The following is a 72,089-nucleotide window of genomic DNA, read 5'->3' as shown; positions in this document are numbered from 1 at the left end:
AACCCTGGAGAGACTGTTACACTCACCTGTGGCTCCAGTGCCGGGGCTGTCACCATAAGCAACTACACAGACTGGTTCCAACAGAAGCCCAACCAAGTTCCCCGAGGTCTGACTCGTGACAACACCTATAGAAACCCAAATGTCCTTGAGTGGTTCTCTGGCTCCCTGAGTGCAGGCAAGGCTATCTTCACCACCACAGGAGCTCAGCCTGAAGATGAAGCATTTTACTACTGTGCTCTCTGGTCCACTGATCACTGGCACAGTGACAGAGCTCAATAGGGAAGAGTGACACAAAGATCGTAGCTCAGCTTCAGTGCCCTCCCCTGAGCCATTTCTTCTTAGTTTGAAATTTGTTCCTGGCTTGATGTCTCAGGACAGTCAACAGACATGACTCAGAAGAGATGATTCACATTTGTTTTTTTTAATTTCAAGACTATAACTGCTGAATAAGGAGAACTACATCTCATTCTTTCTCTGTGTTGAAAGCACTCTTCACTCTTCCAATATTCTTTCTTTTTTCTTCCTTAGTAAGACAATGTCAGTAATACCTGCTTTAACATGCGGAATTGTGGCTGTGTTCCTCAGTCTCCCTAACTCTTGGTGGGCATGTGACAAAGTTCTAGTAAAGTGTAATCTGCACTCTTGTATGGGATTATTGGAAGTCTTCTTTTAAATGTCATAATAGCTCTACTTTTGGTATATTTTGTACAAGCTCATACTGGACACAACCTTATTCAGATATCAACTATACATTCTGGATAAAATATTGAAAAGCAACCACATCTTGCAGTAAGCCAAGATCGCACCACTGCACTCCAGTCTGGGTGACAGAGCAAAACTCTGTTTCACCAAAAAATAATAATAATAATAATAATAGGCAACCATCTGAACAATCAAGACAGTGAAGAAAAATAGGAAGATCCTGGATAGAAATTGATGTTTTAAAGATGGGTAGGGTGGAACAGAGTTTCCCAATTTTATGGCTTTTAGACTGGAGGCAGCATCAATTGGCATGATTAAAACTCCTAGCGAAGGTTGGGCACGGTGGGTCATGCCAGTAATCCCAGCATTTTAGGTGGCCGAAGTGGGTGGATCACTTGAGGTGAGGAGTTCAAGACCAGCCTGGCCAACACGGTGAAACCCTGTGTCTATTAAAAATATAAAACTTAGCAGGGCATGGTGGCACATGCTTCTAATTCCAGCTACTCTGGAGGCTGAGGCAGGAGAATAACTTGAACCCGGGAGGCGGAGGTTACAGTGAGCCAAGATTGCGCCACTGCACTCCAGCCTGGGTGACAGAGTGAGACTCCATCTCAAATAAACAAACAAACAAACAAAAAGGAAATATCAGCAGAGAAATAGAAACCAAAAAGATTTTCCAAAGCTGAAAAATACCGTATCTGAAAGGAAAACAAAGGGGGTGAACTGCAAAATGGAGATAACAAAGGAAAGAGAGAGTGCATTTAAAGACAGAGAAATATAAATTATTAAACCTGAGTAAAAGGATTGAAGAAAACGGAACAGAGCCTCAGGAGCATAGAAAACTATCAGAAATTCTCACACACAATGATTATGAATCCAAGAAGGAGAGAAGAGATACAATGGATTAGATAGTTTGGAGAGAAAAAGGCCAAAATTTCCCAAACTTAGTAATAAACAAATTTACAAATATAAGAAGCTAGCAAACCACAAGCAGGATAAAACAATAAAAATTACACCTACCTACCATAGTCAATAAGACATATATCATGTTCATAGGTTAAGATATGAATTATTTCCAAATTGGTATATAGATTAAATACAATCCCAATAAAAATATCAGCAAAGTTTTTTTTTTTTTTTTTTTTTTTTTGAGATGGAATCTCATTCTGTTGCCCAGGCTGGAGTGCAGTGGCACGATCTCAGCTCACTGCAACCTCTGCCTCCCCGGTTCACGCCATTCTCCTGCCTCAGCTTCCTGAGTAACTGGGACTATAGGCGCCTGCCATCACGCCCGGCTAATTTTTATGTATTTTTAGTAGAGATGGGGTTTCACTGTGTTAGGCAGAATGGTCTCGATCTCCTGACCTCGTGATCCACCTGCATTGGCCTCCCCAAACTTTTTGTAGAAATGAACAAGGTATTTCTAAAGAATATGTGAAAATGCAGCATATCTGGAATAGTCAAAACTTTTGAAATTTTTGAAAAACCAGAACAAAGCCAGAGAAACACATAACCTGATTTCAAAACATATTATAACATTACAGTAATATGTGTAGAACTGGCATAATGATAGACATATATAGATCAAAATAACATAACAGAGTATGTTTTTTAAAAACCTCACATTTATGATTAGCCAATTGTCAACAGAAGTGTAAAGGTAATGCAATGAGGAAAGGTTATCTTCTCAATAATAATGGAAAAATTGGACATATACATGTAAAAAAATAAAAAGAACATAGACCCTTATCTCATACCATGCACAAAAATGGTGATAGTCCTAAATACAATAATTAAAATGTTTAAACTTCTAGAAGAAAATCTTTGTAGCCTTGCATTAGGCAAAAACTTCATAGATATAACAACAAAAGAATGGATTCATGAATAAAAACTTGATTAACTATATCTTTTCAAAAGCAAAAGCCAGCAAGGTATGGTTGCTCATGCCTATAATCCCAGCACTTTGGGAGACTGAGGTAGAAGGATAGCTTGAGCCTAGGAGTTCAAGATCAGCCTGGTCAACATAGCAAGATCTCATCTCTACCAAAAATAAAAAAATAAAAAATTAACTAGGCATAATGGTGTGCACCTGTAGTCTCAGCTTCGGGAAGCTGAGGTGGGAGGATCACTTAAGCCCAGGAGGCCGATGCTGCAGTGAGATGAGGTGGCACCAGTGCACGCCAGCCTAGGCAGTACAGTGAGATCCCATCTCAAAAGAAAAAAATTAAAAAGCAAAAGCTTTGGGACAAGGAGGATGAGGCTGCAGTGAGCCATGATTGTACCACTGCATTCCAGCCTGGGTGACAGAACAGACGTTTTCTGTAAAAACAAAACAAAACAAAAAAAATGCTGTTTGTCAAAATATTCAAAAGACACAATTAAGGAAATGGAAAAATAAACCAGAAACCAAAACAAGAGATTTGAATTGGAAAGCCATTTATCTGATAAAAGATTTGTAAAAAGAATATATTTGTAAAAATGTTATGACTCAAAATAAAATCAAGTTTATAATGTACAAAATATTCAAAATATACCTCACCAAAGAAGCTATCTGCATGACTAATAAACACAATGAAAAATACGCATCATCAGTGTTTAGCAAATGCCCAGCTACATATAGCACAAGGCTGACACAATTGCCGCTACTGACATAAAAGAATAAAAGTACTTCTAATTTTTCTCCAACATCTCTAATCCCAGCAAGGCTTTTTTATGGACCCGGTTGGATCGTGGCCTTTTTCAATCTACAGATTCAAAACATTTTCAATTCAGCTAAATTTGTTGTTTCTTATTTAACATTCCCCAAAACACGTTACTTTTCTTCTGAAATTCTCATTATCCCTATATTAGGATACCAGGATATAGTTGGCAAACCTTTTTTCATGTTTCTCAAAACTCTGTCTCTACATTTTCTTTTATGTTTTGAAACATTTCTTTGACTTGATTATTCAAGTTTCAACAAATACATGTTCCTTGTATGTTTCTAAACATAACATTTCTTAGCTGTAAGAGGACTTTGGCTGGGCGCAATGGCTCAACGCCTGTAATCCCAGCACTTTGTGAGTGGATTACCTGAGGTCAGGAGTTCAAGACCAGCCTGGCCAACATGGTGAAACCTGATCTCTACTAAAATACAAAAATTAGCCAGGTGTGGCAGCGTGCACCTGTAATCCCAGCTACTCAGGAGGCTGAGGCAGGAGAATTGCTTGAACCTGGGAGGCGGAGGTTGCAGTGAACTGAGATCACACCACTGCACTGTAGCCTGGGCAACAGAGCAAGACTCAGTCTCCAAAAAAAAGAGGACTTTTTGTGCCATACTAAAATTTTCCTATATTCTGTTGTTTTTTTATCTAGTTACAGTCTGTTACCACCAGCAATTCTGACAGTCTGCCCCACTTCTTCCAGATACTGTATTGTTCCTTTTACCACTGGCCTCAGGGTCCCCTGAGATGTGGTGCTGTTTTGTCTGTCTACTCAGGATTCACTTTATAGACTTGGAGCTCCTTGAGCACTGGTCATTCTGAGCATGGTGGAAGGTGCAGGAGCAAATGACCTACTAGCAGGCTTTCAGTGCCCTATGAGCCCAGCCAGAAACGTTTGGACTCTTCTGCTGTAAATACAGGAGCTCACAAAGCTTCAAGGATATGGAGGCCCAAGCCCTGCTTCTTGTGGTTCCTCCCATTCCATGGGGACAAGACGACATACCAGTCTAGCATGAACTCATGAAGAAGAGAGAGGTCCATAGATCTACACACAAAATATTGTCAGGAGCCTCCAATTTGTAATATCATTCTTTTATGTATCTAACCTGTCCCAAGCTCTCCTCCTATTCAAAAAGAAAAGAGCCCTGCCTATCCTTTTCCTCCAAGAACCAAGTGTATTGACATATTAATATGACATCTTGTTCTCTTCTTCAAGGCCAAGACTTTCCTTCCTCCAGCTACCAGGAATGTTGACTGTTCATGGCTCTCTCAGACTTCTCCTAGGATTAAATGAACTGACCTGCCCAAAATTACACATTTTCAGCCACATGAAAAGACTGCTTATTTCAAGAGTACAACAGATCCCCCTGCCATAACTTGTAATACATTTGAAGGACCCTCCCAGCTCCATAAATTCACATAGAGCCAGCTGATATCTCTATTGCAACTCCATTGAAGAACAACTTCTTCCTCTTTGCTATCCTCTTCCCTCCCTCCTTATAGGTCATTCCCAATAAAACCCCTGCAGGAAAATAACTCAGAGACTATTTCCTGAGGAACTCAAAGTAGGAGAGCTATATTACATACATGTAGCCATTGATCTGGTGAAGGCACACTTTCCCATTCCTATCAAGAAAGAATATCAAAAGTAAACCATACACATGGAACGAACAAAAGTATATTTTCAAAGTTTTGTCCCAGGGACATGCTAACTCTTCCACTCTGTCTACATACCTGAACCATCTGGGCATTCCATAGAACATCACACCAATCCACTCCTGGAGAAATCATATGTGGCTCCGGTGTTGCCCACTGGGTCCAACAGAAGCGCAGTTAGGCACCCTGAGGTCTAACAGATGGGCAAGAGGTGGCAAGAGTGCAGTAAAGACCTTGTGCTCCAGATGGGAGACAAACACCGTGAAGTTTCAGGGGCCCATGACATTAGTGAGGTTTCCAGGGGACCATAAGTCTGTGGTATGACACGGTATTCCTTCCAGAGTAAGACAGATTCTTGCATCTCACAATTCCCACCCTTAAGAGAGAAGCACACACTCAGTAGGCCTCTTCAGTTTCTGGAAGCCTGTATTCCACTGACGGGAATACTGCTCCACCAAATTACCAGGTGACACAGAGGCTACTAGGTTTAGGGAGGCCCAGAGAAGACAAGTGCTCTGCAGCTGATACATGCAGCCCTGACATTTGAACCATACAACCCAAGAGACACACAAACACACACACACACAGACACACACAAAGTATTCGGCAAGCCCTGTGAGAAAAACCACAATATAGTCCTCTAGTTTTCTGGAGCATCAGCGAACTAAACATCATTCATAGATATAAACTGTAAAATGCTCCTGGGCCCTGGTAGAAACCGAGCATCTGACCATGGGACAGTCAACTGCCTCTGTGTCTAGATATGCACATTGCGGTGGGTTCCTGGAAAACCTACCTAAGCTAAGACACAGGAAAACCTAAGATCTAAACTCCTTTACTCACCTGAGATGTTGATGTATATAAACTGGAGTAATGAAGAGAGGCAGAGATTCATTCAAGCCTTTCCTTCCTAAAATTCCTCCATCCAGTTTCTTGCCTGGCCAATCACAGGCACTGAATCTGACCTACCAAGAAAACTAAAAACTCCAGACCTAAGGGAAGAGGGGGTGTGAATATGGAAAGACCTGCAGGAGGGCATCCTTCCATCAGCAGTATTTCCACCATGCACACTAGACGGGGCCGTGGGCTGGGCACTAGGAAGATAAGTCAGCTGTGAAATCATTCTCTAGGCTCTGGGGTCCATTAACACATGGTCACCGATGCATAGTAGTTCAGTAGCTGTGACCCGGCCATGCTGCTGAGTCCTCCTGAAAGATCACTTGCATAAAAGCCCTAAAGCGTGCTAGGAGTTATAATGAGAGCTGTGGGGCTGACCCTGTGGGTGCCCTCCTGAAGAGCACAGCACTGGGCTGTCTACACCATGGCCTGTGCTCCTTTCTTGCTCATACTTCTGGCTCCCTACACCAGTCAGGGAGACTTTCTGGGCTGAGGGTGGAGAAGGCAACACTGAACCTTCATGCCCCTGCCTCCTCCCCTGACCTTTTGGTCACTCATCTGTTTTTAGGAACCTGTTCGCAAGCTGGGATGACTCATGAACCTTCACTGTCCAAAACTCCTGGAGGGACAGTCACACTCACCTGTGGCTCCGGTGTTGCCCACTGGGTCCAACAGAAGCGCAGTTAGGCACCCTGAGGTCTAACAGTTCACCAACAGGGTCTCTGCCGAATGCTCAGGCTCCTTGCTTGAAGAAAAGGCTGCCCTCGCCATCATGGAGACCCAACCTGAGGATGAGGCTGAGTATTACTGTGCTCTATGGTATGGTAACCATTTCCATAGGGACAGATGCAAGTGAGGACACGAGACTCTCACACCCTGGCTCAGCCTCACCCTTTGCTCCTCAGCTCCTCTCTGCTCTTACGTACAAAAATGAACGTAAGTCTATATGTCTTCCATCTGAGAAGGATATGAATCTTGGGGCCAGTGTGAAGACTTTGGTAGGCAACCACTAAGACAGCTTCCAAACCAACTCTACCTCTACCTCCACACCCTTCTGTAATCCTCTCCCTCTAGTGTACACTGCACTGAGCAACCATAGTTAGTTCAAGGATTAAGGGCTGATTAAGGGAAAGGCATGACAAGCAGCTTTATTTGGGCTGCAACTGGTGAGAAGGGAAGTTCCTCCTAACAGGAGACTTTCTAGAGACAGCAGCACATGCCACAACCCAGAAAGAAGAAAAAGGCACTCCCTGAGAAGAAGGGCTTACATGTCCAGGAGATGTCACTCAGGAGCATAGCCAGGAATCTCTGGGTTGGAGAGCTAGGAAAGGCAGCAGCAGGTTGGCATCTTTTATAGCTCCAGGGTTTTTCTTATCTGTGGCTAACAGAATTGAGTGCAGTTTCATGGAGTACACAAAGCAGGCCAGCTTTAAAGGCTTAAAATATGCTCAGTTGGTCTATTTAAGGCATTTGGATGTGTAATAATTCGATTTCAATACTGGTGGGCTCAAGTTAATGGCCCCAGCCTTCTGTGAAGAAGTAAAGAACATAGGGGCTATCTTTAACCCATCTATATTACAGCTGGATTCTGATGAGTAGAACACAGAAGTGACCGGATATTACTCCTGAGATTTGGTATCTTTCTCTTGGATTATTTGCCCTGGGGCTGGGGGAGGGGGTATAAATACTGTGTCCTGGGGCAACCCAGTGGAGAAGCACAAATGGTGAAGAACCAAAACCTGCCAATAGCCATGTGAGTGGGCTCAGAAGTGGATCTCCCCATCCCAGCCAAGTCTTCAGATACATGCAGCCCCTGCTGATAGCTTGCCTGCAACTAAATGATGTATCTTGAGCCAGAATCACCCAGGCAGGCAACCCCTTTATTCCTGCTTCACAGAAACTGTGGGGTAATAAATGTTTTAAGTCACTACATTTTGGGATGATTTGTTACACAACATAGATAATACAGAGATTGACTAAGATATACAAGGTTACTTTAATCATGCAGAAGGAGACTGAGGCCCTGCTGCTGCATATGGACCACCTCCACCTCTACCTCCACTTCCACCTCCACAGGGACATGCTGGGGCCTCTGCTAGGGTGTGTTGAAGGAATGACTTGTGACAACAAGGACTTCCCTGCCAGTCTCAGACATCTCCTTCAGCGTGGCAGTGACATGGGGAATACGCCTTCAATGAGGCATGGACAGAAGATGAAGTTTTCCTGGCTCTTTCAGCTCAAAAGAAAGAAAGGTATTTACATTTTTTATACAGGACAATGGCTTTGAGGAACAATTCAGTCTGTTGTTTTTTATGTTAGAGTAAAATGGAAAATTATCTACATATTCACCATTAAGGGAATATTTAAATACGTTGGGGTATATCCATTTGATATAGTTTTGAAAACTGTATGTTCAAAGAATATTTAGCGAAAATGTAAAACAGTCTCTGTGTACTAATAAACAAATAAGGCAGGATACCAACAGGTATTTCTATTATGAGCACAAGTCCACATCAAGACATACGTACATAATCGGACCCACCCCCACAACACACACAGGCTTTCAATTGTTGTGTGGCTTTCAGTTGTTGCAAAGGTATTAAAATGCAGAGACCAGCTCCTCAGGCCCAAATCTAAAAAAGGGAGAACCCTAAACCCTTGATGGGAATGTAGAATAGTCAGTGAAAACAGATATATAGTCTGCACTTTGAATTCTTACAGTCACCAGCGCCCTAACCCACAGGTACATGCACCTAATTTCCTGTTCTAGGTTCCAAGATTGGGCTGAGAACTTCCTTTTTCCCATAGTGTTGTCTTTCTTTTTGCTTTGGTGATTGGTACAGGTTCTAGTATTTGAGCCATGCTGACTTCAAACAATTAATTGAGAAACTTTCCATCTTTTTCTTTCCACTAGCCATTCTTACTTTGAGTGATTTCTTCTACTTATTTGTATAAGCACCTGTGTGTGTAGGGGGTGGGTCCGATTATGTATGTACGTCTTGATGTGGACTTGGGCTCAAAATAGAAATACATCTTGGTATCCTGCCTTATTTGTTTATTAGTACACAGAGACTGTTTTACATTTTCACTAAATATTCTTTGAACATACAGTTTTCAAAACTGTATCAAATGGATACACCCCAATGTATTTAAATATTCCCTTAATGGTGAATATGTAGATAATTTTCCATTTTACTCTAACATAAAAAATAAAAGCCTCTAAAAGCCTCTGATAACTAAAGATGTTTATCATCCTCATCAAGTTATTCACTTGAAAAATATTTATCGAGGACATAACTAATAATTATGTCAGGAAAATCACACTAAACAAGATGTCCTGGCTAAGTGGGAAATACTGAATGTGTGTGTGTTTTTTAATTAATTTGATTTTAAATTTTAGACAGGCTTATTGAAATGCATTTTGCATACAATAAAATATATATTTTTATGTGATCAGATCAGCGAATTTTAACAAATGTACTTAATTATATAGATACCACCACAATCAAGATATACAACATTCTCTCACTCCAAGATATACCCTCATGCCTCTTTGCAGCAAAATACCTTTACTAAGCCTTAGCAACCATTGATCAGTTTTCTGTTGCTATAGTTTTGCCTTTTCTAGAATGTCACGTAAATAGACTCGAGTATTCAGTGTGTTATCTCTGTCTTCTTAACATAATGCATTTGATATTCATCCATCTTGTCATGCGTGTATCAATATGTTTTTTCCTGAACATAATTACATTCTATAAATGTACTACCATATGTTTATTCATTCACAATGCTAACCATGTGGGTTGTTTCCTATTTGGGGCCAGTATGTATAAAACTGCTAGGAAAAACACTGTATGTCTTTTTTTAAACATATGTTTTTATTACTCTAAGGTAAAAAACCTCAGAGTGGGATCATTGGGCCACTTTTGCATTTCTACCAACAATGTGATGAGAGGTCTAGTTGCCCCTAGGCTTTGATATGGTAAATATTTCACATTTTAGCCCTTCTTGTGGTGTTTACTGGCATCTCATTCCGGTTTTACTTTGCAACTTATATTTATCAACATCTTCATCTTCCCTCAAGTAAAGCAAGCACTTTAAGCAAGCTCTTAATTGTTTTTTATTCCATTCCCAACCCCAAAGCATCCTCACTCCACAGGTATCTTTTGTTATTTTAGGTCTGGATTGATATAAACGTATTTTCCATTTCCTTCTTTCTTTCTTTCCTTCCTCTCTCTCCCCCTTTCTACTTTTCTTCCCTTTTTACTTTTTGCTCTTACTTCTTTATGTAATACATTTGGAAGTGAATTTGTTATCCTTAATTCCCGTATTTCTTGTACCATCTTCATTTATTGATTCCATTCAAGCATTTTTTCAATACCCACAATAAGCTGGCAACATTCTAGGTGCTGAGAATACAGTCAAATACAGACAAATGCCCTAAGGAGAATAGAGTCTTTTTTTTTTTTTAGACGGAGTCTCGCTCTGTCGCCCAGGTTGGAGTGCAGTGGCGCGATCTTGGCTCACTGCAAGCTCCGCCTCCCGGGTTCACGCCATTCTCCTGCCTCAGCCTCCTGAGTAGCTACAGGCGCCCGCCACCACACGCGGCTAATCTTTTGTATTTTAGGTAGAGATGGGGTTTCACCGTGTTAGCCAGGATGGTCTTGATCTCCTGACCTTGTGATCCGCCCGCCTCGGCCTCCCAAAGTGCTGGGATTACAGGCGTGAGCCAACGCACTGGGCAAGAATATAGTCTTAGTAGGAAGAAAAAGATAAGAATGTGATATGTAAGAAGTTGGTAAGTGCTAGGGATAAAAATAAAGCAGAATGTGGGAATAAGCAATAGCATGAGTATACGATTCTATTTTATTTTATTTTATTTTATTTTATTATTTTTTGAGACGGAGTCTCGCTCTTGTTGCCCAGGCTGGAGTGCAATGGCACAATCTCAGCTCACTGCAACCTCCGCCTCCCGGGTTCAAGCGATTCTCCTTCCTCAGTCTCTTAAGTAGCTGGGATTACAGGTGCCTGCCACCACGCCTACCTAATTTTTTGTATCTTTAGTAGAGACAGGGTTTCAACATGTTGGTCAGGCTGGTCTCTAACTCCTGACCTCGTGATCCGCCGGCCTCGGCCTCCCAAAGTGCTGTGATTACAGGTGTGAGCCACCATGCAATTTTAATACTCTGGTCAGTATTAGGCCACATGAAGACGATATTTCAGCAAAGATTTTAAGAGGCAGGGGAGAAAGCTATGCAGGGCACTGAGGATCACTGTAAGTCTTTTGGTTCAACAAATTCTTAATAGTTTACTACCATTATTCCTCCTTATATATTTGAGAATTATATATTTGAGAATTTTGTACTTCAGCCTGGGTGACAGAGCCAGATACTGTCTCAAAATATATCACCCAGGTTGGAGTGCAGTGGCGTGATCTAGGCATACTGCAAACCCCCTCCTGGGTTCAAGCCATCTTCCCACCTCTGCCACCCAGTAGTTGGGACTACAGGCGAGTGCCACCACACCCAGCTAAGCTTTGTATTTTTTGTAGAGATGAAGTTTTGCCGTGTTGCCCAGGCTGGTCTCGAACTCCTGGGTTCAAAACGATCTGCCCGCCTAGACCTCTCAAAGTGCTGGGATTACAGGTGTAAGCCACCTCACCTGGCCTATTTTCACATATTTTCAAATGTTGATATTCTACTTCATTAATTCTGATTCATGGTAAAAAATGTTCCGCTGATGCCACTCTTTGTGTAGTCTGTGGATTTCTATAGGTGCCTGTTTACTTTTGTGGGCAGTCCATAGGATGTCAGTTTATTCCAATTAGAAAGGTTTAAGCCTAAGGAGGCACTAAAGCCCGAGCCTTAGTCTGTGTTACTCCTGGTGAATTCAAGGAGGGGGAGGTGATCTGCCCAGGAAGAGAGGTTTTATGGTGCAGTGAAGTAAGTCCACGCTCTTCTGTTCCTTTGCAGTATCTGGATGACTATAGGCCCTCACCCATCTTCCTTTATATCCTCCTGAGATTGATTTCTACAGCTTTTTTTTTTCCTGTAAACTTAGGACCTAGAGAGATACGAGGAGAGAATGAAATGCTGAAGCACTGCCTGCTAGGCCATTGATCCTGGGAGAGAGAAAAGAGCCAAACTCAAAGCTCTTTTGCTAGCTATTGTCCTCAGAAGGAAGCCTAGTCTTCCAGTCCTGTGCCCCATGATATGGCTTTCCACATGTAAACAAAGTCTCTAACACTCTGACTCCCACCATGTCCCCTCCTCTATTTTTGTACTTTCTTTTCACATTATTGCCACAAACCGATACCATGCTAGTTTGCTGTTCTACCCAGGGCTCTCCCTTTCACTCTTTCGACCTCTGCCAAAGGACTTCCCCTTTCATTAGCTCCCGAAACGTTCTGGTTAGTTTCAGGAAGGATACTCTAATTGACGACTTCACAGGTGCATTGTATTTTTCATCTTACTTGCCCCCTCACCAGCAGTTGAAAGTACTGCAATCTTTCTTGTGGAAAGTGTCTTCTCCATGAGAAGACTCTCACCTTTCTCTCTGGCCTAGCACCTTTACTCTCCTTTCTCTTTCCTATCCAGGCCCCTACAAACCATATTTCATACCATATTGAGAATGTTTTCCTAAACTACAAATATGCGCCTGACTGTTTTCCCTTGGAAAGTCACATACATCAAGAATCTAAAACATCAAGTCCAAACTCCTAAATTGAAGCATTCTCTTCTCAGTACTACTCCATGATTTAGCCAAGTTACTTTTAGTTATTCAGATAACGTTTGTTTTCTCTAATCCTTTATGTAGGATGACCTCTCATCGAGAATGCACCATCCAAGTGACCAAAGTCCCCAGCACTCCCGCTACATCTACCTACATGCTAGTCTTTCTCAAATACCAGATTTCATTCAGATTTCACCTCCTCTAGAAAGCTTTCTTGACCTCATGGATCACCTGAGGTTAGGAAATCTGGTCAACATGGCAAAACCCAGTCTCTACTAAAAATACAGAAATTAGCCAAGTGTGGTGGCACATGCCTGTAATCCCAGCTACTTGGCAGGCTGAGGCAGGAGAATCACTTGAACCCAGGAGACTGAGGTTACAGTTAGCCTAGATCATGCCATTGCACTCCAGCCTGGGTAACAACAATGAAACTCCGTATCAAAAAAAAAAAAAAAAAAAAAAAAAAAAAGAAAGAAAGAAAGAAAGAGAGAGAGAGAAAGAAAGAAAGAGAAGAGAAAGGAAAGAAAGACTTTCCTTGACCTCTCCAGGCAGATTTACTCCCACTTACTCACATGTCACAATAACATATTTTCTGACCTATATTTTTATACTCTCTATCTAACTCTAAATTTTTTCCAGTCTCTTTTCTCAAACAGACTCTAAATTCTAAGGGTAGATTTGTTTCCAGTTCATCTTGTATTTAACAAGTAGTAATAACTGTATAAAGTTTAGTGAGTGAGTGAATGAATGAATGGATAGATCCTTTAGGTTCCTAAGGTTCTATTGTTGTATCATCTCCATGACTGGTATTCTACACCCCAGGAAAATCCAAACAATCATAACCTCTCATTTCAGAGATGGTCTAATGGCAGTTGTGCTTCTAGACTGTGTTTCTAAACCCCTTCGTGAGAGGAACTGCTACCATTCTGCTCTCTGATATATTCTTTTTTTATTTTTTTGAGACAGAGTCACTCTCTCTTGCCCAGGTTGGAGTGCAGTGGCACGATCTCAGCTCACTGCAACCTCCACCTCCCGGGTTCAAGCGATTCTCCTGCCTCAGCCTCTCGAGTAGCTAGGATTACAGATGCCCATGCCTGGCTATTTTTTGTATTTTTAGTAGAGACGGGGTTTCACCACGTTGGCCAGGCTGGTTTCAAACTCCTGACCTCAGGTGATTCACTCGCCTCAGCCTCCCAAAGGGCTGGGATTAGAGGCGGTGAGCCACCCTGCCTGGCCCTTCGTCTCTGATATATTCTTCTGGTCCCTCAAAGAACACCTCCAATATAGAAGCCAATGAGTTTTAATTGAATGAGTGAACTCACGCATTAATGTTTGCTTGAATGGCAGATTCTGCTCTCAGAGTGCACCCATGGATTGCTCCGTTTTAATGGACGACTCTCCCCACAAGGGTGAATAAAGAGTCCAGAACTAGGTATGTGAATCCTGAGCCTCTAAAAGAATATTTATTTCTTTTGTGTCATCCTCAAAATATGATGATTAAGTCTTTTTTGTTTGTTTGCTTTGTTTTGTTTTGTTTTGAGACAGAGTCTCACTGGGTCACCCAAGTTGCAGTGTAGTAGCATGATCTTGGCAATAAGCCTGTGTTTAATTCATGATAAATCTATCCTCTCGCATAAAGTGTCAGCTTAGGCTGTCATGGTTTAATGACTTACTGTTACATAAAAAGTAATATATACATTATTGAAAACTTCCTTCATAAAAAGCCATTAAAATGTACCAAGAAGATCTGCAAAACATTTTTATGCAAGAGGACAAATTTCATCTAATATTCCTCATCAAGGTGAATCCTGAACTAAATCAGATATTTAATTTTGGTTCAAGTAAAGGACATAAAAATTGGAAAGGAAAAAGTAAAACTCTCTCAATATTTGAAGTATATTAAATATTTTCAAGTTGATATATAGATACAAACCAGTCCTGATCAAAATTCCAATAGGTTGGCAGAAATTAAGTGATTTTAAAGTTTTACGGAAATGCAAAGAACCTAGTAACATGGGAGCTTTCAATAAGGCAACACTAATTAGGACCACATGGGATTGGTAAAAGGACATAAATTGATCAGGGGAATATAATAAACAACTCAGACATAAGCCAACACATATACAGTCACCTGATTTTCAACAAAGGTGCCAATAAAATTTAGTGGGGAAAAAGTATTTTCAGTAAATGGTACTAGAGCCACTGGATATCTGTATGGAGTCGAGGTCAGGGGGTGGGAAGGAGCCTTGACACCCTACCTCATATCATACATAAAATTCAAGATGGATTATAGACCAAAATGTGAAAGCCAAAACAACAAATCTACTAGAAAAAAAAAAAAAAACTGAAGAGAATTATCTTCATGGCCTTGGCCTAGATAGGGGCAAAGATACTAAGGGTACAGGAAAAATTCGTTAAATTTGAACTTCATAAAAAGTAAAAGCTTCTGTTCATCAGTCGATACCAGTAAGAAAGTAAAATGGAAAGCACAAGTTGCTGTCAAAAAATCAAAGGCATTAAAACAATATTTATTTTATTAGTTGAATAAAAGAATTGGCAACCACTCACCCTCCCTACCCCCATCACTATTCACATTCTCTTGAGGAAGCCACCAGCGGGTACTGTGCATCCCCTCAGAGGTGAGCATAGTCTGTAACTAAGGGCTTCAAAATTTCAGGCACTCTGAACTCACTGACCAGCGTAAAAGGTTTCTTCATCAGGTAAACTCAAAGGTCACAACCTACCAACTTGTCTCCCAGCAATGGATCTGTTTTCTGAGCTGAGGACACAGTTGCAAGGAGTGGTAAAGGTAACAGATTTATACCACACACATACCCCTTATCCAGGGCATTCAGGAGAGAATGCAAGAACCAGCAGAGAGCTCGGCATCAACTCTGGGGCCACTGGGCCCTTGGTACTTTGTACCATGGCCTGGACTCCTTTCCTCCTCCTCCTGCTTCTTACTCACTGCCCAGGTTCATGGGGATTTCACAGACTGGGCTTTGGAGTGATTCCTCTGCCCTGGTTTCTCATTCCTAAAATAGCTGTTTTCTTTTCTTTCTTTCTTTTTTTTTTTTTTTTTTGAGACAGGGTTTTGCTCTTGTTGCCCAGGCTGGGGTGCAACGGCGCAATCTTGGCTCACTGCAACCTCTGCCTCCCAGGTTCAAGTGATTCCCCTGCCTCAGCCTCCCGAGTTGGAATTACAGGGGCCTGCCACCGCGCCCAGCTAATTTTTGAATTTTTAGTAGAGACGGGGTTTCACCATGTTGTCTAGGCTCGTCTTGAACCCCTGACCTCAGGTGATCCACCCACCTCGGCCTTCCAAAGTGCTGGGATTACAGGCGTGACCACCGTGCCCGGCTGTTTTCATTTCAGAGTACAATTCACAGGCTATGATGACATAGGAAGCCTAACTGACCATGTCATTAGGAAGGACCTTTACTCTCACCTGTGGCTTCACACTGGCGGAGTCAACAGTAGTAACTACCCATACTGGTTCCAGCAGAAGCCTGAACAAGTCCCAGTACACTGACTTATGAGACATACAGGAAATACTTATAGACCCCCTCCTGGTTCTGAAGCTCCCTCCATGGGGACAAAGCTGTCCTCACCCTCTTGGGAAATCAGTCTGAGGTTGCTGAATATTATTGCTGGCTGTACAAGTTACTGGTAGTAGTAGTTAGTAGGTTTGTTATACAAGTAGTATGTGTTAGCAATTATGAATCTATGTAATGTGCTCTCTAGAACTGAGCAAATAAGAAAATATAGTGTGGTTAATGGGAGCTAGTTTTCTCATTTTCTCACTAAAAGACAATATATAATATGAAAAAGCAGAAGGCCAGAATGAATCCAGGAGTGTTAGGATTATATAGGGGATATCAGTATAACCTCTTTCAATAGATACTTATAGAAATACTATACACACATACACACAGTATACATGAGAACCCAATGACAGGGTTCTTTTACAAGGCCAAGTACAGAATATAAAAATTTGCATATAAAGGTTATGTTATTACCACCAGGAAGTGAATGTAGACACTAGAACCTAGAAGGGAAGTTTCCTGGCTTCTCTTGAGCATTTTGGTTCTTCCAAACCAAAGAAGTTCTAGGTATAGTTATATCCTGAGACCAGAACACCAAGTCCTGACTCAGGCTTCTAAGGAGCATATTATGCACATTTCATGCTGTACTTACCCTATTGTAGCAGCTATCACGGTTCATTTAAATTGCCAATTTACCAATGTAGACATGGCTATATGCCCCAAGAATGGCATACTGACTGGTTTAGTAGATTGAATTATTAGCTCCAAACATTACTCCTACCTGTGTCTGTGTATGTTTGTCATGTGACTTATCCCCCTTGACTTTGTGCTTGGCCCTGTACTCACTTTGGGTAATGGAACATTTGTGGACCTTATACAAGCTTAAGCTTAAACGTTCTGGCACCATTTGGTTTGCCCTCTTTTGCTACTCTCATTACTAGGATCTTTTCCTGGATAGCTTTTGGCGCTTCAGGCTGGGTTTCCAAATAAACACCTGTGAGTAAAAATGCTGGTGTTTGTGATTGTTACACGGCAATATATGAATGATACATCTATCATAAAGCAGACACTCGATGTTGGTGTGGTGAGTGAACACACACAGGCACAATTGTATGTATGTAGATCCCTCTCCTGCAGAGGGCAGTCATCAATATCACCAACTTAACTAAGAGGGGAAGAGTCTTATTTGGTGCAGTTTCTCTAATTCCAAGAGCAGTGGAGAAGTCTAACACCAGGGCAGTGAGCATGAGCATCTGAACAATCCTTCCTTTTATGCTGGCCCTGACGCATCCTAACAGGCAAAGAAACCTGGAAGTGCCTCCCTGGAGGCAGCTGGGAGAGTGATGAGAGATTGGGCTACGTGGGTGATTTATTTATATCCTTCTATTGCTAAGATGGATATGTTTATTTAAAATTGGAAACGACTGCTGTAATTAAAGCATTGAATAAAACTAAAATTTTTAATTAAGAATTTAAAATGTATATATTCTCCAACATCCTATCTGTCAAAGAAAATTACAGGTGGGTATTAAATTGTCAGATAAAAGAAAAACTTTCAGAGCAAAGGAAAGAAATGAATATTTCTAATCTCCAAGCATTGCATGTATATTTTCTCTAATTCTACCATTTGGCTACATTTTTAAGGTGCCCTAAAATTTGATTTTTTTTTTAAATTTTCTTTTGCTTTCCAATTCTCATTATTGCCCATGAAGTCCCATCTTTAATTTTTTTAACAACAAAATATTAGGAGAAAATTAATCATCATTTAATCTATTTATTTTTATTTATTTAATTTTGAGATGGGGTCTTGCTCTGTCATCCAGGGTGGAGTGCAGTGGCACAATCATGGCTCATTGCAGCCTCTACCTCTGGAGCTCAAGTGATCCTCCCACCTCAGCCTGCCAGGTAGCTGGGACTACAGGTGTGCACCACCACACCTGGTTCAGTTTTTAAAATTTGTGTAGAGATGGGGTCTCACCGTGTTGCTGAGGCTGGTCTCAAACTGCTAGGCCCAAGCAATCCTCCCACCTCAGCCTCCCAACATGCTGGGATTATAGGTGTGAGCAATAATCATTTAATCTAAAATTCTCTCAGATGAGTAGGTATGGGAACATTTTTAAAAAATAATATTAAAATAATAATATAATCTAAAACCCTCATTTCACAAATATATCTCAGGCCCAAATTTTCATCCATCCATCCGTACATTCATCAATTCATTCACTCAACCATCAAACATTTATATTTTTGTTTTTTTTGGACACAGAGTCTTGCTCTGTCACCCAGGGTGGAGTGCATTGGCGCGACCTCTGCTCACTGCAGCCTCTGTCTCCCAGGTTCAAGCGATTCTCCTGCCTCAATCTCCCATGTAACTGGGACTACAGGTGCATGCCACCACGCCTGGCAACTTTGTTTTTAATTTTTAGTAGAGAGGGGGTTTCGCCATGTTAGACAAGATGGCCTCAATCTCCTGACCTCCTGATCTGCCCACCTCTGTCTCTCAAAGGGCTGGGATTACAGGTGTGAGCCACCACAGCTGGCCCATCAAGCATTTATTAAGGGCCCATTCTGGGTGACCTATTATGTGAGGTTGAACTGTGACGGTATAAATACAGGACAAATGAGAAGAGTTCCTTCTGTCAAGGATAGCACACTCGAAGATACTAGGAATAAAATAGAAACTTCTATGCTAATTACTATTATAGAGAATTACCAGATTTTTGAAAGCTCAACTAATAAAGCAACCACCCTTTTCTGGATATATCAAGAAAGTGTCTGCCTTGGATGTGGGGTCTTAGAAAAAGAGTAAGTATGGAGGGAATGAGGTCATCTCCAACAGAGGAACTGTGTGATGGTATGGACTACATATTTCTGTCACCCTCAAAATTCTTAGATTGAAACCCTAACCCCCCAATGTGATAGTATTTGGAGGTAGAGCCTTTGTGAAATAATTAGGTTTAGAAGAGGACATGAGACTGGAGCCCTCATGATAGGATTAGTGTCCTTATAAGAAGAAAAGGAGACTAGAGATTTCTGCCATGTGAGGCTACAGAGAAAGGTGCCATCTACAAGCCAGAAAGTGGACCCTCACCAAGAACCAAATCTGCAGGCACCTTAATCTTAGACTTCCCAGCCTCCAGAGCTATGAGAAATAAAAGTTTGTTGTTTAAGCCACCAAGTCTTTGCTATTTTTCTTATAGCGGCCTGAACTAAGACAGCCTGGCAAACACAGGAAAGGAAGTTATAAAAGGGCACCCATGGGCTGGGCGCAGTGGCTCATGCCTATAATCTCAGCACTTTAGGAGGCTGAGGCAAGCAGATCACTTGAGGCCAAGGAGTTCGAAACCAGCCTGGCCAACATGGTGAAACTCCGTCTCTACGAAAAATACAAAAATTAGCCGGGGATGGTGGTGGGAGCCTTAATCCCAGCTACTCAGGAGGCTGAGGCAGGAGAATAGCTTTAGCCCAGGAGGTGGAGGTTGCAGTGAGCCGAGATTGCTCCACTGCACGCCAGCCTAGGTGATCGATTGAGACTCTGTCTCCTAAAAAAAAAAAAAAAAAAAAAGGCACCAATGCCTGTGTGTTGAGTGACCAATTGTGTTGAGCCATAGAGGAAAGATGTAGGCACCAGTGACTTGTCCATTATCAGGGATGACACACTTCTTTTTCTTGATAGCTATTCTGTCCTCTCTCAGACATTTTTCTTTTTTTTTTTTTAACACTGCTGTCACCCAGGCAGGAGTGCAGTAGTGCAAACATGCTCATTGCAGCCTAAACCTCCTGGGCTCAAATCTCCCACCTAAGCTCCCAAGTAGCTGGGACCAAAGGCATGTGCCACTATGCTTGGCTATGTTTTTTTTTTTTTTTAATGTTTTGTATAGATGGGGTCTGCCTATGTTACCCAGGCTGGTCCTGAACTCCTGGCCTCAAATGATCCTCCTGCCTTGGCCTCCCAAAGTGCTGGGATTACAGGCGTGAGCGGCCTCACCTGGCCCCTCTCCCAAACTTTCTTCTGAGGTTAAATAATGTAAAAAGGAAGAGTGTGTAGAACAAAAGTCATAGCCAATGTAAAAAAAAAAAAAGTTTAAAACAAAAATTATCCATATCTCACTACTTAAAGATAACCATTACATATATTTTGACAACATATACCCTTCCAGATTTCTGCATTTGCTATGTGAGATGTTAGTTGAGGTGGGACAGGGGAAGGGGTTAAGGGAGGAGGCAAGGAAAGAGGGGTCAGACTGCAACTTATCTTATGATCTGTTTTCCCATTTAGTAATACACAATCAACATCTCTGCATGTTTTCAAGTATATAAAGCTACTTAGATCATTACTTATTCACAGTATTACAGGGGATTCTGTATTTTCTCCATTATAAACTACATGTTGTGGAACTTCTTTCAAACTACATCTATTCATACAGCAAGTCATTTACTTTGTAAAAATTCCTAAACTTAAATATCTGGTTCAAAACAAGTACGCAAAATTTTATACAGATTTTATTTACCATAGAACTATGGCTACAAATTAAATGAAAATAATAGTAATAAATTATAATAATACAGGAGTCACTTCACAGATGTTTCCAGTCACAAAGCAAGGCTTTTCCTGCTTTGTACTGAAGTTGAAATCCCCCCAAAGTGCATAAAGGCTGATACTTCCTTTCTAGGGTACCCTTTTCACCCTGTAGATGAACCCTGATGTGGCCAACTGACCTGCCGACAGTAGTACAGTCTAGATGTCTTTTATTAAAATAATAGATAATAGAGTAATCCATAAACTAGCACCTTACACACAAACACACAGAGCAAAAGCTCCTGAGGTGCAGAGCCTACAGGAAACCTTATCAAAAGCTCTGATGGCTCCTGTCGATGACCACCTTTAGGAGGGGCTGCTATTGTCTTAAGTCAGAACAGAGATAGTTTGTCCTCTCCGTTTCAAATGCTCCAGATTTCCCTTCCCTGTCTTGGTCTCCCAGAGCCTAATGTCTGTGCTGGACTAGCACAGTTAGTCTTTGGCTATGTGTCTGTATTTTCTATTTAAAGTACTCTAGGGTGGGCGCAGTGGCTCACACCTGTAATTCCAGCACTTTAGGAGGCCGGAGTGGGCGGACCACGAGGTCAGGAGTTAGAGACCAGCCTGATCAATATGGTGAAACCCCGTCTCTACTAAAGATCAAAAAATTAGCTGGGCGTGGTGGCACACGCCTGTAATCGCAGCTACTCAGGAGGCTGAGGCAGGAGAATTGCTTGAACCTGGGAAGTAGAGGTTACAGTAAGCTGAGATCACACCACTGCACTCTAGCCTGGGCAACAGGGCGAGACTCCATCTCAAAAAACAAACAAACACAAAAAAACATTAACCAGGGGTGACGGTGAGGCCTGTAATCCCAGCTACTCAGGAGGCTGAGGCAGGAGAATCACATGAACCCAGGAGGCAGAGGTTGCAGTGAGCTGAGATTGCACCACTGCACTCCCGCCTGGGTGACAGAGGGAGACTCCATCTAATAAAATAAAATAAAATAAAATACTCTAAAGTAAATTATTTAAATAATTCTCATCTTAAGCAAGCAGTTTATTCAGCATGAGGTTCCAAGTAAATAACTTCAAATCAGATGGTCATGAATATAACTTCTTTAGTCATTCAAAACACTCAGATAAACAAGATGGGCAGGCTGGGCGCGGTGGCTCAAGCCTGTAATCCCAGCACTTTGGGAGGCCGAGACGGGCGGATCACGAGGTCAGGAGATCGAGACCATCCTGGCTAACACGGTGAAACCCCGTCTCTACTAAAAAAACAAATACAAAAAACTAGCCAGGCGTGGTGGCGGGCGCCTGTAGTCCCAGCTACTAGGGAGGCTGAGGCAGGAGAATGGCGTAAACCTGGGAGGCGGAGCTTGCAGTGAGCTGAGATCCGGCCACTGCACTCCAGCCTGGGCGACAGAGCGAGACTCCGTCTCAAAAAAAAACAAAAACAAAAAAAAAAAACAAGACGGGTAACACTGAAAGGACATACAGACAATGCAGTGGATTTTCGACAGTAACTACAAAAAGGACTGAATAAAAAGACAAATAACGAATGTGGGCTTGCCTAGGAAATACAGTAGGAATGTCAAAAAAGTTAAATGAATGAGAGGGGTACTACAATCCTCCACCCCAGGAAACCACAGCAAGGTGCTGTGGATCCTCTCTGAAGCCTGAAGTTCAGGTGGTCCGTATTTTAGGTACCCTGGACACTTGCTCATAGGTCCTGCAAGAGGTTACAGCAGCTGTTCCATCCCACAGGGCAAAGTCAGAGCTCACAGCCACCTAGGCCTCCCCATGACAACGGAGTTGCTCCCTGGGACAAAGACCAGAATAGGAGGAGGGAGAGATAAAAGGCTCAGATTTGCATAATGTGTCCCACAAATACCTAACCTTGTTGCAAAGAGGTGAGGAGGGCATAAAAGAACCATTAGAGAGTCCAACACTAGCTGTGAGGCCAATAGGCCCTTGGAACTTCAGCACCATGGTCTAGATTCTTCTCCTCCTCCTCACTCTGTCACTGCCCAGGTTAATGGAGATTTCAGATCAGCCTTTAGAATGATTCTTCTCCCTTCTTTTGGGAGAAAGTGGGTCTAGGAAAAATAGAATGCAAATATTTTTCCAATCCATAGGGAACAACAGGAGGTATACTAGGTGAGGAGTTTATGGTCGAATATTTTTTGCAAAAAAAAACCTCTCTATGATGTAATTTTGACTGATAATAGCAAAGAAAACAAGCTCCTTATTTTATATAAAAATTTTTTCAAAACAATGCAAGTTTACTACATAAAATCTGGATTTCTTTACTATTATTATTATTATTTTAACATATGGTCTTGCTTTGTCATTCAGGCTGGAGTGCAGTGGCTCAATCACTGCTCACTGCAGCCTTGACCTCGCAGGTTCAAGCTATCCTCCCACCTCAGTCTCCAAAGTGACTGGGAACATAGGTGTGTGCCACCACACTTGGCTAATTTTTTTATTATTATTTTCTGTACAGCCTGGATCTCCCTGTGTTGCTCAGGCTGGTCTTGAATTTCTGGGCTCAAGCGATCCTTCCTCCTCAGCCTCCCAAAATGCCGGAATTACAGGCACGAGCCACCATGCCTGACCTAGTATTTTTTTCAAGGAGCATATTTAACTGCCCTGTAAAGACCCAATAGTTCAGAAGTTAGATGTTAACAATTTTAGTCTCTTTTCCTTCTTTTATTTATTTATTTATTTATTTATTTATTTATTTATTTATTTTTATTTATTTATTTTGAGACAGAGTCTCACTCTGTTACCCAGGCTAGAGTGCAGCCGCACAATCTTGGCTCACTGCAAACTCTGCCTTCTAGGGGGTCAAGCAATTCTGCCTCAGCCTCCTGAGCAGCTGGGAGTACAGGCATCTGCCACCACACCTACTAAATTTTGTATTTTTAGTAGAGACAGGGTTTCGCCATGTTGGCCAGGCTGGTCTTGAACTCTTGAGCTCAAGTGATTTGCCCCTCCTCGGCCTTCCAAAGTGCTGGGATTACAGGCGTGAGCCCCCACGCCTGGCTGTTCTTTCACCATAGTTCAGATCACAATGTATGCAAATTTTTTTCCTGCTAGTTCTCTATCACATTACTGCAATCTATTTCTTTAAAGATATTGTGCAGCTATTTCAGCAGGCACAGTGGCTCATGCCTGGAATCCCAGCACTTTGGAAGGCAGAGGCAGACTGACCACTTGAGGCCAACAAGTTTGAGACCAGCCTGGGCAATGTGGTGAAACCCCATCTCTACTAAAACTATAAAAAAAAAATTAGCTGGGTGTGGGGACCTGCGGCTATAATCCCAGCTCCTCAGGAGGCTGAGGCAGGAGAATCACTTGACTGCGGGAAGCAGAGGTTGCCGTGAGCCGAGACAGTGCCACCGCACTCCAGCCTGGGTGACAGAGTGAGTGAGGCTCTGTCTCAAAAAAAAAAAACTAAATCAAAACAACAACAACGAAAAACAACAAAAAAAGTATATTGTGCAGCTATTAAATGAAAAGTACAAAATTCTTCAGTTTCTAGGCATTTAAAATTATTTCTGGTCGGGCCCGGTGGCTCATGCCTGTAATCCCAGCACTTTGGGAGGCCGAGGCAGGCAGATCACCTGTGGTTAGGAGTTTGAGACCAGCCTGACCAACATGGAGATACTTTACATTTACGTTAGTACAACCAAAGTATTGATGAATTATCTTACATACTCTTTTTTGGATATATACATAAACATTAATTCTGTAAATTTGTATTGGATATGTTAAAAGCATCCTATGAGGCCAGCAGTGGCTCACGCCTGTAATCCCTGCACTTTGGGAGGCCGAGGCAGGTGGACACCTGAAGTCAGGAGTTTGAGACCAGCCTGGCCAACATGGTGAAACCCTGTCTCTACTAAAAATACAAAAAATTAGCCGGGCATGGTGGCAGGTGCCTGTAATCCCAGCTACTTGGGAGGCTGAGGCAGAGGAACTGCTTTAACCCAGGAGGCGGAGGTTGCAGTGAGCCGAGATTGTGCCACTGAATGCCAGCCTGGGTGACAGAGTGAGACTCTGTCTCAAAAAACAAAAAAGGGTCCTATGAAAAAATATGAAATTATTACCTTTTTACTCATATATTGAAATAACTTCCAAAAAGGCTTATGCCAATTGAAACTCCTTTTAATACATCCTCACTGACAGTAAACATTACAATTTATATAATATTCATCAATACGCTACCACTGCTTTAATTTCCATTTTTGTTTTTGCTATGGAGACAGAATATTTTGCATTTATTTACTAATCAGCTATATTTATTCTTTGTGAAATGGACAGGGAATTTTTCTTTACAACAATTTAACAATAGTGCATTAGAGCTTTTTCTTAGTAATCTTTTTTTTTTTTTTTAGATGGAGTCTGGCCATGTCGCCCAGGCTGGAGTGCAATGGCACAATCTCAGCTCACTGCAACCTCCACCTCCTGGGTTCCAATAATTCTCCTGCCTCAGCCTCCCAAGTAGCTGGGATTACAGGTGCCCACCACCATCATGCCCAGCTAATTTTTGTATTTTTAGTAGAGATGGGGTTTCACCATGTTGGCCAGGCTGGTCTCGAATTCCTGACCTCGTGATCTGCCCACCTTGGCCTGCCAAAGTGTTGGGATTACAGGTGGGAGCCAACACTCCCGGTCCCCAATTTTTCTTAGTAATCTTTGGAAACACTTCAGAAATATTTTTAATTAGCCCTTTCATAATCTCAGGCTATAATTTTCCTGTTTATATGCCATAAAATGTGAACATGTTACACTGTCAAAAAAAAAAGCAAGGTGCAGAAGACTGCGCATAATATAAATCAGTTATTAAAAGAAAAAAATTAGAAACTATCTGAAAGGCTAAAAAAAGAATCTGAGTTGTTACATTTTTTGATGTTTGAATAATGTGAATATACTATATACTCAATGTTTTAAAATAAATGAACTTCAAAAAGAATCCTCTCAAAATGGTGTCAGCCACAGTGGCACACCAGAGAGTGGGAAGGTAACACAATGACCATTAACTAAGTTTTAGCTGCCTTCCTTGTGTCATAAAAACTTCTAATGTTCCATTTTCCCTGTGGTAACCTCCAAGATGGCCCCCAGTGATTCTCCACCCTCTGGTATTCCTATCTATATATGGTCATTCCCACATAGCATCAGGGTTGCTCTGGGTGTATACAAGAGTATACAACAGAGTGAAGTTATTTTACCTCCAAGGCTCTTATAAAAAACACTGCAATGCCTTCCTTGTTCTCTCTTGGATCACTCATTCTGTAGGAAGCCAGCTGACATGTCATGAGGACCATATGACAAGGAACAGAGGGAGGCCTCCTGCCAATACCCAAGTGAGTTTGAAAGCCCCAGTCAAGCCTTCAGATGACACAGCCCCAGTCAACAACTACAACCTCATGAAAGAAGCTGAGACAGAACCACTCAGTTAAGTGACCCCAAATTCCTGACCCTTGGAAACCATGAGATAACAAATGGTGGTTGTTTTAGTTGGTAAGTTTGCAGTAATATACAGCAATAGGTAACTAATACAGATTTTAGTACCCGGAAGGGAGGTGCTGGTGTAATACCTAACATGTAGGAGTGGCTTTGAAACTAGGCAGTGGGCAGAAGCTAAAAAACCTTCAAGGAGATTGTTAGTGCAAGCCTTAGTAGAAAACTGGACTCTGAGAAGGCTCTGGTGTAGCTTCACATGAAGTGAGGAACATGTTATTAGAAAATTGAGCAAGGGGTTATGTAGTTATGTAGTGGCAGAAAGTTTAGTGACTATCACCTAGTCAGGTGAAAGTAGAAAATGTACCTGAATCATCTACTTGAGATTTCCAGCCAGAATGCTGAAAGTGCTGACTGGTTTCTTCTAGCTGCTTATAGTAAAATCTGAGGGAGAGAAATAAGCTAAGGGAAGAAGTGTTAAACAAAAAAGAGCCAACAGCCAGTACTTGCTGGTTGTGAAAATTCCCAGTCTTTCCAGATGGCAAAAGATGCTAAAATTAACTGCTCCCAAGCAAAGGTTATATCCAGGTCACCAAAGAAAGGTGCAGAAATATGAAAGATAAGGGTAAAAATCCTTGTTTTTTTTGAGACGGAGTTTTGCTCGTCACCCAGGCTGGAGTGTAATGGCTTGATCTCGGCTCACGGCAACCTCTGCCTCCCAGGTTCAAGTGATTCTCTTGCCTCAGCCTCCCGAGTAGCTGGGATTACAGGTGTGTGCCACCATGCCCAGCAATTTTATTGTTTTTTTTTTTTTTTTTACTAGAGATGGGGTTTCACCATGTTGGCCAGGCTGGTCTTGAACTCCCGACCTCAGGTGATCCACCAGCCTTGGCATCCCAAGGTGCTGGGATTACAAGTGTGAGCCACCACGCCTGGTCAGAGGGTAAAATCCTTTAAGGCTCTGAAAGATCAAAAATGATGCTTCAGAGTACAGTAGTCCCCCTTATCCGTGGTTTTACTTTCCATGGTTTCAGTTACCCACAGTCAATTGTGGTCCAAAAGTACTGAACGGAAAAGTCCAGAAATAAACAATTCATAGGTTTTATTTTATTTAGTTAGTTATCTAATGACAGGGTCTCACTGTCCCCCAGACTGGAGTGCAGTGGCATGATCTCAGTTCACTGCAACCTCTGCTCCTCGGGCTCAAGCAATCCTCCCACCTCGGTGTATTGAGTAGCTGAGATTACAAGTGCCCACCACCACACCCAGCTAACTTTTGTATTTTAGTAGAGATGGGGTTTCACCATGTTGGCCAGGCTGTTCTCAAACTCCTGACCTCAAATGATCTACCTGCCTCGGCCTCCCAAAGTGCTGGGATTAGAGGCGTGAGCCACCGCACTCAACCAACAATTCTTAGGTTTTAAATTGCATGCCATTCTGGTTAGTGTGATGAAATCTAGTGCAGTGGCACTGAGTTCCATTCAGGACATAAATCATCCCATTGACCAGCATCTCCATGCTGTGTATGCTATGCTCCTGTGGTGTTATAATGTACATTGATTTTGTCCACAGTTCATAACTCCCATAGCCCTTGTTACAGTCTTTTGTTATAATGTTCGGTGTGTTAGGCCTCAGAGGCAGGCTTCTGACCTTCTGCCATCCTTTTACCTGCCCCCAGGCAGGACTCTAATCTTTCTGATTGTAGGTTCTAAGATCCTCCCAAGAGAGAATCCTGCCCTATACTCTAGCGGGAGAGAATGCTTAAGTCATGAAGCTTCCATAAAAACCCAGGAAGATTGGGTTCAGGGAGCTTCCAGTTAGCTGAAGAACACTTGGAAGTTCCTGGAGGGTGGCGCACTCAGGGAAGCCATGGAAGCTCCATGCCCCTTCCCATACACGTTGCCCTGTGTGTCTCTTCATCTGTATCTTTTGTAATATCCTTTATAATAAACCGGTAAACATGTTTCCTCAAGTTATGTGAGCTACTGCAACAAAGTAATGAAACTCAAAGATGAGGTTGTAAGTCAGGCAGTAAGTTCAGGATACCTAGACTTGCGATTGGTGTCTGGGGACATGGGGGGCAGTCTTGGGGACCAAGGCCCTCACCTGTAGGATCTGACACTAAGCTGTTCCAGGATTCCTGACACTCAGAGACTATGTGAGTTAATGTTTAAGCTATTAGTTTTGTGGTAATCTGTTATGCAGCAACAGATAACACATTCCCTTCCCTGTTTGCAAAGCACACAATCGCACTCATCAAAAAACATGGAAAAATGGTACTAAGGTTGGACGTCTATGTTTATACACACCTATACACACATCCCTCAGACAGCTGTTCTGTCATTTCTGACATTGTCTCTTTCTACTGTTTTGGACTCTGTTTCAATCGCTGGATAGGATCAAGGAATAACCCTATCCCATTCACATCCAAAATTTTTCTAAGCCATTAGCCCACATACATGAATACAGGGGAAGATACAAATGAGTCTAAGTTATAACTCATAACCTAGAGCAGGGGTCAGCAAACCTTTTTCCATAAAGTGTCAGGTAGTAAATATTTTAGGGTTTGCTGGGTGTATATGGGTCTCTGGCTCTAACAATGTTTTGAAAATTTAAACTTAGCCTAAAAGCCACAGTTTGCCAATGCTTGCCCTAAAGCTAAGAAAGACTTGTGTCTTAGTGGCAGTCTTGCCACACATTGATAATTATTCTCATTTCAATCTCATAACCAGGAAGGAAAGAGTCTAACAGGGCTAACCACTGAAATGGAATTTACTTTTTTTTTTCTATTTATATGATGAATGCTTTTAAAAGACAAAATAACTCATTTATATAACACTTGAGTTTTTTTGACAGAGTCTCGCTTGGTTGCCCAGCTTGGAGTGCAGCAGGGCAATCTCGGCTCACCACAACCTCCACCTCCCAGATTCAAGCGATTCTCCTGCCTCAGCCTCCCGAGTAGCTGGGATTACAGGCACACACCACCATGCCCAGCTAGTTTTTCTATTTTTAGTAGAGAATGGGGTTTCACCATATTGGCCAGGCTGGTCTAGAACTCCTGGCCTCAAATGACCCACCTGCCTTGGCCTCCTAAAGTGTTGAGATTACAGGTATGAGCCACCGTACCTGGCCAGCATCTGAAAGAATAAAAATCACTATGGGATTAAGTAAACTCAATTGTATTTAGAATTTATCATTCTTTTCTACAGATGTTATCATGAATAATTATGGTTGCAAAGTACATATAACTTTGTATGTTCCTTTATTTTGCATTATAGCCAAATAAAATTTCGTACTGCAATATATCCTATAATCATTACTTTTGATAACTGAATACTGTTTGTAGTGGGCATATATTTAATAAATTCTCTTTCAGTTTGGTTTTCAAGTTTTTTTTTTTTTTTTTTTGAGGCAGCGTCTCGTCACCTAATGGTACAATCGTAACTCATTGCAGCCTTGACCGCCTGGACTCAAGCCCTCCCACCCCATCCTCTGAAGTAGCTGGTCAGACGACAGGTGCGCATCACTTTTTTTTTTGAGACGCAGTTTCACTCTTGTTGCCCAGGCTGGATGGAGTGCAATGGCGCGATCTCGGTTCACTGGAACCTCCAACTCCTGGGTTCAAGTGATTCTCCTGCCTCAGCCTCCCGAGTAGCTGGGATTACAGGTGCCCGCCACTACACCTGGCTAATTTTTGTATTTTTAGTAGAGACGGGTTTTCACCATCTTGGCCAGGCTGGTCTCGAACTCTTGACCACATATGATCCGCCCACCTTGGCCTCCCAAAGTGCTGGGATTACAGGCATGAGCCACCATGCCCAGCTGGTTTGAATCCTTTATTAAAGAAAAAAGAATTGGTCAGACATAGTGGCGCACACCTGCAATCCCAACACTTTGGGAGGCTAGGGCAAGAGGACTGTTTAAGCCCAGGAGTTCCAGACCAGCCTGGGCAACATAGCAGGACCCAGGAGTTCCAGACCAGCCTGGGCAACATAGCAGGACCCTGTCTCTACCAAAAAAAAAAAAAAAAAAAAAAAAAAAAAACTCACAAAACAACAATGCTAAAGAAAGTGAACGAGATACAATGAAAAAAAAACATAGAGAAAACAAAACGAAAGCAAACAGGGGGTTGCTTTTTGGAAAAAGTAAATCAGAAACATCGATTAAACCAGGATGAATTAATGACAGGAAGAGGAAACACACTGTAATATTAGAAATGAGAAAGGAAGTGGGATTCTGAGTAGTTAAAACAATATCCTACCCCAAATTGAACTACTTTTGCTTCAGGAAAGGAAGGTTTCTAACAAGAAAGCTATAAGTGCAACCAAGTTAAAAACTTGGGATAGTAAAGAAAATGACTGTCTTAATAGATGTTGTAAATTATAAAGCTAAATTATCTTTAGAGTCTAAAAAATGGAAACAGAAATTTTTTCTTTCGAGACAGAGCTTCGCTCGTTTCCCAGCCTCCCAAGTAGCTCAGATAACCACGCCCAGCTAATTTTTCTGTATTTAGTAGAGACAGGGTTTCATCATGTTAGGCTGGTCACGAACTCCTGACCTCAGGTGATCCACCCACCTTGGCCTCCCACAGTGCTGGGATTGCAGGTGTGCGCCACCACGCCTGGCCCCCAATATGGAAACAGAAATTATTTAAGCATACACTTATTACCTTTAATGGCAAATCATTTCTCATTAAAGCCAAGAACAAGAAAGCCCATTAACTCCATCTTAAATATTTAGAAGTTCTGGCTGCGGCAATAAGGCTAAAAATGAACACAAGTGGCAAAAAGGCAAAGATTATATAGTGGTACTAAATGAAAATTAAAAACTAAAAATAGGCTAGGCGTAGTGGCTCACTTTGGGAAATGAAGGTGGGCAGATCACTTGAGGCCAGGAGTTCGAGACCAGCCTGGCCAACATGATGAAACCTCATCTCTACAAAAAGTACAAAAATTAGCTGGGCGTGGTGGCACACGCCTGTAGTACTAGCTGCTCAGAAGAATCACTTGAACTCAGGGGGTGGATGTTGCAGGAACCTGGGATCATGCCACTATACTCTAGCCTGGGCCACAGAGCAAGACTCTGTCTCAAAAAACAAAACAAACTAAAACATCCCATTTTACTTATGGTGCAAAGACAATACAGCAACAATACAGCAACAGCATTTTTTCACAAAACATTTTATTACTATAATTGATATTTTACTTATAATTTTTGGCAACATTAATAAAATAATAAATTTCATCTGAAAGAACAAGCGAGCAAAATAGACAAGGAAATTCACAAAGGGTAATAACAAAATAGTAATCTTGACATATTCAATATATTTGTAAACAAAACAAAGTGACATTGCCTTAAAAATATATAGAGGTATCAATAGAAAAACAGAGAAAGCTCCTGAAAGAACTCACTATATTAATTTTCATTTGGTTGCAGGCACAGAAATTGACTCGAGCTAGCTCAACTCTAAGACAGAAGCAAAGCCCTTGATGATGATCGCTTTCCAGCTTTTTCATGAAAACCTAGGAAATTTAAATACACTGAAAAGGGAAGAAAGGAGCAGGGAGAGAGTAAAGTGCCTTTAAGAGGAAAAAGTAAAAGTTTGTTTTGTTTTTTTTAAGGGAGATCTCAATGTCAGTGGCATTTTAAGAGCCTTGAAGCTCAATGAACCAAAGGAAGTGTCAAACAATTAAGTGAGGTAGCAAGCCATGCAGGCCTAGGGGAAGGGCATTCTAAGAAAGACAATAGCATGTGCAAAGTCTTTGGATTGGGAAGAATGTGATTTGCTTAAGGAATAGCAAGGCCAGTGTGTCAAAATAGTGCATCATTGGGGAAAACAGTGGAGAAGCATGACAGAGAATCAAAGAGAGTACGGAGGTAGGCAGGGGCCAGATCACTGGAATCTATAGTTGGCAATTAATGACCATATGTACTCTTTAAGAGCATGCTTTAATGAAACAGCAAACAACAACAGTGTTGATAATACCAACCAATCACTAAACATACAACTAAAATATCTCATATTTTTACCATAGAAACAGAATATGGGAGGTTAAGTATGAAAAGTCTGTAGATCTATTTATACACAGTAGGAGTATCTACCTGAGACAAGAAAAACTGGCATAAACACACCCACTTGCACACACATACCCTTTCTTCAACTAAAGAAAGGATTCAGGCTGAAATTTTAGCAGAGTGTCTTAACCCAAGCAAAGTAACTGAAAAGACCTAGTAAAGTGTTCAAGGTGCAAATCAATCAAGTGAGTGTCAGGCAAATAAATACAACCGGAGCTACAGTCACAAAATGTTGTAAAATATAGATAATATACTCACAACTTATTTGTTATCTGTACTGCCTTCTACTCTAGTTCTAAGAGGGATGCTAAGCTCTTAATTATCTCTTCCCAGATTTTTGTGAAAGCTTAGGAAATTTAACTAGATTGAGGACAGAAAAAAGGAGTGGGGAGAGATTTCCTTTAAAAAGAAATCAAGGAAAAAGGGAAAGGTTTCTCCAGACCTATGTCTATAGCCAAGATGGCAGATTTCCTTGACTGGTAAAGACAGGTTGCTGGGCACCTTAGTCGGGGGTGGAGGTACAAAGGATGGCACCAGAACACAACCAAGGAGACAACTCCGGGAGTCCACAGAGGCACCCAAGGCTGCTGATGTTCAGGAACCAATACTCAAAAGGTACTCCAGAATACTGTGAAACAGTCCCTGGGGAGAGCAAGGGAAAAAGGTTCACCCATAGTACAGATTAGATAGGACAGATCAGATGAAGGACATTAACTCTAAGTCTTAACACTTACTGAATTAGGGAGACATTTCTTGCACACTGGTATGTATCAAGTAAGACCCAAACAGCATTAGTGTCAATAAACTGGGAAACTACACATACAACAGAAGAACTGTAAACTGCAATACATTCGTGTCCAAGGCAAGACATAAAAGTTGCAAGCTTCACATGTTCAATTAGGGTAAGATATATATGCACAGAAAAATATAAAGCCATTATGGGTTTAAATTTAGTCAGTCACCCTGGGCTATTTTTGTTCACTGTACCTACTGTTCTTGGACAGTCCTCATTCCAGTTGAACAGTGGGAAAACTAAATTTAGCCTGGTCCAGGAAATGGACAGACACCACTTGTTTGGCCCTTTTCAGTTAAAACTATGGGTCCAGTACAGTTCAAATTATAGATATCAGGGATTCTTCCCCTTGGGAAACTTAACTTGCTTTACTGCTGTGGCTGAGAGGAATATGGCCAGTTCATTCTCCACTAAGGGCTAGCCGGAAGGGAAAGGAGAGAGAATGAATCAATTTCACCTTTAGATCACAGAACAGGAAGTCAACTAGCACCAGGCACCATTCTATTATTAATTGTATTGCTATTTCATCTCAAACCAATGATATATGGCGGCTGTTTGATGTCTACAGGGGCCCCTCACCAAACAAAAGCATTTTACTTTGAATGGTTTGGCTTCCTTGGATGTTTCTGGGTTAGGTAAAGATACTCTGAAGCAGTGTTCCTTTTGACCTGGCCCCAAGACCAGAATGAATGTGTGCCTATCCTTCAATTAGAACAAAGAGCCACTACTCTCCCTCAACTAACTTCCACCTTCTTGGTCTCTGCTCATGCAGCAGCTTCTCTTGCAATTCCACATCCTGGCTTTTCAGAATCTTTTCAGGTTATTTTATGTCAGCACAGCAGAGGCACTTCTGGGAATTCGACAGCAAGTGGACCAGGGCATAACAAAGCCATTCCAGTCTGACTAGAGTTAACCATGAAATCTTGAATGCATGGAAAAAGCTGAAAAGAAAACTAAGTATTTCAAAAATTCTATGAATTCTGTATATAGAAAAAAGAGCTTTTTCAAGCTTAGGAGTAACATGAAATACCAAAATAATAAATAGGTGCCAGAGGCAGTGGCTCACACATCCCAACACTTGGGGAGACCGAGGCAGGAAGCTCCCCTAAGGTCAGGAGTTCAAGACCAGCCTGGGCAACATAACAAGGCTCCATCGCTACAAAAAAATTAAAATAAAAAATTAGCTGGGTGTGGTGGCTACGCCTGTAGTCCTAGCTACTCTCCAAAGGCTGAGGCCAAGGAATGCTTGAGCCCGGGAGTTCAAGGCTGCAGTGAGCTAGGATCACGCCACTGCACTCCAGCCTGGGTAACAGTGAGACCCTGTCTCTAAAGTTAAAAAAAAAAAAAAATTAAAATTAAAAAAATAAATACTTTTTTCTCTCTCACACACACACACAAACACCTTTTATGTAAGCCAGATACAGTTAACGTGAAAACCAGATGTTTTAAAATAACACCTCAAAATTCAGATCAAATAATATAGCTCGTAAATTTTGTTTAAAAAGTCATATATAATCCACTAGTTTCACTATTTTTGGTGCTACTGAATAATGTATGGTTGGTAGTTTTGTTTTTATGAGGTTTTTTAATTTGGTTTGAAATACTTGCTTTAGATTTACTGAAACTAGAATTAATGGGACTTTTTTGAAATTTTGCTTTTAGACCTGGGGAGTGATGGTTCGGAGTCAGATGTGCTCACAGTTATGGATGCTACTTCTACTGATCCTGGCTGAAGAGGTTCTAGTGACACTTGAATAGTAACTTTTGTTTCAGGAGGTAATCCTTCTAGTTGCTTAGGCTTCTTAAACATTTGATGACACTGGGTCTTGTGCTCCATTTTCTCCTTGAAAGTTAAAAACTGTAGCCGGCACTTGGAACACTGGTGTGTACTCTTTCCCCAGTGGCCCCTATAATGACACATGTATGGTGTTGCTGTTTTGAAAATTTTGAGACAAAAGGGACAAAGCAAATTCTTTGTGTTTTCATGGCACGTTCTAAAATGTGTTTCTACATCAGCAAAGACTGACGATCTGTAATGGCAAACCTGACACACATAGGGCATTTCGCCAGGCTTATGATGGTCCTTCATGTGTTGTAAGAGGACCTGATCTGTTTCAAATGACAATTCACAGATCTTACAGACAGCAGAGGGCTCCTGGGCAGTGTGGACATTTTCAATGTGACACTGTAGCTGGAAGGGAGTGGGAAACTGCCGGTGGCAGTGCTGGCAGGTGGTGTGGTTTTCCCAGCTGTCGTTCTTCTGCTTCTCAAATTCCAAATGATGCTTCACGTGATTCATAAACTTAACATTTTTTAGAACTTTCACGCAACTGAGGCATTTAAAGGTGGTGTGAGTCTTCTGTTCTGGCTGCCCATCTCCTTTATGCTGTCCATAGTAAAAGTCACTAAGTAACACAATGGGATTTTCTTTCTTGGGATCAAAGGTCTTGTTTTGACTTGTTAGACTCAAAATGTCTGTTTTTGCCAATTCATTTTCCCTATCAAGATTTGTATTTATAGGCTTGAAATGGATATTGTCCTTTGGAAAAGCTGCTGGAAAAGGTGCTCCATTCTGAACATGGCTTAATGAGGTATGAACATTGTTTGAGGGTGTACTTTGCTGAGTATTCATTGTATGAAAGGTATCTGAAGGGGACGAAGCTGAAGAATATCCTTCCATAATTCCATCCCTGAGTTTAGCCCTTTTGGGATTTATGCTGTTTACTTCAAAAGTGGAAAGTCGCTTTGATACATGAGGACTTTCATTTATACCTCCTACTGAAAGTGCTGCACTTACTGGATGATGCAATGAACCTGTGAATGTAATCAAAGGAGAAGGTAATTCTGAAGAGTTATTAGGCACAACTTGTGGTGAACTATTTTTATAATCAGGTTTAGACAAAGGCTCAATAATAATAGGACTATCTGTTGATCTCGATTCAAGTTGGGAAGCTGGCAGGTCAGTCACTGCTTCTGATGTAAGGGTCTCATGACTTGTAGGCTGCAATTTGTCAGCAGTATCTTTTCTAAGGTGACCATACTTTTTTCTCCTTGACCACGAACCCGGGGTGACTCTGTTCAAAATGTTTGAAACGACTGGTTTTGAATTTGAAGTCACCCCAACAAAGATTAGTTCAGCATCTTCATTTACATGTTCCACACCAACAAAGATGAGGTCAGCGTCTTCGTCATCTACTTGTTTGGTTTCTTTTACGTTCTTCTGTGGTTCAGGCTCTTTCTCTTCCTCACATGATTGTTCCATTTTCTAATGTTTTTTATTCTTGAACAGTGTGGCCACAAGTCCCAATGCTTCCTTTATATAAACTGCCACCTAAATACAAACATACATCAGTAAGTACAGGAAAACACATTACCTTATTTAATTCTCCTCTAAAACACTATTGTATAAACATCACTATTTTACAGACAAGGACACTGAGAATGAAAGAGGATAAATAACAGCTTAAAATCTATGATAAAAGATCAGGTTCCTATGAATCCAGAATCATAACTTTGCTGTACTGACTACGCTCTCTTCCATTAAAAAAAAAAAAAAGAAAAAGAAAAACCTTCCAGCAACTAATCACTAGGCAAAATTGTATGGAAAAGGACACACATTTTTACCAGGGCATCATTGTGCAGTGTTTAGAAACATGGACTTTGGAGTTGAAGAATAAGCTGGAATCCTTAGTCTGCCACACACCAGCTGCATCCGCTTTATCAAGTTTTTTACTTTTAAATGTATTTTGCTATCTTAAAGGCAAAAATTCTATTTCTTAGACTTACAGTAACAGCTGGTTTTTTAAAAGCACCACCTATTCAATGGCAGCTTGATTTGTAGTGGAATTGAAAGAAAATTACATTAAATGTACATATCTCAATTGATTCATATATAGTAATCTCAGAAAAGAGGTATTAAATTTATAGTTAAGAGTACCTACACATAGCCAACAAACAGCATAGCACAATGTCAAGTGCCAGGCAGATAATCTCATCCCAACTCATGGCCTTAATTATAATCCATTCACTAATGCCTCCTAAATTTTTCCCTCCAGTCCTGACTTACCTACTGAACTTAAACACAACAGTGCTTCCTCCCTCAATCCACCTCAGTCTCTTCTTCACATAGCAAGCAGATTGATTGTGTTAAACAAAGTCAGACTGTATCATTGTTCAACTCAAAACCCTCTAATGGCTTTCTGATTAACTGAGAGTAAAAGACCAAGTATTACCAGTGCCTAGAAGACCACACTACCAACCCCACATACTGCTCCTGCAGTTATACTACTCTCCCCGATCTACTTCACTCTAGCTACACTAACCTCCTTGCTATTTATTTATTTTTTGATTTTTTGAATTAAATTTTTTTTGAGATAGAGTCCTGCTCTGTCACCCAGATATATAACTCAGCTCACCGCAACCTCTACCTTCCAGGTTCAAGAGAGTCTCATGCCTCAGTCTCCTGAGTAGCTGGGACTATAGGCACGCCATCACCACACCCAGCTAATTTTTGTATTTTCAGTAGAGATGGGGTTTCACCATGTTGACCAGGCTGGTCTCGAATTCCTTCACTCAAGTGATCTGCGTGCCTTGGCCTCCCAAAGTGCTAGGATTATAGGCAGGAACAACTGCACCTGGCCCTCCCTGCTATTAATTGAACATGCTAAGCTCTTTTCCTTGCTCAAGGCCCTTGTTCCCTCCAATATGAATGATCATTTGAGTACCTGCATGGCTAGCTCCTCACTGCCCTTAGAGCTCTATTCCAAGTATCTCTCTCAGTGAGGTTCTCAAATATTCCAACCAACCTCTAACCCACATTCCTAATCTCTTTTCCCTTTTCTTTCATCCCCAAAGCCCTATCACCATTTAACATATTACAATCCTATTTATCTTGATTATTTTCTAATGCCCATCCAGTGGAACACAAAACTCAAAGGACAGGTATTGTATCTTCTGTTGACTGTTGTATACTCAGCACAAAGAACAGGGTCTGGCACAGCACAGGTGCTCAACAAATACAGAATTTGTTAAATGAATCAATAAACAGCACTCTCCTTCATAAGATCCTTTATTTTTAAAGAAGATTATGCTCCATTAATTCCACATTTTCTATAAATTTACTCTAAGAACTTTATCCGTCGGAAATTCTGTAGGCCGATAAAGGACTTAAAGCAAGCACATACACATAAATAATAACTATCTTTACTACACAGGCTGAATTCTAAAATTTTCCATTTCACTTTTCTTTTTTTTTTTTTTGAGATGGAGTCTAGTTCTGCCACCCAGACTGGAGTGCAGTGGCGTAATCTCAGCTCACCTCTGCCTCCCAGGTTCAAGCAAGTCTCTTGCCTCAGCCTCCAGGGTAGCTGGGATTACAAGCACATGCCACCACACCCAGCTAATTTTTGTATTTTTAGTACAGAAGGGGTTTCACTGTGTTGGCCAGGCTGGTCTCGAACTCCTGACCTTGTGATTCACCAGCCTCAGCCTCCCAAAGTGCTGGGATTACAAGCATGAGCCATGGATTAGAAACCCGAGCTGCACCCAGCCTCATTTTTTTAAAATTAACCAGTGACCCACAAAATCAGTTAAGCCTCATCACGAGTTCTATTAAAAAATAGAGAGTGAAAAAATGAATCCAATGAGACACTTTAATTCTTAAAGACTAAGCAGTTAACAGCAATAGCATCAGATATAGCTGTACACTAAGTCAGTTTTAGCAGAAAGCACAAAACCAGACTTCAGGAATTAGGCATGTGAGTGCTAACTCTGTCTACAAACCCTCCATATAACTATAGTAAATCATAAAAGTTTTGGCACTTTAAAAATTAATCTTCAGACTGGCCAGGCGTGGTGGCTCAGGCCTGTAATGCCAGCACTTTGGGAGGCCGAGGCGGACGGATCATGAGGTCAGGAGATGAAGATCATCCCGACCAACATGGTGAACCCCATCTCTACTAAAAATACAAAAATTAGCTGGTCGTGTTGGCGCACCTGTAATCCCAGCTACTCAGGAGGCTGAGGCAGGAGAATAGCATGAACCTGGGAAGGAGAGGTTGCAGTGAGCCGAGATCGTGCCACTGCACTTTAGCCTGGGCTAAAACTGGTCTAATAATAGCAAAACGTAGGCACTAGAAACAAACCAAGATTCATAACTCAACGATTTCTAAAAACATATCAAGATTCACTGTATCCCAATGTGGACCCTTCAAATCAGCATAATCCAAAGCATAAAAATTAAACTGACATCTAATGTATGCCATGCACACCGTTTCAATTTTAATGAGGATATCAGTATCTAATTTTGGAACATATAGACAATATTTATTCCTATAAATATGTGTATCACCTTGGAAATGAATTTTAATAGGAATACAATATTAAACTAATAAAAACATATGTATTATTTTCCTCATTTCCACTAAAACTATTATTTTGTTTGCCCATGTCTGGTCAGATATTGTGCAAAGCACAGAGTAGACAGTGGTAAATGCATGAAATATACAAACTGGCGTATCATGAATGGTGATTTACAACTTAATTAGTAGATATATAATGCCACAAAAAAATAACGCAGATATGAATACACTGTTCTTTGGAGTCAACTACAATTGGTTTAGTCTGTCTATATACAACTTAAATCGCCCAACTCCAGGTTGATGCCACCTAGCCCAGTGTTTCCTAAGCATTACTGACATTTGGGACAAGATAATTCTTTGCTGGGGGTTGTCGAGAGCACTATAGGATGTTTAGCAGCATCTGTGATCTCTAACCCACTAGAAACCAGCAGTAATTCCCCAGGGTGGCAACTAAAAATGGCTCCAGGAATTACCAAATGTCCTGTGGGAAAACTCATGCCCAAATCCAATCTTCTTCTCAGGATCACTTCCACATTTCCAGTAACTACCTTCTAGGTAATTCTAAATGTATTTTCTAACATCCTCTCTAAAGAAAATATCTGGCTGGGCACGGTGGCTCACACCTGTAATCCCAACACTTTCAGAGGCCGAGGCAGGTGGATCACAAGGCTAGGAGTTCGAGACCAGCCTGGCCAACATAATGAAACCCTATCTCTAATAAAAACACAAAAAATTAGCTGGGCGTGGTGGTGGACACCTGTAATCCCAGCTACTCATGAGGCTTGAGGCAGCAGAATCGCTTGAACCCAGGAGGCGGAGGTTGCAGTGAGCCAAGATCACGTCATTGCACTCCAGCCCGGGTGACAGTGCGAGACTGTGTCTCAAAAAAAAAAAGAAAATATTCTAAATCAAAATCATTAATATTCTCCAATATCCTAAAAAATTAGACTATAATCTGACAACATGGCCGTTAGATTTATCTGAAAATTAATTAGTTTATGATTGTTACAATTTTTTCTTTTTCAAGACGGAGTCTTGCTCTGTTGCCCAGGCTAAAGTGCAGTGGCACGATCTCGGCTCACTGCAACCTCTGCTTCCCAGGTTCATGCTATTCTCCTGCCTCAGCCTCCTGAGTAGCTGGGATTACAGGTGCGCCAACACGACCAGCTAATTTTTGTATTTTTACTAGAGATGGGGTTCACCATGTTGGTCGGGATGATCTTCATCTCCTGACCTCATGATCCGTCCGCCTCGGCCTCCCAAAGTGCTGGCATTACAGGCCTGAGCCACCGTGCCCGGCCAATCTGAAGATTAATCTTTAAAGCGCCAAAACGTTTATGATTTACTATAGTTATATGGAGGGTTTGTAGACAGAGTTAGCACTAACATGCCTAATTCCTGAAGTCTGGTTTTGTGCTCTTTCTGCTAAAACTGACTTAGTGTACAGCTATATCTGATGCTATTGCTGTTAACTGCTTAGTCTTTAAGAATTAAAGTGTCTCATTGGATTCATTTTTTCACTCTCTGTTTTTTAAACCTGTTCAAACCTCCTCTACCTCCCAGGAAATGTCAAAGTACCCTATAAGCCATTTTAAATAACTTTTAGAGCACTGCTCATTCTACCTTTTATGTCCATTCCTATTAATGGCCCCCAGCCCAGGCCCCAACTTCTAGGTTTAGGTCTACTGGTTACTGCATTTTTGTACACCTGTACTAGTCCCTAAATCGTTCTCTTTTCTCTGTCCTTCAAATTATATAACACACCACCACTAGATGGATCTTAAAACACAACTGTAATTATATCAGTGTTCTATTTCTAAGTGTTAAATGATTCCTCCAATTCTAGAGAATATTTCAGGTACACATAATTTGGATTATGCAATGGCTGAACTGTGTTCCCCTCACCCCCAAATGTGTATACTGAAGCTATAACCTCCAATGTGATGGTATTTAGAGAAGGGGCTTTGGGGTGATAATCAGGTTAAGATGTAATGAGGATATTCATGAGGATAGGGCCCTCATGATGTGATTGGCGCCCTTATAAGAGCAGATACCACAGACCTTGCTTCCTCTCTCTGTCATGTAAGAACACAGCAAGAAGGCTGTGACTCACCAGCCAGGAAAAGAGCCTTCACTAAGGAACCAAATTGTTCAGCATTGTGATCTTGAACTTCCCAGCCTAAAAATATGAGAAATGAATTCCTATTGTTAATAAACCATCAAACAAACAAAGAAGAAAAACTTAAACTGGGTTCTAATAACACTGCTGGGCTTCCTAACCAGCTGTTCTTGGTTAGATTTTTGGCTGTTGTCCATACTGATTAACCCACCATCCAACCATCATTCAAGATCAGAAAGAGGAATAGAGCAAGAATCAGGAACAAAGCTAATAAGTTAATGAACAAGTTCATTAAGAACAAGAGTAGCATTAGACGATGAGAGTTTTCTTCTCCTCTAGATGTCCAGAGACCCTTCTCTACAAATGTCCACCAATGGATGCATAAATGCTTATGTTCCAATTTACCAGAATCTTGAGATACTGGGGTAGGGAGGTTAGACATGCAAAGACATATCAGATCTAACGGGTTTGTCCTCAAAAGTCAATTTACACCCCCGTGATGGGAGAAGCCAATAGGAGGGCTTCAATTCCAAAGAAAACTGAGAGATCGGTGGATGATAACCCACCTTCCAGATTATTTCTGTGCATTCAAACAATGGCCCTTCTAGTAGATCACTGTTATAACCACACACAAGTTTTTTTCAGGCATCAGTCCCACTTGAGTAACCTTTGTGATTAGATTTTAGGCCACCAGGACTCCTGTGGTACCTATCCCCACCATCTTCCCTTGCCTATCACTTTCTTCACCCCACTGCTGCTTTCTCAAACTCCTGCCCCACCTCCCTCACTCTCCATCTACAGTACTCTCGTCCCCCAGCCCCACCAATAACTCTACACATTTGCTGTCTTAGAATTGAATGTCCATTAAACACAGATCCTTGCAGTAAATGGGAGTTTTACAGCATCCTTAACACTACAGTAAACATCTGTATTCCATCCAGGGCAACTAAATAAAACACAAATAACTTTTTCATAAGTGTTTTTTAATAAATACTTTTTCAAAAATAAGCTGAGGATGGTAGAGGAGTGTAAAATAGGGTTGAAACTAGCCTGAGAGGCCAGGCACAGTGGCTCATGCCTGTAATCCCAACACTTTGGGAGGCCGAGGTGGGTGGATCACTTGAGGTCAGGAGTTCGAGATCAGTTTGGACAACATGGTGACACCCCATCTCTAAAAAAATTACAAAAAATTAACCAGGTATGGTGGCGCACACATATAGTCCCAGCTACTCAGGAGGCTCAGGCACGAGCACTTGGGCGAGGTTACAATGAGTTGAGATTGCGCCACTGAATTCCATCCTGCGTGACACAGCGAGACTCCATCTTAAAAGAAAAAGAAAAGGCCGGGCACGGTGGCTCAAGCCTGTAATCCCAGCACTTTGGGAGGCCGAGACGGGCGGATCACGAGGTCAGGAGATCGAGACCATCCTGGCCAACACGGTGAAACCCTGTCTCTACTAAAAACTACAAAAAACTAGCCGGGCAACGTGGCGGGCGCCTGTAGTCCCAGCTACTTGGGAGGCTGAGGCAGGAGAATGGCGTAAACCCAGGAGGCGGGGCTTGCAGTGAGCTAAGATCCCGCTATTGCACTCCAGCCTCGGCGGCAGAGCGAGACTCCGTCACAAAAAAAAAAAAAAAAAAAAGGCCAGGCACAGTGGCTCATGCCTGTAATCCCAGCACTTTGGGAGGCCGAGGTGGGCAGACAGCCTGAGGTCAGAAGTTCGAGACCAGCCTGGCCAACATAGTGAAACTCCATCTCTACTAAAAATACAAAAATTTGCCGGGCGTGGTGGTGGGCGCCTGTAATTTCAGCTACTTGGTAGGCTGAGGCAAGAGAATCAATTGAACCCAGGAGGCGGAGGCTGCAGTGAGCCAAGACTATGCACAAGACTGTGCCACTGCACTCCAGTCTGGGCAACAAGAGCAATACTCTGTCTCAAAACAAACAAACAAACAAACAAAAACAAAAAAAAAAACAAACTAGCCTGAGAGTCTAGGAGGGGAGTAACTATTAAACCAAGGTCGTTCCTTATCAAAAGACATGACAATTTCCACAGACTAGACTGAGAGAAAAATGAAGAATTTACAGATCCTTACTACTATTTCCACTCTTGCTACCTTTCTGACCTTTTGCCCACTATTCTAATCTTCATTCACTTTAAACCAGCCACACTGGCTACCTTGCTATTCCTTCAGAGTCTCTGCCCAACACTTATGTCCCCATGGCTAACACGGGGACATTTTATCCCCTTCAAGTGCATGTCCAAATTTACCTTCTCCATGAGACTTACTCTAACCACACTATGTAAAATTACAATTCTCTTATACCTTCTCAACTTCTAATCTTGCTCTATTATTTTTTTCTTAGTTCTATAACATCATCTTCCATTTTACCAGAGAATTTGCATTTTTATTATACTTACTATCTTTCTTCCTCTACTGGACTGTTAGCTCCTTCTGTTGGAGTAGTTTGTTTTGTTTTTGTTGTTGTTGTTCATTTTGTCTGTTGTGTTCACTGATTTCTCTCAAGTGCCTAAAGCAGTGCCTGGCACACAATAAGCACTCAAATATTCATTAATGGAAAAATGTTATCTAGAAGTAGTTAGAAATCAATTCAAAAAGGCAGACTGAAGGAAAAAGTGGAAAATGTTCAAACATGGGAAACAGCCAATTTTCAAGTCTGGGAGCTCCTAAAGTGTACTCTTAGAGGAAATGTGACAGCCCCACAATCCTAGGGTTCCAGAAGAAAAATGTGTATGGTCAGATCTCATCATAAGGACCAATAGTTTGGGGAAGTCTTTCCTCAAAAGAGTATGTGTGTGGTTAAAAACTCGCGTGTGGTTATAACAATGATTTACTAGAGCTGGGCACGGTGGCTCACGCCTATAATCCCAGCACTTTGGGAAGCTGACGCAGGCGGATCACGAGTTCAGGAGTTTAACACTAGCCTGGCCAACACAGTGAAACCCCATCTCTACTAAAAACACAAAAATTAGCCAGGCATGGTGGAACGTGCCTGTAATCCCAGCTACTCGGCAGGAGAACTGCTTGAATCTGGGAGGCAGAGATTGCAGCGGGACAAAATTGCACCACTGCACTCCAGCCTGGGTGACAGAGCAAGACTCCGTCTGAAAAAAACAAAGAAAAAACAATCATCTACTAGAAGGGCCATTGTTTGAATGCACAGAAATAATCTGGAAGGTGGGTTATCATCCACTTACCTCTCAGCTTTCTTTGAAATTGAAGCCCTCCTACTGGCTTCTTCCATCATGGGAAGTGAGAATTGATTTTTGAGGACAAACCCCTTAGATCTGATATGTATTTGCATGTCTAACCTCCCTACCCCAGTTAGAGTTATGCATGGGATCTACCTTTTTTTTTTTTGAGACGGGAGTCTCGCTCTGTCACCCAGACTGGAGTGCAATGGCGTGATCACGGCTCACTGCAACCTCCACCTCCTGGGTTCAAGCAATTCTCCTATCTTGACCTCCCAAGTAGCTGGGACTACAGGTACATGCTACCACGCTCATCTAATTTTTGTATATTTAGTAAAGACAGGGTTCCACCATATAAGTCAGGCCGCTCTCGAACTCCTAAACTCAGGTGATCCACCCACCTTAACCTCCCAAAGTGCTGGAATTATAGGCATAAGCCACCGTGCCCAACCTGGGATCTACTCTTTTTTTTTTTTTTTTGAGACGGAGTCTCGCTCTGTCACCCAGGCTGGAGTGCAGTGGCCGGATCTCAGCTCACTGCAAGCTCCGCCTCCCAGGTTTACGCCATTCTCCTGCCTCAGCCTCCCGAGTAGCTGGGACTACAGGCGCCCGCCACCTCGCCCGGCTAGTTTTTTGTATTTTTTTAGTAGAGACGGGGTTTCACCATGTTAGCCAGGATGGTCTCGATCTCCTGACCTCGTGATCCGCCCGTCTCGGCCTCCCAAAGTGCTGGGATTACAGGCTTGAGCCACCGCGCCCGGCCTGGGATCTACTCTTAAACAACAGAGAAAATCAGTCATTTTCCCTCTTTTCTTTCCCTTCCTCCTATGTGCAGAATCTTGGTCAGAAGAGTCTACAAAGGAGATTTGACAGGGTGGCAGTTCAAACTGAAAGTGGTCTGATAGTTCAGAGTAAAGTTTCTTCACTAAAGCTGAGTTTTTAAAGGTCTTGAAGAATGATTTAAAGAGGGGTTGTGGAGGACCACAAAAAAGACAACTAAAAAAATGTGTTAACAAAGTCAACAGGGTGAAGTTAAGGGGAAGGGAGGAATAAGGACCTACAAATAGCTGCTCCTTCATAAAAGCAAAGAGAACACTAGCAAAAACTACAAAAATCACATTTTTCAGATCCTGGAAATCAACAAAAGCTTGTAAAAATCAAAAGATTTTATTACAAAATGGTTTGGCAGTTCCTCAAAATGTTAAACATAGATTTATGGTCCCAGAAATCTACTTCTAAATATACACTCAAAGAAATAAGGGTACTCAAGTACCTGTATACATGTTTACAGCAGCAATTCATAATAACCAAAAGGTGAAAACAACCTAAATGTCCATCAATGGATGAATGGATAAACAAATCATGGTATGTACATACAACAGAATGTTTATTCAGCCATAAAAGAAACGACACACTGATATATGCTACAACATGGTAAACCCTGAAAACATACCATGTGAAAGAAGTCAGGCACAAAAGCTCATACACTGTATGATTTCATTTACAGGAAATATCAGAAATAGATAAATCCATGGATATTAAACAAAGATTTGTGGTTGTCAAAAGATAGGAAAGGGAAAATGGTGAGAAACTGCTTAATGGGTAAAGGGGTTTTACTTTGGAATGATGGAAATTATCAGAACTAGACAGAGGCAGCACATGTACAATATTACAAATGCACTAAATGTCACTAAATTGTTTACTTTAAAATAACTGATTTTATGTTACGTGATTTTCACTTCAATTAATTGTTTTTTAAAAATAAAGAGGGGACATTACTACCAACCACACAAAAATAAAGATAATTATAAAGGAATACTATGAAAAATTGTCTGTCAAAAAATTAGATAACCTAGATGAAACAAATTCCTAGAAAGACATGAGCTAATGAATGGACTCAAGAACAAACAAAATATGAACGGATCCAAAACAAGCGAATTAGTCATCAAGAAACTACCCCAAATAAAAGCCCAAAATCAGATAGCTATGCTAGTAAATTATTAACATTTTAAAAAGAATTAACACCAATCCTTCATAAACTCTTCCAAAAATTAGAAGAGGAGAGAAAACTTTGCACATCTATGAGGCTAGTTATTACTCTTATACCAAAATCAAACCAAGAAATCATATTTAAAAAACTACAGGCCAATATCCCTTATAGAGGCAAAAATCCTCAACAAAATGTTAGCACACAAAATCTGACAACATATATAACAATTACATACCATGACCAAGTGGGATTTATTTAAAAAATACAAGGATGGTTCATTCTATGAAAATCAACTAACACTATTATCATTTTATTTTATTTTTTTTAACTTTAATTATTGTTTTTTTTGAGTCGGAGTTTCGTTCTTATTGCCCAGGCTAGAGTGCAATGGCACCATCTCAGCTGACCGCAACCTCCTCCTCCTGGGTTCAAGTGATTCTCCTGCCTCAGCCTCCCAAGTAGCTGGGATTACAGGCATGCGTCACCATGCACAGCTAATGTGGCTGTATTTTTAGTAGAGAGAGGGTTTCTCCATGTTGGTCAGGCCGGTCTCGAACTCCCATCTTCAGGTGATCCGCCTGCCTAGGCCTCCCAAAGTGCTGGGATTACAGGTGTGAGCCACCATGCCCAGCCTCTACCATTTTAATAAAGGACAAAAACCACAGCTGTCTGCAGAAAAAACACTTGACAAAAGCTAACATCCTTTTATGATTTGAAACAATAAAACAACTAAGAATAGAAGGGAACTTTCTCCACCACATCTGGACGAGACTCACAGCTATTATAGTATCATACTTAACGGTGAGACTGAAAGTTCCCCTGCCCCAAAGATCAGGAACAAGACAGATGTGCACTTTCACCACTTCAATTCAACACTGTACTGGAGGTTCTACAACCAAGGTAATTAGGCAAGAAAATGCAGCAAAAAGCATTCAGATTGGAAAGGAAGAAGTAAAACTATAATGGAGATGACGAATAGAAATAACTCAATTTTTTAAAAGGGCAAAGAACATGAACAGACATTTCTCCAAAGATGATACACAAAAGACCCAGGAAATATGTTCAGTGTCATTAATCATAAAAGAAATGTACCTTAAAACCACCATGAGATACCACCTCACACCTACTAGGATGACTACTATTAAAAAATAAACATTGTTGGAAAAAAATTAGAATCCTCATGCATGGTTACTGGATTGTAAAATGGTATAACTACTATGGAAAACGGTACAGAAGTCCCTCATAAAATTAAAAACAGTACTATATGTTCTAGCAATCTTACTTCTGGGTATACATCTAAAAGAATTGAAAGCAGGGTCTCGAAGAGATATTGGCACACCCATGTTCACAGAAGGACTATTAAAACAGCCAACGGGTGGAAGCAATCCAAATGTCTACCCAAAAATGAATAAACAAAATATATCATATATTATTCAACCTTAAAAAGGAAGAAAATCCTGTCACATGCTACATGTTTGAACTTTGAGGATATTATGCCAAATAAAATAAACCAGTCATAAAAAGACAAATACTATTGTATTTGTATGATTCCACCTATATGAGATAACTAAAATAGTCAAATTCATAGAAACAGAAAGTAGAGGCAGGGAGCAGAGGCTCACACCTGTAATCCCAGCACTTTGGGAGGCTGAGGTGGGCAGATCACCTGAGGTCAGGAGTTCGAGCTCAGCTTGGCCAACATGGTGAAACCCTGTCTCAACTAAAAATACAAAAATTAGTCACATGTGGTGACAGGCACCTGTAAACCCAGCTACTCGGGAAGCTGAGGCAGGAGAATCGCTTGAACCCAGGAGGCAGAGGTTGCAGTGAGCTGAGATGGCGCCACTGCACTCCAGCCTAGGCGACAAGAGAGAAACTCTGTTTCAAAAATAAATTAGCTGAGCGTGGTGGCACACACCTGTAGTCCCAGCTATTCGGGAAGCTGAGGCAGAAGAATCCCCTGAATCTGGGAGGCAGAAGTCGCAGTGAGTGGAGATTGCACCACTCCAGCCTGGGCAACACACCAAGACTCTGTCTCAAAAAAATAAGAAAAAAAAAAAAAAAACAGAAGGTAGAGTAATGGTTACCAAGGGCTAGGGGCAGAGGAAAAGGGTGAGTCTGTTGTTTAATGGGCATTGTTTCAGTTCTAGAGATCTGTTTCACATCAATGCAAATACACTTGAAACTACTGAACTATTAATTTAAAATGGTTAAGGTGGTAAATTGTATGCATTTTTACCACAATAAAACAATTCATTTTAAAAACAGGTCCCAATTGGGCACGGTGGCTCACGCCTATAATCCCAGCATTCTGGAAGGCCAAGATGGGAGAATCACTTACAGTCAGGAGTTTGAAACCAGCCTGGCCAACATGGCAAAACCCTGTCTCTACTAAAAATACAAAAATTAGCTGGCATGGTGGCACACGCCTGTAATCACAGCTACTCAGGAGGCTGAGGCAAGAGAATCACCTGAATCCAGGAGGCAGAGGTTACAGTGAGACGAGATCAAGCCACTGCACTCCAGCATGGGCGACAAAGTGAGACTCTGTTTAAAAAAAAAAAAATAGGCTGGACATGGTGGCTCACGCCTATAAGCCCAACACTTTGGAAGGCTGAGATGGGAGGATCACTTGAGCCCAAGAGTTCAAGAGCAGTCCAAGCAATGTAGTGAGACTCCTTCTCTACAAAAAAATTTAAAAACACAGGCACAGTGGCTCATACCTGTAATCCCAGTATTTTGGGAGGCTGAGACAGGAGGACTTAGCCCAGGAACTCTAGACCAGCCTGTACAAAATAGTGAGATCCTAACTCTACAAAAAATTAAAAAATTAACCAGGCACGATAGAGTATGCCTGTGGTCCCAGCTACCCAGGAGGCTGAGGTGGAAGGACTGCTTGGGCCTAGAAGGTGGAGGCTGCAGTAAGCTGTGATCACATCACTGTACTACAACCTTGCTGCCAGAGCAAAACTGTCTCAAGAAAAAAAAATGTTTTAATTTAGCTGGGCATGGTGGCACAAGCCTGCAGTCCCAGCTACTGAGGAGTGGAATGAGGCAGGGTGGCAGCTGAGATGGGAGGATCACTGGAGCCTGGGAGGTCGACGTAGCAGTGGGCCATAACTGTGTCACTGTACTGCAGCCTGGGCAACAGAGGGAGACCCTGTCTCAAAAACAAACAATAAAAGAAGGGAAAATGATTTGAATACTTCTCCAAAGAAGACACACAAATGGCCAAGCAGCACACGAAATGCTGCTCAACATAATTAGTCATTAAGGAAATGCAAATCAAAATCACAATGAGCTATTACTTCACATCCACTAGGTTAGTTATAGCCAAAAACAATCTCAAGTGTTGCAGAGGATGTGCAGATATCTGAACCCTCATATACCGCTGGTGGCAATATAAACTGGTACTTTGGAAAACTTTGGCAATTGCTCAAAATTTAAATATAGAGTTACCACATAACCCAACAGTATCACTCCTAGGTATATACCTAAGAGAACTGAAAATATAACATATACATAAGCTAGATGGCATATAGCAATAATGCTGCCACAAACTGCAAACAACCAAATGTAAATTAATTCATGAATGAATAAACAAACTGTGGTATATCTGTACAATGAAGTACTATTCAGCCATAAAAACAAATGAAGTACAAACAGGCATACAATACAGTGTACCCTGAAAATACACTAAGTGAATAACACCAGACACAAAAGGCCACATATTTTATTATTTTACTTATACAAAATGTCCAGAATAAAGCAAATTCATAAGACAGAAATAAAGTAGCAGCTGCCACAGGCTCCATGAAAAAAGGAATGAAAGGAATACAGCAGGTTTGAAAAATCACCCCCAGAATATCAGGTCCTAATCCCTTAAACCTGTAAATGTTACCTTATTTGGAAAAAGGATCTTTGCAGATGGGAAAATTATCCTGGACTATACAGGTGGGCCCTAAATGCCATCACAAGTGTCCTTGTAAGAGAAGCAGAGGGAGATTTCACACATACTCTAGGAAAAGGTGAAGACAGAAGCAAAGATTAGAGCGGCATGGCCACAAGCCAAGAAATGTCACATCCACAAACTAGAAGATGCAAAGAATGAATTCTCCCCTAGAGTTTCACAGGGGAGCACAGCCCTGCCAACATCTTGATTTAGGTCTTGTGAAACTTATTTTAGACTTCTGACCTCCCGAACTAAGGGAGAATACATTTTTGTTATTTTATGCCACCAAGTTTGTGATAATTTGTTATAGCAGCCACGGAAAACTAATATTGGGAGTGACTGCTAATGGATACAAGGTTTCTTTAGAGTTGATGAAATGTCTTGGAATTAAATATTGCTGATGGTTGTATAATTTTATAAGTATATAATACTAAAAACCATTCAATTTCACATGCCAAAGGGTGAATTTTATGGCATATGATTTATATTTCAAGAAAAAAAAAAATGCCTAGCAACAGGCTGGTATAACCCTCCATCTCCCAACAACTGCTGCTACATTTTCAGAGCACCATTAAGCAGACTCAATTCATAACAAGGATAATCGAACAATGCAAGCTAATCTAGCCAACAAAAAGAAGCCAGTATCAGGTGGTCAATTTATAAATTGTAATGGGAGTCATACATTCCCAAAGATGGAACAGTGATATCTCCTTGCAGAGTGAACACTTCTCCGATACCAAGGACTTGGAAGACCAAATAAATTATATGTAGGATTACCAAATATGCTGGTATGACCAAGACGGTTGCAGTTTAAACTTCTATCTCTGTGTAATTACAGATAATGCCACTCTTCAACTTCAATAAGTCCTTCAGTTTAAATGACAAATTACATAGTCAACCTAGTTATAAGGAATCTAGAGGTTGTGAAAAGTTGTGACAGCATATCCTATGCAGGCCAGATAGGTCCTATCACGACTCCCTATGTAACTTGGATCACTGCGATTGGGAAGCTCCCAGGGAAAAAACCCCAGTTAAGACTTCGGCAGAGCATTCACCTTTTGTTTCAAACTTATACAACACTAATGCTTAAGCTCAACTCTCAGAATTGTATTACTTAGTATTATCCAAATGACTAATTTATACACTAAAGGGAAAGAACAAGGAATGGACCTATATACACTTGCAGTTTACAAGTATAAGAAGCTAACAAAGAATACGATTAAAATAGTTTGTGCCAGGCCGGGCATGGTGGCTCACGCCTGTAATCCCAGCACTTTGGGAGGCCGAGGCAGGTGGCTCAAGAGGCCAGGAGTTTGAGACCAGCCTGACCAACATGGTGAAACCCCATCTCTACTAAAAATACAAAAAATTAGCTGAGCATAGTGGTGCATGCCTGTAATCCCAGTTACTCAGGAGGCTGAGGCAGGAGAATCGCTTGAACCTGGGAGGTGCAGTGAGCTGAGATCGTGCCACTGCACTCCAGCTGGGCGACACAGCAAGACTCCGTCTTAAAAAAAAAAAAAAAAAAAAAAACCACTTGTGCCCACATTAACTAAGTGTTAAAAGCCTAAAGGTGAAAGTCACTATTCTCCTTTCACATATCATCTTGACCCTAAGGTAATATTGCTGTATTAGAACTGAGCTGGTGGGAGGGATGTTAAGAAATTAGGGAGAAATTGTTACTCTACAGAAAGACCATCATATAAGACCAAACATACACGTTTGATGTTCTGATGTTTGCTATTTTGGTGGAACTACAGCTACAAAATGTATTGCATCAGTAGAATTAAAACATATCCCAGTCCACAAAAAACTAAGAGAGAAATTATACAGGAATGATCAAGAATCTGCACAGTTCTGATAATCTCATGACTAGAGAGAAAAGGAGGAGGGGAAGCATCAGGTATTTGAGAGGAATTTAAGACCATTCATTCAATAAAAGTTCCGTGGGCCAAAAAGGTGCCATGTATTGGTCTGGGGATACAGCAGTAATCCAAAGTCCTTCACTTCAGGGAGCTGACATTCCAGAAAGGGTAGTCAGAAAATAATTGTTTTTAACAAAAGTAAGATGGTTGTATGAACACCACGGAGAAAAATAAAGTAGGAAATGGAAGCAGGTTGATATTCACATAACATGAATATGGCTACCTGTGGAAGAATACTCCAGCAAAGGGAACAGCAAACACAAAGGCTCTGAGACCAGAGCATTTAACACATGCAAGGACTGAGCAACAGGCTAACATAGGTGGGCCAATGAAAAGGGTGACAAGTTAGAAATGAGATAAAAAATGAGCTGATTGTGGTAAAGGAAAACCAAGATCATGTAGGCCATTCTAAATTCTTCAGCTTTGGCCAGGTGTGGTGGCTCACGCCTGTAATCCCAACACTTTGGGAGGCCGAGGCGAGCCGATCACCTGAGGTCAGGAGCTCGAGACCAGCCTGGCCAACATGGTGAAATCCCATCTCTACTAAAAATGTAAAACTTAGCCAGGTGTGCTGCCATGTGCCTGTAGTCCCACCTACTCGGGAGGCTGAGGCAGGAGAATTGCTTGAACTCAGGAGACAGAGACTGCAGCAAACTGAGATCGTGCCACTGCACTCCAGCCTGGGTGACAGAGCAAGACTCCGTCTAAAAAAATAAAATAAAATAAAATAATAATAATACAAAAATTAGCTGGGTGTGGTGGCAGGCACCCGTAATCCCAGCTACTTGGGAGGCTGAAGCAAGAAAATCGCTTGAACCCAGGAAGCAGAGGTTGCAGTGAGCTGAGACCGCACCACTGCACTCCAACCTGGGTGACACAGTGAAACTCCATCTCAAAAAATAAGTACATAAATAAATAAAAATAAAAATAAGCTCTTCAGCTTTTACCCTGAGTGTGATGAGAGATTACTGGAAGGTTGTGAGTGAGAAGTAATATGATCTGATTCATTTCATCAGGATTGGTCTAGCTACTGTGTGGAGAATAGACTTTAGAGAGTAACAGTGGAAGCAGAAGACAAGAAGCTACTGAAATATTATAAACAAAAGATGATGGTAGTATCGGACAGGGTGGAGAAATGGAGATACTAAGGGGTCAGACTCTAGATCAAAATCTAGAAGGCCCACAAGGTTCACTGATGGATTGGGTTTGGGATGTGAAGGAGAGGAGGAGGACACATAAGAGGTAATGCTGAGCAGGTAAATCTATGAGATCAGAGCTCAAGGCAAGTTCTGAGGTAGGTACTTAAATTTTGAAGTCTTCGGTATGCAGCATTATTTAAAACACAAGACTGGATGAGATCACTCAGGGAAAGAGGTCTGAGATCTAAGCTCTGGCTCATTCCATTGATTAGAGGTCATGGAGATGAGAAGGAGCTGGTAAAGGAAATTAAAAAGAAACAATTATTCACAGCCTTTCCGGTGGGAGGAGAATCAAGAAAGAGAAGCATCCCAGAATCCAAAGGGGAGGAGAAAAGGAACAACTATAATATATGCTGCCAATAGACCAAATAAAATCAAGAAAATCAACTAAAACTGACCAATGGATTAAGCAAAGTGGAATTCACTGGTGACCTCGACAACAGTGGGTTTAAAGAAGAATGAGAACAGGAGTTAGCAAATACGGACAACTCTAGAGATATTTTCCTGTAAGGACAAGCAAATATAAAATAAAAACAAGCAGATGGGAGATGTGGCATCAAAAACGAGATCTTTAAGGTGAGGTTACAGTACAATCAGTATGTTTGCTATGTTAATGATCTGAAGAGACAGAAAATTTAACCCTAGACAAAGAGAAGTCTTGCTAGAATAATATCCTTAAATAAAAAAGTGCACATGTAGAGGTTTTGGCCTTAGCAAGAAGTCAAATTATTCACCCAGAGTAACAGGACAATGCTTTGAGATCTTACGGAAAAGGGTTAAATGGTGGATAAATGGCTGTGGTAGCCATCCTCCAAGATGGACCTAAATGAACCCCATTTCCTGGAATTCACATAGATATAGCCCTCTCCCACACTGTAACAGGGTTGGTCTGTGGGGTCAAGCACATACAGCAAAAAGTGATGGCATGCCACTTCAGAAATTAGGTCATAAAGACTGCCCTTCATCTTGGGTACAAGGTCTCTTGAATCATTTGCTCTGAAGTAAGCCAGCTACTATGACACGAACAGCCCCACGGAGAGGCCCACAGAGTGAGGAACTGAGGCCTCTTGCCAACAGCCCAGTGAGTGAGCTTAGAGGCAGATGATCCAACTCAAGTCAATCCCGCAAAGACTGACAATCCAGCCAAAAGTTTGACTGAAACCTCATGAGAGACCCTGAGCCAGAACCAGCCAGCTAAGCCACTCCTGGATTCCAGACCTTCAAAAACTATGAGGTAATAAAATTTTTTTAAACTACTAAGTTTTGAGACAATTCGTTACACGGCAATAGGTAACTAATACAACGGGTTTCACTGAGCTGTAACTACAAATTACTGACCACAGAATTCACCTATAATCTCACCTACTGGCATGCAATGACTTCAGATGGCCTCCCCTGTCCTGCCATGGATTAAGCTAAGTGAAATTCACTGGGGACCTCGACAACAGTGGGTTTAAAGAATGACAACAGGAGATAGCAAATATGGACAACTCTGAAAGTTTTGCCCTGAGGCAATTACCTCATGAAATACAGCTGTTGAGAAAGAGGGTATGATAAAAGAAGTCAGTTTTATATAACTTAACATCCAGGATGCTCTTACTTTCTTTTTCAAAAGATGTGGTAAAAGAATGCCACTACCAGCCTGTCCTTTCTCAAGAAAGCAATTTAGAGGGTTCCCGAATTACCTACATCAATTGACCTGAACTAATCATACACATTCAGATTCCCTTAGTAAAATATTAAACACTAAACAGCTATGTTTTAGCACAGGAATGGGCAAGAGAGCGAAACTGAAGGGAAAAAAGATACAACTTTGGTCCTTATTAGGGAGAGTTCTCTCTTCTTACCTCAGGTTTACAATGCAACTTTTAAGAACTTGAGCTATTCCAGGCAGAAGGTCACATCCCTGAGGTAACCAGAGAGAAGCGTTAGTTACTTACATGTTACCAGAATATCTGCGATCCCACTGCCTACCTGACATTGCCATTTGGGTGTTTATCAATCATCTCACACTTAACCAGAAAAGTGAACTGAATTCCTTTCCCCCAGATCTGTTCCTCCAATCTCCCCTACCTTAGCAAAGGAAACATCCCACCCGCCAACTGCCCAAATCAAAAAGCCTTCAAATCACCCCAGGTCCTGGCTCTCACGGGAGGGACTCCATTAGGGTCCCAGGGGCGGCATTAAGAGTCCCGGCAGCCACGCAGTAAATAAAACAAGACGCTGCGGTAAGGGAGAAAGGCCAATACATTCAAATGCCTTAAGGGGTCTGGGCCTACAGGTCTCCAGAATGTGGGAGGGACTGGGGTTACAAAGCAGTTTTCAGATTTTTAAATACATTGAGTGCGAAAAGAAACCCCGCGGGGGCGATGGGGGAGGGGAGCGCACTGGGAGCCAGGAAAGGCCCCTTCTCCAGGAGGCCCGGGCCCAGCCCGGGGTTGGGGACGTCTGCGTGAGGGAGTGGAGGCTGAGGTGAAAGTGGCGCCTGCTGAGATTAGGGAAGGGGGTGTGCTGAGGGGATCGTGGGACCTGCTTCTGCCTTGCACTCCCTCACAGAAAGCGGCTGCATTGCAAAGGCCGCTCCGGCAGCGCACCGCCAGGCGCGGTGTCGCGACCCGCAGGGCAGCGGCTCGCCAGGAAATCCCTCAAGTCTCCCCTCAGGGAACGCTGAAGCCGCGCCACGCCCCCGTCCTTACCGGTCCGGATCAGCTGCTGTTCCCGAGCTGCCGGCCACGCACCGGCCCCGGAGGCGCTCCCGGGGAAAAGCCGGCGGGGACTACGCCTCCTCAGGCCCCCGGCGCCGCCGACGCGCACCCCTCCACCCGCGCGCGTCCAGTGGAGACCTGCGATTGGCTGCGAGGTGCCGGCGCGAGATCAGCGCGGCTCCAAGCTGGGCGCATGCGCGCGCTCTGACGCCCCTGGTGGTGACTGCTGGACTCGGGGTCAGGTTGAGAGGGAGGGGGGCGGTAGCAATGCCCCTGAGGCCCTGGAAGGATCTTGGGTTCTGGATCAGGATTCCAGGCAGTCAGGGTTCCAGAGCTGAGGGGCATCCAAGCAGTCAGGGTTCCAGAGCTGAGGCTGGGGCAGCCAGAGCTCGGGGCGGGGGATAGTCTGCCCACCAGAAGTCCAGCTGTTTATAATTCTCAGGTGTAGTCCCTTTGCTGACTACCCATGCTTAAGGGATTGTGACTAAACAACTGAGCCTTACATCTGTCCTCTTCTAGTTAACATCTGGGGCCAGTCGAATCCAGCTTGCCACCTGTTTTTGTACAGCTGGCAGCAAGCTAAGAACAGATTTCACATTTTTTTAATGGGTAAAAAAAGGAGAATAGTATTTTCTGGCATGTGAAAATTATATGAAATTCAAAATTCAGTGTCCATAAATAAAGTTTTATTGGAACAACAAACATGCCCATTCCTTTAGGTATTATTTATGCCTGTTTTCCTGCTTCAACAGCAAAGTTGATTAATTGCCAGAGACCGTGTCTGAAAAGCTTACAATATTTACTATCTGGCCCTTTGCATAAAGTTTGCCCACTCAATTTACTTGCAGCTTTTGATTTTCTTTAAATTGACCAATTCTGCCAAAAGTCTATTTTAGCAATCTTTTTTTGGCGAGGGCGAATAAGTCACTTTTGGTTTCATTAATCTATAATGTTACTTTCTTATCTATTTCATCTATTTCTTCCACTCTGTTATTTCCTTCCTTCCTGTCTTCATAGGCTTGCTCTGTTACTCCTCTTTATAACTTTTGGAGAAAAATGCCTACCTCATTTGCTTGTAAACTCTTTTCTCTTGTATTTAATGCTATAAATTTACCTTTAAGTACCAGTTTAACAAGTGCTGCTTGGTAATATTTTCATTATCCTTCAATTAGTTATGTCCTAATTTTCCTAGTTGTTAGAAGTGCTTCTTCTTCCCCAGTGCCAGAAAGAAATAGCACTTGAACATAAATTTAATTTTCTCAGCAAGGCCATTTTTACTTTCTGCAGAAAGGGTACACTCACCAGCAGTTTTGCCAAGAGTACCCTGAACAAAGGATACAGGGCTATTTACAACCTGACGCTTCCACCTTGCTGCTGTGTCTGTTTTCCATTGGCTGAAATGGAACCTCACATTCTGTGTTTGTCCCAATTGGCTAACAACTTAGAACTTTCTAACAGAGGCAAAGGCAGAGGAGAACAAAGGAAGGAGGAAGTAACTTGTGGAATGCTGAGAAAGGTAAAAACACCTCCAAATAAGGAAGAGGAACAGGCTATGACCTAATGCTTGCTTGGACCAGTATAAGCGTGCCAGGGCAAATATTTAGGCTAAATTGTGGGAGCTAAGAACACAAAATACATTAATTTATTTATTACAGCTAGCAGATATCTAAGAATGTTAGCACAGGTCTTTGAATAAATTTTACTTCTAAGAGAAGTTACTATTTATTCCTAATTCGACAGGGAGGAAACTCTCTTTGAAGAGGAACCTCTACTTTTTACGTTTTACATAGTGATTCTCACACAAGGATTGTATAGTATGTTATTTATTTTTGAAATCTATGAGATTTTTTTTACAACTATTTATTTTTGAAATCTCTGAGCTTTTTAAAAGCTATATTTTTAATTGTATTATAATCAAATAACATGGCCTAAATATTACTGACCTTTGCACTTGAAGATTTCTGTTCAGTGAAGTCTACTATCGTCAAAAAGAAGAGATCATAGATATAAAGAAGATATTTGCAATATCTAAAATGTATATATGTGCTGAGATGTAAAGAAGATATTTGCAATATCTAAACTGTATATATGAAGCCAAGCGCGGTGGCTCACACCTGTAATCCCAGCATTTTTGGAGACCAAGGCAGGCAGATCACTTGAGGTCAGGAGTTGAAGACCAGCCTGGCCAACATGGTGAAACCCTGTCTCTACTAAAAATACGAAAATTAGCTGGGCGTGGTGGCACGTGCCTATAGTCCCAGCTACTCAGGAGAGTGAGGCACGATAATTGCTTGAACCTGGGAGGCAGAGGTTGCAGTGAGCTGCGATTATACCACTGCACTCCAGCCTGGGCAACAGAGTGAGACTCTGTCTCAAAAAATAATAAAATGAAAAATAAATATATATGAAATGATCTTCTTTTGGCTGCATAATAATTCCAATATCCATCAGTAAATTAGTATCAACTAAAATTCAGGCTTTATTCAAATGTCACTACTTTTTCCCACCATCCTTTTTGTTCCAGATTCCCATGCAGGATACTGACTTGTACTTAGTCATTTTGTCGTCTTAGCCTTCTCTGGTCTGTGACAGTTTCTTAAACTTTGCTTGCTTTTCGTGACCTTGACAATTTTAAGAAGTGAAGGTCAGGTATTTTTCAGAGTGTCTCTCAATTTAGGTTTGGTGTTTTTCTCATGGTTACACTGGGGTTATGGTTTTTAGAAGACTATCACAGACATGATGTGTCTTTCTCGTAATTTCTCATCAGCAATCCATGCTGTCAATATGACTTCCTACTGGTTTCTCCACTGTAAATTACTTTTTCTCCCCTTTCAAACACTATTCTTTGGGAGTAAGTCACCAAATCCTGCCTACACGCAGGAAGGCCATGAGGTCTCATGAAGGGAAAATTATCTATGCAAATTACTTTGCAACTCTTCTTTAAGGAAGATTCGTCTCTTCTTCCTTTAGTTTTAAATTAATCAAAAATAGGTTTAGTTTTAAATTAATCATAAATAAATAAAATTAAAAATTTAGTATCTCAGTCACACTAGCCACATTTCAACAGATCAGTAGTCACCTGTAGCATATTGGACAGAGCAGAAGTAGAGCATTGTCATCATCACAGAAAGATCTATGGACAACACTGACTTAGATCTTTAGTGAACCTTTCTTCTTTCCAAATATATGCATTTAAAAATACAAATACCCAGGAACTGCATTAGTTCCATTGCATGAATTTTGTGGTTGTTTTCAATACCTTTCAATTCAACATTTTCCTTTTTTCACTGCAATTTCTTAGAGGAGCTATGAGTTATTTAGAATGAGGACCAGGACTGGGGTGAGATAAGCAAGGAGGCCGGGGTGCATTAAGGAGAGACCCACCCCCAGCTTCAGGGATGGCACGTTGTCACCTTAGGTTCCCTGCATGCCTCACCCTAGTTCCAACCCTGTTTAGAACTATATTGCCTGGCCGGGCGCGATGGCTCAAGCCTGTAATCCCAGCACTTTGGGAGGCCGAGACGGGCAGATCACAAGGTCAGGAGATCGAGACCATCCTGGCTAACCCAGTGAAACCCCGTCTCTATTAAAAAATAACAAAAACTAGCCGGGCGAGGTGGCGGGCGCCTATAGTCCCAGCTACTCGGGAGGCTGAGGCAGGAGAATGGCATGAACCCGAAAGGCGGAGCTTGCAGTGAGCTGAGATCCGGCCACTGCACTCCAGTTTGGGCGACAGAGCAAGATTCCGTCTCAAAAAAAAAAAGAAAGAAAGAAAAAGAACTATATTGCCTAATTGAGGGACTTTGGGGTTTTTCTCAGTGATCTTTCTGTTACTGATTTGTAAGTCAATTCCCCTACAGTCAGTGGGTAACTACAAAGAGCCCCACAGCTAACATCACAATTAAAGTAAACTACTGTACCTGAGTTTGAGACCACGCAAAGGACACCAACGAAAGTCACTTCAATTAGTAAAGCATTTGGAATAGCCAATGCAACTTTGAACGCCAAAGTTGGAGAAATGAAACTACCACATGGAGGATTATGCAAAGCTGCAATAATTAAGATACTGCAGCCTTAGCACAAGGATAGAGAACAGGACAAATGAAATGAAATAGATTCCAGAAACACATATATACAATCATCCCTGGTTCACACAGTTTCCACTGCAATACAGTAGGGAACGAGTGATCTTTTTAGTAGAAGGTGCTGATTGATTTGGGGTATGCATATGAAAAAATTAGCCTTCGTGCCTTATCACACCATTAACAAAAAATCAGTTTGAGATGTCTCATCTAAACAATAAAGCTTCTAGAAGAAAACATAGAAGGAATATCTTTATGTCCTTGGTAGAGAATTTCTTAAATAAGATATATGAAAGATAAACCTTAATGTACGTGTGTACACCCATAAAACCACCATTCAGATCCAAATATGGGACATTTCCAGTGCCCCAGCACTTTTCCCGTACCCTCCCCAGTCGACAGCCCAATATTTAAAAAGGTAAGAAGGGGCAAAACTTGAACAGACATTTAATTTAAAATAAAAATACTCAGGTGGCTGATAACTATATAATCTCAAGGTCCATTACTCATCAGGGAAATGCAAATTAAAGCCACAATAAGGTGCCACTACAATTTCAAGAGAAGGGCACTTACTAAAATGACTGACAGTACCAAGTGGTGGATCAGTAGCAATGGAATTCACAATATCGGTGGTGGGAATGTACATCGTATATGCAGTTCCAGCACTTCTCATAGCCATGTATACCCACGAGAAATGATTACATGCTTACCAAAAGACATGCACAAGCTCGTAGCAGCTTTATTCAAATTTGCCGAAGAATCAGCCTCAAAGTCCATCAACAGTGAAATAGGTTTATATAAAACTGCCACAGTCACACAACAAAATTCTACCCAGCAATGAAAAAGAATGTGCTACTGCTACACACAGCAAAAATGCATCTCACTTATTTTATTTTATTTTACTTTATTTTGAGACAGAGTCTTGCTCTGTCACCCAGACTGGAGGGCAGTGGCGTGATCTCAGCTCACTGCAAACTCCCCCACCCAGGTTCAAGTGATTCTCCTGCCTCAGCCTCCCAAATAGCTGGGACTACAGGCACCCACCACTACACTTGGCTAATTTTTCTATTTGATGTAGAGAAGGGTTTCACTATGTTGGCCATCCTGGTCTCAAACTCCTGACCTCAAGTGATCCACCTGCCTCAGCCTCCCAAAGTGATGGGATTACAGGCGTGAACCATCACGCCCAGCATCTCACTTATTTTAAAAAGCCAAAGACAAGAATCTTTGTGTTATTTCATTTATTTAAAGTTCATAAACAAGAAAAGCCTCTGAGGTCAGAATAGGGGATGGCTTGTTGGGAGCATTTGACTGGGAAAGGGCACGAAGACTTTGGAGCTACTTCTTGACAACAGGGAGCTGATGAGATGTCACTGTAAATAAAACCTGACAGTTGATGACATTGCTTGCTAGCATCTACAGCCACAAAGCGCACATGGCCTAGCCTCACTTCCGCCTTTCGGAACTCCTGGAAGTGAGTCAAACGTATTTTCAGCGAGAATCCTTGCTGCAAGGGAGTCTGGAATCTCAAGTGTTCATAGCCACCGTTTTAGTTTTTACAGGTGAAGGCGGAGGGTCAGTGTCACTCACAATAATGGAAGCCACACCACTTGATCCTGGCTGAACTGAAGTTTGAATAATAACTTCTGTTTCATGAGGCAACCCTTGCAGTTGCTCCGGCTTTTTAAATGTTTGATGGTTCTTGGTTTCGTGCTCTATTTCCTCCTTCAACGTCAAAAACTGTAGTTGGCACTTGGAACATCGAAGGACTCTCCTTCTGCTGTGCCTCCAACAATGATTCATGTATGGTATCGCAGTTTTGAAAAGTTTGAGACAAAACAGACAAAGCAAATACTTTGTGTTTTCATGGCACGTTCTAAAATGTGTTTCCACATCAGCAAAGACTGACGATCTGTAATGGCAAACTGGCACACATAAGGCATTTCGCCAGGCTTATGATGGTCCTTCGTGTGTTGTAAGAGGACCTGATCTGTTTCAAATGACAATTCACAGATCTTACAGACAGCAGAGGGCCCCATGGCGATGTGCACACTGTCAATGTGACACTGTAGCTGGAAGGGAGTGGGAAACTGCCGGTGGCAGTGCTGGCAGGTGGTGTGGTTTTCCCAACTGTCGTTCCTCTGCTTCTCAAATTCCAAATGATGCTTCATGTGATTCATAAACTTAATATTTTTTAGAACTTTCATGCAACTGAGGCATTTAAAGGTGGTGTGAGTCTTCTGTTCTGGCTGCCCATCTCCTTTATGCTGTCCATAGTAAAAGTCGCTAAGTAACACGATGCGATTTTCTTTCCTGGGATCAAAGGTCTTCTTTTGACTTGCTAGACTTGAAATGTCTGTTATTACCAGGCCATCTGACCCATTTGCTCTCTCTGGATTCCTAAGATTGAAATATGCCTTTCCATTAGCATCAGCCCAAGGAAATGTTGCTCCATTCTGAACGTGGTTTGATGAGTTGCAGACCCCCTGTGAGGGTGTATTTGTGCTTATTATAGAAGAGCTATCTGAAGGGACCACAGCTAAAGAATGTACCCCTGGGATCTCATCCCCGAGTTTAACCCTTTTGGAATTTCTGCTGTTTATATCTGAAGCGGAAAGTCGCTTTGAATCAGGAGAACTCTCACTTCTGCCTCCTCCAGAGAACATAGCTCCAACTAGATGCTGACTCCCTGGAGGGAGAGAATCTGAGGAATTGGGAGAAACAACGTGTGGTGAGCTCATTTTATAAGCAGGTTCAGGTGAAGACTTCATAGAGACAGGACTATCTGTAGATCTCCCCTCAGATGGAGAAACTGACCTGATGGCTTTTGCCATAGAGGTCACATGATTTGCAGGTTGCCACATGTGAGCAGGATCTTGATGGAAGTGGCCTTTCCTTCTTCTTGAATTCGAGCCTGGGGTGACTCTGTTCAAAATGTTTGAAATGACTGGTTTTGAATTTGAAATCATCCCAACAAAGAGAATTTCAGCGTCTTTATGTACACGTTCCACACCAACAAAGATCAGATCTGGATCTTCATCATCTTTGTCACTTTCTTTGGATTCTCTCAAATTCTTCTTTGGTGATTCCACTTCCTTACACAAAAAGACATCTCCCATTTTCAATTTACTTTTTGCTTGAAGCCACTGGTCCCTTCAACTTCCAGAGCTGTCTTTTTACAAATTGCCACCTAAGTGCAATCATGTGACAATAGTCAATATTTATTTCAAAAGACAAAATCATTACTTTATTGTATCCTCCCTTAAAACACTGAGATAACTATCAACATCACTCTTTTACACATCAGAAATAAGGCTTGAAACATTTTAAATGGCATAATTTCAAATTTACCTCTCTCTCCTACCCTGGTCTTCTGCAGTTGTAAGGCAAAGGAAGCAAGATTTCAGGAGGTGCAGCTGGAACATCTCAGAGTGCTCCCCATAGAACCTTAGGTCATTATCGCCCTTGCTAACTCCTCTCGCTCTGCTGCAGCCATCCTGAGCCCCATGAGTCTGGAACACACCAGATCTTTTTCTTTTTCAGAACTTTTGTTGTTCCTGGACCTTGCATGCCTCTTTCCCCAGATTAACCCCATCTGGGCTCCTGGTTTGCCTCATGTCAGTGGTTCCTCCTCAGCAAGGCTTCCCTGACCACAATATCAAAAATCACAACCTCCTTAACTCATATGTTCTAACCTTCAATGCTATTTTTCAACTTAGCATTTATTACTGCCTACCACACTAGATGTAAAATATACCTTGCAAGCCCAGGAGTTTGAGGTTACAGTGAGCTATAATTATGTCACTGCATCCAGCCTGGGTGACTTTTATAATTGATGGCATCTTACAGTCAGCGAAAAATCCTATTTCTTTGTATAAACTGACAGCCTACTAAACTTGTTTTATAGTTCACTAATGGGATATCAACTACATTTTGACAAACAATGGTTTAAGACAGGAATTGGAAAATTGGCCTTTCCCCTGTTTTTGTACAGTCAGGAAGCCAAAAATGTTTCTTACATTTTTTTTTTTTTTTTTTTTTTTTGAGACGGAGTTTTGCTCTGTCGCCCAGGCTGGAGTGCAGTGGCCAGATCTCAGCTCACTGCAAGCTCCGCCTCTCGGGTTTATGCCATTCTCCTGCCTCAGCCTCCCGAGTAGCTGGGACTACAGGCGCCCGCCACCTCGCCCGGCTAGTTTCTGTATTTTTTAGTAGAGACGGGGTTTCACCGTGTTAGCCAGGATGGTCTCGATCTCCTGACCTCGTGATCCGCCCGTCTCGGCCTCCCAAAGTGCTGGGATTACAGGCTTGAGCCACCGCGCCCGGCTGTTTCTTACATTTTTAAGGTATTGTTTTCTTACTTTTTTCTATTATTAAGATTACATTTTTTTCTTTTCTTTTCTTTTTTTTTTTTTTTTTTTGAGACGGAGTCTTACTCTGTCGCCCAGTCTGTAGTGCAGTGGCGCGATCTCTACTCACTGCAAGCTCCGCCTCCTGGGCCCACGCCATTCTCCTGCCTCAGCCTCCCGAGTAGCTGGGACCACAGGCGCCTGCCACCACGCCCGGCTAATTTTTTGTATTTTTGGTAGAGACAGGGTTTCACCGTGTTAGCCAGGATGGTCTCAATCTCCTGACCTTATGATCCGCTCGCCTCAGCCTCCCCAAGTACTGGATTACAGGCGTGAGCCACCGCGCCTGGCCAAACTTTTACATTTTAAATCTGGGGGAATAAACAAGCAAAAGGAGGCGGGGCGTGGTGGCTCACACCTGTAATCCCAGCACTTTGGGAGGCCCAGGTGGGCACGAATCACTTCAGCTCAGGAGTTCCAGACCAGCCTGGCCAACATGGTGAAACCCCTTCTCTACTACAAATACAAAAATTAGCCAGGCATGGTAGCAGATGCCTGTAGTCCCAGCTACTCAGCTACTCAGGAGGCTGAGGCAGGAGAATCTCTTGAACCTGGGAGGTGGAGGTTGCAGTGGCCAAGATCGCGCCACTGCACTCCAGCCTGGGTGACAGAGCGAGACTCTGTCTCAGAAAAAAAAAAAAAAAAAAAAGAAAAAGGAATATTTTGTGACGTGAAAATTATATAACATTCAAAATGTCAGTGTTCACCATAAAGTGCTGTGAAACACGGCCATGATCATTTGTTTAGTGCTGTTGTCCATGGTTGCTTTCGCACTTTTATGACAGAGTTGAATACAGTAGTCCTCCCTTATTTTGGGGCATATATTCCAAGACCCCCAAAGTGGATGCCTGAAACTGCAGATGGAACCAAATTCAATATATACTATGTTTATATATATATACACACACACATGATCAAGTTTAATTTATAAATAGGCACAGTAAGAGGTTAAGAATAAAAAAATTATAACAATATACTGCAATAAAAGGTATATGAGGCAAGGTGTGGTGGCTTATGCCTGTAAGCCTTTGGGAGGCTGAGGTGGGTGGATTACCTGAGGTCAGGAGTTTGAGACCAGCCTGGCCAACATGGTGAAACCCCTTCTCTACTAAAAATACAACAGGCCGGGCACGGTGGCTCAAGCCTGTAATCCCAGCACTTTGGGAGGCCGAGACGGGTGGATCATGAGGTCAGGAGATTGAGACCATCCTGGCTAACACGGTGAAACCCCATCTCTACTAAAAATACAAAAAAAAAAAAAAAAACAAAGTAGCCGGGCGAGGTGGCGGGCGCCTGTAGTCCCAGCTACTCGGGAGGCTGAGGCAGGAGAATGGCGTAAACCCGGGAGGCGAAGCTTGCAGTGAGCTGAGATCCGGCCACTGCACTCCAGCCCGGAAGATAGAGCGAGACTCCGTCTCAAATAAATAAATAAATAAATAAATAAATAAATAACAAAAATACAACAATTAGCTGGGCGTAGTGGTGAGCTTCTGTAATCTCAGCTACTTGGGAGGCTGAGGCAGGAGAATCACTTGAACCCGGGAGGCGGAGCTTGCAGTGAGCTGAGATCCGGCCACTGCACTCCAGCCGGAAGATAGAGCGAGACTCCGTCTCAAAAAAAAATAATAATAAATAAATAAATAAATAAATAAATAATAAAAATACAGCAATTAGCTGGGCGTAGTGGTGAGCTTCTGTAATCTCAGCTACTTGGGAGGCTGAGGCAGGAGAATCACTTGAACCCAGGAGGCAGGGGTTGCAGTGAGCTGAGATCATGCCACTGTACTCCAGCCTGGGCGGCAAGAGTGAAACTCCATCTCAAAAAAATTAATTAATTAAATTAAAGGTATGTGAATGCAGTCTCTCGCTGACAAAATATCTTTATGTACTGTAGATCTTGGCAACCTTAGCATATGATTGTGTTTTCTTTCTTTATTACATTAAAAACTTTCCCATTTTCACTTAAAGGAAGCACTTGACAGCTTCTCTGTGGCATATTTGAATCGCCAGCCTTGCTACCCTTGTGCTTTGGGGCCATTACTGAGTATCATAAGAGTTAATTGAACACAAGCACTGAGATACCACCAGGACAGTCACTCTGGTAACTGCGATAGCTCCTAAGTGACTAAGGTACAGAAAGCGCAAACAGCATAGGGACTCGGGACAAAGGGAGGATTACCATCCCAGGGCAGGGCTGACTCAAGAGCTTATCACACTACTCAGAAGGGCTGGCGACTTAAAACTTATGAATTACCTAGTTCTGGAGTTTTCCAATTAATATTTTGGAACCGCAGGTAACTGAAAGCACGAAAAGCAAAACCCTGGATAAGGGAAGACTACTGTAGTTGAAGCACAGAATCGCAATGCCTAAAATATTTACCATCTAGTCCTTCACAGAACAAGTTTGCCAAGTCTAGTTTTAGAGAGGCAAAATGAAAGATACTAAATTTCTCAGCTCACCAGTTCCTAAAGTTGCGTGTGCATCCAGATGATTCAGTGCAGCTCAGTATGTTCCACTCTGGGCCACGAGGGAAAGCGAAGCTGGAGCTTCCTTGTCTCCACCTCCCAGAGAAATTTCTCCAGCGACCAGCAGCACTGCTTCTGTAGGCGAACAATGCAGCTTGCTCTTCAAAGTCCTTTCTGAGGGCAGATCAGAAGGTCCCACTCCTTTTAAGCCCATTATAACCCAATCATTTTCCAGTCACATGTCTGAAGCAGTTTATCCTGATTGGATTTTCAGTTGTTGTCCAGCTTGATTGCCAAAACCTTTCCTCCAATTGCTACTCAAAGGAAAGAAGGAGGGTTGGGCTTGAGGGCTGCCTTCCAGGTTGACTCAGCCGGTGATGGGTGTCCTCCCTCCTCTGTTGTTCAGACTCCACCACCTTCTCTGCAGTGTGCCTGGGCCCTCAGCTACTGGGGGTCAGAAGAGATGGGGTGCGGAGTGGGAGGCAGTCCACATGTATGTTCCAACAGTGCTCAAACAGAGATGAGGAAGTTAAAAGGCAGATGTCTTTCCAGTAGAAGCCCCAGGGGGCAGGGTGTGTCTCACTCCCACAGCCCTTGAAGACTAGGCTCCCATAGGAGTTTCCAGGTGTCCAAACAGGGTCCTCACTGAGTCTTCAACAGCTTTCTCTAAGCAGCATCCTACTCCCTTCTTAATCAGTTTCCAGGGCTCAAAGGTCTGTCCTGGTTCCCTCCCATCCCCTCTCACTTCCTTCCCTCCATCTCTCCCTCCCCCCTCCTGCTTCACTAGTCCCTCCTTGGAACCTTCTCAGTTGAATTTCAGGCCCTCCCTTTCACTGTCTTTACAGCCTTTGCAATACAGATTAGAAAGCAGGGCAGGGGGAGCCGCAAGAGTCCCTTGACAGGTAAGAAATATTTGTATTTCCACCCCATTCCAATGCAGTGCAATCAAGTCTCAAAATTAAACCAAAAATCAGTTGCAAATTAAAATGTTCTAAAGTAACATCTCCTGATACAACTTTAAAAATACCTTTCTGGGCCGGGCGTGGTGACTCACGTCTGTAATCCCAGCACTTTTGGAGGCTGAGGCAGCAGACCACATGAGCCCAGTAGTTTCAGACCAGCCTGGCCAACTTGGTGAAAACCCATCTCTATTCTTTATAAAGTAAAATACAAAAATTTCTGGGCTTGGCAGTGTACGCCTGTAATCCCAGGTACTTGGGAGGCTGAAGCAGGATAATCCCTTGAACCCAGTAGGCGGAGCCCAAGGTGGTATAAAAGTGTGTGACACAGGATCTTTATTCTTGTCTAGGGACTGGGGAAAGGCTGCTTGAGGGCATTGCAAGTAGCCAAGGGTGTGCCCCTGGAAAGCAAAGTGAAATGAGACCCGCTGCTGAGGTATACCTGTAGTCCCAGTTATTAAAGGGTGAAGTGGAAAGATCTTTGACCCCAGGATATCCCGACCAACCTCAGCAAAATATCAAGACCTCTGTTTCTACAAAAACATTTTTTTTTTTAATTAGCCAGGCACAGTAGCACGTGCCTGTAGTCCCAGCTACCCCGGAAGCTGAGATGGGAGGATTGCTTGAGCCAGGGAGATCGAGGTTGCAGTAAACTATGATTATATCACCATACATTAGCCTGGGTGGAAGAGAGAGACCTTGTTTCATTCATTCATTCATAAATAAATAAATAAGCAAGCAAAGTGAAATGAAGACTTAGACAGTAAAATTTAATTAATTTTAAGTAAAATTTAAAAATCTAAGCAAGCAAGACTTAGTAAAATTCTTCCGGAGCAGGGCGTCGTGGCTCACACCTGTAATGCCAGCGCTTAGGCGGAGGCTTGAGCCCAGGAGTTTGAGACTAGCCTGGGCAACCTGGCAAAACCATGTTTCCACAAGAGAATACAAACAATTAGCCTGGGTGACAGAGTGAAACCCTGTCTCAAAAAAAAAAAGAAAAAAGAAAGGAAGAGAAAGAGAGAAAGAAAGAGAAGAAAAGAAAAGAAAGGAAAAGAAAAAGAAAGGAGGGGAGGGGAGGGGAGGGGAGGGGAGGAGAGGTGTATTCTGCAGAACTGATATTCACTCCTTCCTCTTTTCCAGAAGCAGAATCCTGCTAGGAAGATTCCAGGAAGCCTAGGCAGTGGTCAGGGGCCGGCTCAGGTATAAAGCAGGCCCTTCCCCTGAGACAGAAAGTTGTGGCAGTAGTGCTTGTGGGAGGTGAGAAAATTGAGAGGAGTGTCTAGAAATAGCTCGGAGTGGCATCTTATTTTCTTTTGCTCAGTTTTAAAAGTCCCAAATAAAACCTCATCTAGCTGTTCTAACCAAGCTATTCTAACCCACTACTCTAGTAAAAATAAAATCACATGGTCTGAATACAAATTTGCATCAGGATACATGCCTTTCCTATGAAATATTTATGTTTCCTTATAAAATATATCCTCCTTTTCTGCAGAAAACTAACTGTAATGCATCTGTAGGTCACAGAATGTGGTGAAACATCCTCATGGTTGATTTTTTTTTTTAATTTTTATTTATTTATTTTTTGAGACGTGGTCTCATGCTCTGTTGCCCAGGCTGGAGTGCAGTGGCACAGTCACACAGTCTTGATGTCCTGGACCTGAGCGATCCTCCCACCTCAGCCTCCCAAGTAGCCAGGACAATAGGCAGATGCCACCATGTCTAAATAATTTAGTTGTATTTTTTAGTAGAGATGAGGTCTCACTATGTTGCCTGAACTGGTCTCAAGCTCCTGAGCTCAAGCGATCTTCCCACCTCGGCCTCCCAAAGTTCTGGGATTACAGGCGTGAACTACCCGCACCCTGCCCTGCATAGCTGATTCTTTTTTTTGAGACTGCACTCTGTTGGCCAGGCTGGAGTACAGTGGCATGATCTCCGCTCACTGCAACCTCCATCTCCCAGGTTCAAGCAATTCTCATGCCTCAGCCTCCCAAGTAGCTGGGATTACAAGCGTGTGCCCAACAAGCCCGGCTAATGTTTGTATTTTTAGTAGAGACAGGGTTTCACCATATTGGCCAGGCTGGTCTTGAACTCCTGATCTCAGGTAATCTGCCCACCTCTGCCTCCCAAAGCATTGGGATTATAGGCGTGAGCCACCACGCCCAGCCGTAGCTGATTCTTTATCAGTCTGCCTTTGGGAAGTTTCCACTGGGAAACTCTTTCAGACCAGCCCCACTTTCCAAACAAAGAATTCCAGTGATGAGATTAAAGCTTGTCACAATATGTTTTTCAAATGACTGTTAGAAGCAGACCTTAAGATTAAAAAAGAAAAAGAAAAAATGGCTGAAATCTTGAATCCTTTATTGCTTTAAGGCACAGAATAGGAAATGGATGGTGCGTCAGGAATGGATGCAGGTAGGGACAGACCATCACTCAGGCCACCTTGCTGTGTTTGTGAAACAGAGTGCCGGAAGTTAAATGTAAGGGATACACAAAGAGGTGCCCAGTCAGATGAACTCAGAGTTGGAATTGCTGTTTGTGAGACAGTTACGTCAAAGGAAGAAAAGAAGGAGAGAAGAAAGGTGAATATCAGGAGAATTTTCCAGCCAGAAGAAAGACACAGAGGCACAGGCATTTCATGGTCTGGAACAAGAAGAGCTGTTCCAAGCCACAACAAGAAGTGTGGCTGGTTAAAGGACCAGCAGAGAGGAAAGATGAGGTCGCTGATTTGGGTAGGGGACATAGCAGTTAAGATATTGTTGGTCAAAGTCAAGATTTTGGGATTTATACTGAATGAGATGAGAGATTACAGGACATTTATTTGAAAAAGGAAGTTATATGCTATGTTTATATTTTAGTTTTCATCAAATTTGGAAAATCTGCCATTACATCTTCAATTTTTTTTTTTTTTTTGGTTACTTCCTCTATTATGGACTCAAGATAAGATGCTGCCATCCACCACTGTGACTGCCCCTGATGTGTTATGTTGAAGCCCTAACTCCTGTTGTTGTATTTGGAGATAGGGCCTTTAGAAGGTAATTAAGGTTAAATGAGGTCATAAGGGTGGGGTCCTAATCCCATAAAATTAGTGTCTGTATGAGAAGTGACACCAGGGAGCTGACTCTCTGTAAGCTGAGGAAGAGGCCCTGTGAGGACATAATGAGAAGGTGACTATCTAAAGCTGAGAAGAAGACCCTCATCAGAAACTGAATCAGCTGGAACCTTGATCTTGGACTTCCAGCCTTCAGAACTGAGAGAACACATTTCTACTGTCTAAGCCACACAGTGTATGGTATTCTTTTAAATTCTATCTTGGCAGAGAAGTCTGTGTTGTTTTATTATGGCAGCCCAAACAGACTAATATTCCCTCTCTCTCCACTTCCTCGGAGATTCCAATTACACATATTATTGAGCTCTTGAAATTGTCCCCACAGTTTACTGACCCTCTGTTCATTTTTTTTTTTTTTGTATTTGTTTTCCATTTTGGGGAGTTTCTATTGCTATCCTCCAGTTTAATAATCTTTTCTTCTGCAATGTCTAATCCTCTGTTAATCTCATTTAGTGTATTCTTCAACTCAAGCATAGTTTTCATCTGTAGAAGTTCAATTTGAGATACTTTTACA

The 72,089-nt window shown here is 42.0% G+C and overlaps 3 protein-coding genes across 6 annotated transcripts; 1 reads left to right on the top strand and 2 right to left on the bottom strand.

Annotated features, from left to right (window-relative positions):
* Nucleotides 1–34,663: 34,663 nt before the first annotated feature.
* On the bottom strand, nucleotides 34,664–56,881 carry ZNF280B (zinc finger protein 280B). 4 transcript variants are annotated; one of them, XM_033193868.1, is made up of 4 exons: nucleotides 56,548–56,881; nucleotides 55,699–55,757; nucleotides 41,565–41,630; nucleotides 34,664–36,423 (listed from the first exon to the last, which is right to left on the bottom strand). In XM_033193868.1, the coding sequence occupies exon 4, from the start codon at nucleotides 36,352–36,354 to the stop codon at nucleotides 34,723–34,725; it is 1,632 nt and encodes a 543-aa protein (XP_033049759.1). In that variant the 5' UTR covers nucleotides 36,355–36,423; nucleotides 41,565–41,630; nucleotides 55,699–55,757; nucleotides 56,548–56,881; the 3' UTR covers nucleotides 34,664–34,722. The 4 variants fall into 4 exon arrangements, 3 of the variants coding, with proteins under 3 accessions (XP_033049759.1, XP_033049839.1, XP_033049934.1); XM_033193948.1 differs by lacking the exon at nucleotides 41,565–41,630; XR_004433202.1 differs by lacking the exons at nucleotides 34,664–36,423; nucleotides 41,565–41,630 and adding an exon at nucleotides 48,760–48,806.
* LOC117072956 lies at nucleotides 55,334–57,178 on the top strand. The gene is made up of 4 exons (XM_033193479.1): nucleotides 55,334–55,399; nucleotides 56,019–56,079; nucleotides 56,408–56,881; nucleotides 56,915–57,178. Exons 1-4 carry the CDS (start codon nucleotides 55,334–55,336, stop codon nucleotides 56,959–56,961), a joined length of 648 nt encoding a protein of 215 aa, XP_033049370.1. The 3' UTR covers nucleotides 56,962–57,178.
* Nucleotides 57,179–61,873: 4,695 nt separating this feature from the next.
* Nucleotides 61,874–63,807, bottom strand: ZNF280A (zinc finger protein 280A). Its single transcript, XM_033194193.1, is given in 2 exon segments — nucleotides 61,874–62,563; nucleotides 62,566–63,807. Coding segments are annotated over 2 exon segments (1,590 nt in total). The 5' UTR covers nucleotides 63,758–63,807; the 3' UTR covers nucleotides 61,874–62,165.
* Nucleotides 63,808–72,089: the final 8,282 nt, after the last annotated feature.

This window comes from Trachypithecus francoisi, unplaced genomic scaffold (assembly GCF_009764315.1).
Source record: "Trachypithecus francoisi isolate TF-2019V2 unplaced genomic scaffold, Tfra_2.0 Contig00168, whole genome shotgun sequence".
Lineage (NCBI taxonomy): Eukaryota > Metazoa > Chordata > Mammalia > Primates > Cercopithecidae > Trachypithecus > Trachypithecus francoisi.
The sequence above is the reverse complement of the archived record's forward strand: the minus strand, read 5'-3'. Positions and strand labels throughout refer to the sequence as shown.

What these genes read in the sequence shown, in the direction of transcription:
- ZNF280B (XM_033193868.1), bottom strand. Translation starts at nt 36,354, where the DNA reads ATGGAACAATCATGTGAGGAAGAGAAAGAGCCTGAACCACAGAAGAAC.
- LOC117072956 (XM_033193479.1), top strand. Translation starts at nt 55,334, where the DNA reads ATGGACAACTCTGAAAGTTTTGCCCTGAGGCAATTACCTCATGAAATA. An exon ending in TACAGCTGTTGAGAAAGAGG is followed by an intron (nt 55,400 to 56,018) that starts GTATGATAAAAG and finishes GGACTCCATTAG; the next exon opens with GGTCCCAGGGGCGGCATTAA. An exon ending in AAATAAAACAAGACGCTGCG is followed by an intron (nt 56,080 to 56,407) that starts GTAAGGGAGAAA and finishes ACTCCCTCACAG; the next exon opens with AAAGCGGCTGCATTGCAAAG.